Consider the following 72,089-nt stretch of genomic DNA (forward strand, 5'->3'; position numbering starts at 1 on the left):
TGTTTTTTGTTTTCTTTTTTTTTTATGGAGAAAGGCAGAAGTGTTTTTATGTATTAAGGGTGGAAAAAATCTTCGTAATGTATGCACTTAACACTACACATTCACTTCTCTAAACATCCTCAAAAGATAGAACATTAATTCTCCCCAACTGACATCTGTTAGCTGATTTATCCTTTCATTGGCCTAATGTTTACGAATATCAGGGAGTGAACAAGAAATAAATAAAAAACACGCCATCTCCAAACCTAAAGTTTCACCAGATGGGTTTCATTTTCAGATTACCAAGTTGTGACAGTCAAATGTCCTGAAATTGATATGAATCCTGAGATTAACTTGCAGGGTTCTGCTGTCATTATAAACCCCTATGTGCATGTTCTCAGGGTGTTCACTGCAAAGTCAATCATGATGATCCTTGTACTTGTTCTCAGACCATCTGTTATATATGCATATACATTACTCCAAAGATGTTGATTCAGAGTATTATAGAGTAAGATGGGAAAACACTTGTAGAAAATAAATGTATAAAGACTTCTGTTGCCACTCTCTTTCTGTCATACCTCCCACAAACTAGTTTCAGTTTGTACCAAATTTTTCTCCCTCTGAACTTCTGTGCTTCTACTTCTCTGCATGTACTCTCTCATCTATTAGCTGCTTTTATTAGTGAAAATGTCTGTGTTGGGAGATGGAGTCTCACAACCCAGCCGGTATTAAGCAGTCTAGATGCTCACTACACTTTGCAGTTACAACTCCCTTGCCTATTGCATCAGATTGCAGGTTGAACTATTGACTTTGAATTCATCCTTTTGGTATCTACCTCCTTCACTGGCCTTGTGAGTTTTTTTCAGATGGACACCTATCTAATTTGAGCAGTTCAGGATCCGCTGGTGCACTTAAACAGTGAACATTTCACAGGCGATTTGGAGACATGGCCCTTATTTTAACAGGCGTGAAATATGGCATTTGCTCCCTGGTCAGAGCTCTCTCTCTTCTTCCCTCTCCCTGCTTTTCCTCCTTCTTTTCTTTCTCCTCCTTAACCTTGAAAATGCTTTTATCTTCCCGTTTAATCTGCCTCACTTCTTTGTAGAAAAAAAACGACAACTTATAAAAGTCACAAGTGAAATAAAGGGTTGTGAATCCTATTACATGTCTTTGTAATTAAAGTTTGATTATTGTTCCAGTGCTGCCCTCATAAAAGGCTGTGTAAATACAGATGGATGGGAAGACAAGCCAATACAGAGCTCTCATTGTTATAAGTATATCAGTTGCAGGAATACAGAGATAACTTCTTCTCTCCGGGTTATGGGCAATGTAGGCTAGATTCCTCAGAACCCAGAGTTAAACAAAGACACTAAGGAAGCACTGAAACGAAGGAAACACCAATTTCTTCATACTTAGGCTAGCTAACGCTTTTGCTCATCACAGTTTTCCACACAATGGTTTTCCATCCTTCCAGGCGCTGAGAGTAACAAACATGAACTAGACAAAGGTGATGGGGCAGCTGTGCTCTTTGTGAGACTGGGACAGAGCCTCTCAAAGACAGAGCAATATAAAGGTGTGTCCATCACTGAACCCAACATGTCTGTGGTTTTTTATCTGCCTGTTGTTGACAGCTCTCCTGCCGCTGCTTGCATTTAGCAGCAGCATTCCTTCTCCAAGCTGGCTTCAGCATAGCATGGTGGGGAGGTGAACCTGTGGATGTTGTGGCTCACTTTTGCTGAAGCTGAGAGCCTCTGCCCTTCAGCCATGGGTGTGTTTGTGGCTTGGGCAGGCATTCCCCAGCAATCTTTAATGTAGCTAGATTGGTTACTGACATCAGTTCATCCACCTCAGCCTGAAGCACAGTGGAGGCCCACAGTGGACACCCAGGCATGTGGCCCACTGGTTTTTCAGCCTCACGAGAGGCAGCATCAAGCTCTTGGTGTGCAGGGCTGGTCCTGGGGCAGGCTGGTGGGCGCTGCCCCACATCCACACCAGCACAGCTTGCCACACACCTGGCTGTCAGATTTTGTGTGTTTTTCTCCATTAGTTTTGTCAATCCAGCTTGTCATTTACTGTGATCTTCCAATCATTCTGCTAATTCGGCAGAAATTTGTTGTTCCAGTAGCTGTTACAGTAAACTTTGATTTATTCAAAAATATTTTTAATAACTACTTAATAAGTAATGAGTACTGAGTGACCTAAAATTGCTGTACCTTGAATCTGTTAAGATTCTGGTTGGTAATATTTCATATAACTGATCCAATTTTTCTACTTCCAAAAAACCAAAAATTCCTCTGTGAGTGGATTATTTAGAGATACTGTACAGATCTACTCATAGAATGATCTTATAAACACCTGACAATGTTCACTGGGAACTACATTAGTTCCCTGAACACTACTCCATGCTGAGGCTTGAAACGGTGCAGAGTTTTCAAGTACAAAGTATCCGATGGAATAACACTGAAGTAAAGGCACTGAATTTTCTTTATTGTACTTGAATTTTAACTTTTCAGTCTGAGACTGATCAATCTAATGGAGTTTATTTAGGACATATGCTCACAAACCGTCTGTCATTTGAGCAGTCCTTCTGATTTATGACTTACTCTTGTATTAAAAGGTCTGTATCTTCCTTTTATGCTTTGCTTCATTTCTTCCAGTGAAGACATTTTTTGGGTGTTTCTGTATTAGTGTTGCCTTGCAAATAGAGACGCAGGTCTGGACCTATCTGTGGGTATATGTTATTTTCAGATAATCAAAGGAATTTATCAGATGAAAGAATTTCAGCTTGAAGAACATGGATTGTCCAATGTTGGCAAGAAATTCTTCCATTCCTTGGGTGTGTATGTATGCAAGAAATGTAGAAGTCAAATATAGTGCTATTTTTTGTGTGTTCCATTCATCAGTATTGGTTTCTTTTCTGTTTATTTACCGTGAAGCCTTAGAATAGAAATTGCAATGCAAATTGGTAAGCAGTCCTAGTCCTTGACCTACAAATTCTATCTTACAAAATAGAGGTAAGTATAAGCAAAATATGATTGATCTGCTCTTAGGGATATCTACCAATTTCAGGTTTGTTTGTCTGTAATCTTCTATCACAAAAATGGTTTATAAGAACCAATGAATCTGAGTTTCTATGAAGTGTGAGGCTGTTACTTTGGAATAGAGACTTATAAGCTTACCATAATATTTTATAAATTACCTGTAATGTTTGTAAGTAGAGACTTAAACTTGTTTTCACTTGTATTGCTCGTCCATTTGAGTCTTCCATGCTGATCAATGGAAAAGACTAAGAAATTTTTTTAAAGTTCTTCCTGCAAAGAGCTGACCCACAGCTTTTTATCCACAAGTGGCAAAGTATGAAGTTTTATTTCACCTAACAGAATTTAGCATCGCTGGTGTCAATGGAACTACACATTCAGCTACCAAAGTGGAATCATGCTAACAGTCATGTGAATATTATTGTAGTGCTTCTTCATACAGTGCTAGGTTAAAAATAAATAAACACAATCAGAGACTGCACAGAACAGAGCAGGTGGTTTTACAATAGCAAATGGAGGTAAAAGAAACTAGAATGTTGTCAGTATTGAGTTTGGATATTAAAAGAAAACATAAGGCATAGCCCCTGAAGGTGTTTGATTGCTCAGCAAATTTGTTCACTGCTGTTGCAGGCAATCTGTAGGCACAATCTCAAAATAATTCAGAGTTTTTAGCTTCATTGTAAAACACTTAAATCATTATCAGTTCAGCAGTAGGAAGAAAAAAAATATTAGAAAGTTGTGTGGGCTTGAGATGGTGCTGGAAGGAGATGGGAGATGGAGGGGAGATGGGAGATGGAGCCCCTGTTCAAATCCTGAATTGTATGGGAGACAATGGGAAATAGCAAAAGGGATGGGAAAGGAAGCTGTTCCCAAAAGGCCATCATCAGACTTTCTTTGTTGTCTTATCAGCTGACTCCTCTTGTTTTGTCAGTGCTTTTGCTAACAGCTTTGAGCTAGATTTGAAGTCCACTGCAGTTTAGAAAAGTTCTTTTTTCCTCTCCTCTTTTAGTCTTTGCGTCTAAGCCTTAAGGGAGAGATTAAGTATTTTTTATCTTCTGCCTGCAGCATCTAACTTGCTCTTGTAAATGGGTTTGACTGAGTGCCAGAAGTTCTGTTCAGCATTCATGTCAAAAAGCCCACTGGAGCCAGTGCTGGACAGCCTTCTCTTATAAACACTTTGCTTCCAGAAAGATATAAGTTTAGTCTTTCCAAACTATTTGAAATTCAGAGTTTAATTTGGTAAACAGCAGTGATGAACTAAAGCATAAACAAAACATTATTGAGGTGTTTCCCTCCAGTGTTTCCAAAACAGTGTTGATCTTCTTGCGCTAGATTGCTAAGAGTCCCTGAGGTAAGTTTTGGAGGTACCACAGGGGTGGAAAAGGCACTGCAGCTCTCAGCAGGAGGCTGAGAGTGTGAGAGTCCTTGTGTTCGCATCTCTTTTCAACCTGATTTAGAGTAGAGAGCTGAGCTATGCTCTTGTCCTTAGACCTGTGCCCTCATCATTGCTTTGCAGAGTGCATCACCAGAAGAGCTTTTCTCTCTATATCCCCACATGCAGTTTTGCTTCATGAAAACAGTTTAAATGCCCTCATGGATGCAGGACGAGTTCCATAGCTGGTATTCAAAACACTCTGTGCTGTGCCTGGGTCATCCCTTCCATCTGCCCACTTAGGCAGAGGATTGGTGATGCCCGTGTGAGAAGCAGCATCCTGGCCGCTGCCTGGAGGAAAGGTCCTGCCTTGTTCCAGGACCCCTGGTGTCTGAAGAAAAGGTGGGATTTTGCACTGACCTTCCCAAGGGAACCAAGAGGTTCATCCCTGAATCGTGCTGGAGATTAGTTGTACAAGTAATACTCAGTGACCAGGCTTCGGGGCATGAAGTGCATATTGCTTCCTGCATGTCTTGGGAATCTGAGTCTGTGTGCAATTAATGATTCCCATAAAATGAGAGATGCTGATGGCCAGGTATCCCCTCTATTTAATTGCAGGTCAGTAGAGAGCTATTATCATGGATTTCTGAGGATGTAGTGCTATTATTTCGCTTGGTTATTTCTGCTAAAGTAGTGCACCTGAGGCTAAGAAGCATCACTTTAGTTCCACAGAGTTTCAGTTCCTGCAAACAGTTGGCTACCAGCATCAGAAGGGAAGTGCAGAAACTAAAAGAGCTCAAAGTGACTGTACATGAGCATGAAAAAATATGTTCATTTAAAATGATAAGTTAAATAGTTGATGTATTTCAATGAGCACTTACTCAGAATGTCCCTGTTGGTGTGGGGCCAGTGAGGGAGTGTGAACACAGCCAGCAGTGCGTATGTGGGCAAGGCAGGAGGGGAGAAGCAGGTACGCAGAGCAAGGGAACTCACCCAGCTCAGCTTAGAAGGGGAAACTCCTGCTGTCCTTATACGAACCATGGCAGAGGGATGAACCAGATGAACCACGGATGGTGAAAGCCACCAGCTAGAACAGGGGGAACTGATTGCTTTAAAAAAAGTAAATTGCAAAAAGCAAGGCTAAAAATAATGCAGTAACATCCATGTTTTTAAAAACATACTAGCTCAGTTAACTGGCAACAGCTGGAAGAAATGAATTCAAATAGTTTTCTCTCCAATCTCCATTTGTAAAGAATACTTAGGAAGAAATTATGCAAGCTAGTTGTTACATAGACGTGGCTTATGTTTAAGAGAGCCACTGCTTGGAAGTCAGAGGTAGGAAACCAGTGCTCTGAAATCTTAGTTAAAGGATTGTTTTATGGTAACGACTGTAGGATCTAATTCACAAACCTTAAGCCATGAGAGAGTGGCGAAAGGTCTTGTGGATGTAAAATACTACACAAGAGTATAACAATATGGATTTAACATACACAATTATCAGAACCTTTGTCTATGTTATAAATAGAAATTTTTGGTCTCCACTTTGGTACTAAACAGGGAAAATATACAGAGGAAATGTATGCAGATCTTTATTATATCTTGGGACAGAAACAACACTTTGTTCTGCTGCAAGAAAAATAGATGGATTCCTTTTATGTCTGTGATTTCATGAGCTTTCATTAAAGAAATCAAATTCTATTTGTTACTAAAGATCGTTTTTAACTTTTCTTTTTAAAATCTATCCAGAAAACACTATCCCACATAAGAACACACAAAAGAAAAAAGTCATTCTCTCTCTTCTCTGTTTTCTCCCCCTCTTTTCTACAAGAAGTAACTTAAAATATGTGTGCTGTGTAAGAACGTGAGCTGAAGTTTCATGTTTCAGGTAATCTTCTTTAAAATAATGAGAGTCTAGATTGCATCAGTTAGTTTTAAAACTGCTATGCTATTGGTAGGGACAAAATGGGATTAGAGCCAAAATTTGGCTGTGTTGCTGCCAAAGTCTGTATCAGATTTAAGACACATGCTTCTGCAAGCTTCCACGAAGGTTGTGAAAAAAAGTTTTAATACAGAGTTGGATTACAGCTCTCTAGCTCAAAACACTGGCCATTACGCTACCATCTGAAGAGGCTGCTGTAGCACAGAGCGCAGAACAGAGCAGACTGCTTAAATCTTCTGGACCACAGATGGATTTTGAATACCTCTTTGTGCCCTGATGGAAGATACAGTAACTTCATTAACTGGAACCCGTACCTGATCACTTGTGAGAGTGTAGCTGCGTGCATACAGATACCAATCTATTTAAAGTCTTATCATGATTTTCTTTCGAATGTATCTAAAATCTACTCTAAGAAATTACAGTCTCTAGGTGAATTGTTCAAAATAATTGCTTAGAAGAGTGAAGAGCAAGATATTTACTCTCGCATGTTGGAATCCTTTGCGAATTTATAACAGAAATTTGGAAGCTTTTCTTGTCTGTTGTGGTGAAATGCATTTCAAAAGAGACGCCTCCAGCTGTATGACAACAACTGCGTAGTAACCTGCGGAATTAAACATCAGAATGTACAAACCGTGGGTGACTGTGAATATTTTCATGATTTCATTTCTGCATTTGCTGCAAGGATCTGACTATGAGAATGGATCTGTAAAGGTAGGCGATCTTTATTTATTGCTAATGTTAATAATCCACATTGCCAGAATTACACAAACCTCATGGGCAGGGTGGTAGGTTTCTAGCTGTTTTGATGAGGGGCTTGTTTGTGTTTATTTTGTTTTGTTCTGGTGATTGTTGGTGATTAAACAGAAGTTTAATAACCCTAGAGATAAGAGAATCTATAAAGAATTTAAATACGTATTCACTGCTTAGTATTTCATCTCTTTGTATTAGTTATTCTTATTTGTTACATATTTTGTTCTTTAATTGAACTCCTTCTATCACTCATGCAAGATAAAAACAAAATACAAACCAAAAAGCAAATCAGAGTACTTAGAATACTTTCCAAATGCAATTATTTTTCTTTCAGCTATTAAGAATTTCAGGAATAAGTATCCGGGTGTTGAAAATCTTCCTCTACAAACACTTGTTCACCAGTTGCTCACTTGTTTGCCACAAATATTCTTCTTTTGTTTTATAGTAAGTGATGTTGTCCAAGACTTTACAATAAGTTACAACTAGTAATAGTAGGACACAGTGCCTGGAAAATAATCTTTCTTCGGAATATAATACATGCAAGAAAACTTAAGCTGAAGTCTCACCTTGGTAGTAGGATTTTTCAGATCTGATTTTCTGAGACAATGTGAGAAAAGCCAGGACAATCGTGTAGAAAAACAAGAACAAAAACTGGAACAGGATTCTGCGTGTGTAGTGTGTCCAAAAATGATTAATTCAGTGTGTGGTCCAGAACAAATTATTTGTTTTTTACTGACAAAGCAAAACAAGCTAATATTCTGTTTTCACTTCAAAAAACCTTCTGCTTGCAAGAGATGACCACACACCAGCCTGTGAACTGCACTGCATATTGACCTGTGGTTCTGAAAAGAAAGGCTCAGTTGTGTGCTTAATTGCAGACTTCTGTTGCCGGCACAAGAACTTAGCAGTGGTGAGTGATGTGCTTTCAGGGAGACTAATGGCTCACCCCTTTGCCTGCTCACTGTTCACAAGCTTTTAATTTACAACCTTGACAATCGAGTCTTTGGAATCAGTAAGACCATTGTAATCATTCTTATATACATTGCCTTCATTCTTCTATATGTTTCACTGCCTGATAAGTCACTGTTAAGTTTCCAAGACTATCAGAAGATACGGTATAGATCACGCTTTAAGGAGCTGTGTTTTACATATGTTGGCTGCTGATTACCAAAAGGAAAAGATGTTGGTTTTTTTTTTACGTTGCTTGTTCTGGCTCTTTCTGTATAGACAAGGATTTTGGGCTAAGCCACTGATTATTTTTGTTTTAATGTTTTACATTGTGTATTAGATTTATGGGCTGCTTTGGCATTTATGTTGTGGGCTTTTGTGTATGTGCATACGTGGACATACCCTGCAGAAAGTCCTCCATGTTACAGTGTTTAATGGTACAGAGGATTATGCATATTCTTACCAATTGCACCTAAGATTTTACTTGTAAAGTGAGAAATAATGTGTTATAGTCACTTATAACATCTTCTAAAAGTTCTTTCAGATCAACAGCAATACTGCCTGGATAGGAACCCTGAGGTCAGGCTGTAGGTAATGCACAATTTAATGGGACACAGGAAGAGTTGCAGACTGGCAGCCTCTTCCCTTTACCCATTGTTACAGCAACTGAACTCAGCCCAGGTCACTTCAAGCTTTAAATCTGTTGATGGTCTGAACCATCAGCTGGTGTCAGTGTGGTATCATGTGACAGAGTTCCAGTGACTAAGTATTTAAATACTATATTTACCCCTTCCACAATGATCCTAAGTAATATTATGAAAGTTAAAATCCTTACAAGTTGCTCATGCATCTCTGCTGCACTTCACTTTTCCTAACCACATCCTCTTCTGTGTGCTGGATTCTCTTTCATTTCCCATCTGCACACTCAGCCCAGTAATTCCCTGCCTGCCAGTCCCAGTTCTTTCTGTCCCCATTTTGATCCTGTCCCTGTCCCAGCACCACTGGCTCCCCAGCCCATGTTTTTGTGCCTCTCATGCTTTGAATAGGTTCCCCCACCATGATCCTTTTTGCACTACCTGTGCATCATCTTCCTCCCCATTCACCCACCCTGGCATAGGATACCCTTTTCCTCTCTCTGACTTTCAGGAGTGGCCCCAATTTCTCAGCAGTAATCTCAGTGCCCTACTTGAATCCCTCTGTTTTCAGTCCCCTCCTCCCTCCCAAGCCTTTAGTTTTGTCTCTATCTGTTCACCATTCACAAGCTTACCTTTCTCCTTACTCCAGTTACTACTTCAGGTCTTCCCAAACACTCCCACACTCTTTGGCTAGGTCTTACATGCCTCTGCCAATGTTCATCTTCTTTCCCTTCCACACTCAGCCCTGACACCCTTCTTTTCCATGTTAAATGGAAGAGCTTGAAGGAGAGGAAAGATGTGCTCAGGCTCAGCTCCAGGCTGCAGTGAGGTCAGCACCAGTCACATCTGCAGAGATTTTAACCGCTAAATCCTGTAAAGTCACTGCTGAGCATCTGTGAGCTGCTGCTTACATTTGGGTGCTTACATTTGGGTGGCAGAAATATCAGGAGGCATATCCATGCCAACAAATGTTCCTCAGCTGTCCAAACTTCACATTGTGGTCAGCCACAAGGTAATGCTAGACATTTACAGAGATGAGATTGACAGAAAAGGCTTTTGCATGGATAAAGAAGGAGGTTCATCCTCAACCATAGTCAAACTATTTTGACTAAGACAACACACCATATAGTCATAGAATCAGAGAATGGTTTGGGTTGGAAAGGGTCATAAAGAACAGCTAGTTCCAACTCCCCCTGCCATGGGCAGGAACATGTTCCACTGAATCAAAAGTTGTTAAAATCATTTAGAAGCAGACGTCTGGCATGAAAAGTTTCAGCCTGAACACTGAACATCTGGCAATGTTATAAACAACTGGAAACAATCTCAAGATGGGAAGCGGTAGGCAACCTCAGTCTGGGGCAGGTATCTGACACGCCTCCTCAACTGAACTTGTGTCAAGATTGGCAGTAATCCCTCTATTTCACACTCCAGTTATTGGATTCAGAGTGCCAGTCTGACATACTAAATCCTCAGTGAACAATTAGATTTCCACATGGTTTTTCTGAAGACTGAGCATTAACGTTCTTCGTAAGGAAATGCTTAAAAAATTCCTTGTCAAAGTGTTGCTCTGACAGTCTCTTACATTTTCGAATACCTCTGCTAGGGAGCCACAAACTTTACTGTCTCCCCCTACTCCCTCATCACTTTTCCTGTCCTAAATCGGTGACAGACATAAGCTAGTTTTTCCAGAATTTTAAAATGAGATACAGAGTTATGTCCTATATTCATCAAAGCTGAAGTGACTTTTGCCAGTAAAAGCCAGCCATCTGTCAGAGCTGCTTCTGTCTTCCCACATTAAAACTGCCTCTCTAATGAGGATCCAGGTCCTGATCTCTGAGGGTCTGAATCTCAAGGCTCCCTAACCTGTTCTGCCCCTAATTCTACGTACTGAGGGGAAGACAAGAGAAAGTAATGCCCATCTTGTAATATACTCAGAGCTTTCCTTTTTCTTTTGCAGGTCTTCTCACTATTAAAAACTTTCTTTCATTTTACTAGAGAGAATCCCATCATTAGTAGGCCTGAAGAGTATCAGAAGACTTATGGATTAGATAAGCTGAGACCTGGAGGTGAACACGGCAGTTCTCTGCTACATGCCTATCTTTTTCCCAGCTTAACTCTTTTTTTAACCTCTACACCAAATATTTATAGAATCATAGAATGTCCCAAACTGGGAGGGACTCACAGAGATGATCATCAAGTCCAACCCCTGGCTCCACACAGCACCACCCACAATCAAACCCAATGTCTGAGAGCGCCGTCCAGACACCCCTTGAACTCCAGCACTCGGGGCCATGCCCACAGCTCTGGGCAGCCTGCTCCATGCCCACCACCCTTCAGTGAAAAACCTTTCCCTGACCCCCAACTTGTCCCTCACCTGACTCTGCTCCATGCCGTTCTCTCAAAACATATTGATACAGGCTTGAATGGACATTTTCGCTCCAGCAGGCCTTAGATTCAACAACCTCATATTGACACTGTCAGCGGGACAGAAGTAGAAGCCAGATGCCAAACACAGCTGTCTTCTGGCCTGCTTTGCTGAAGGTGGGAGCGAAAGAGCACTTACCCATGATTCTCAGCACCTAAGTGACAAATGCCCTTGGGTAGGCGTGGAGATGCTGGTGAGCCATCACACCACGAACTGAAACAGTTACAATGCTCTTTGCCTTTCTGTCTCCCTAAAGTCAGCTACAGTCTCTCTCTGCAACCAGAAGAGAACTCTGCAAAGAAACCCGAGCAACTCTTAGCAGAGCTGAAAGTAAGCTTCCATCTATCTGATTGTCACTGATGCTGTTTTTCAGATAGTCGCATCTTCATAGCACTCTGGTAACTGCTTGCAAATGTTGCTGATTTTTTAGAAAAGAGATAACCTAACAGATTTTCTGTTTCATAGATTCTTTTCCTGAACGGCAGCTCTTGGAAGTACAGCGAACTGCTTAATAACTAGGGAAAAAGTGGTGAAGGCTGTTGGAAACAATTTCTCTCCTCAAACTAGACTTTTCTTTCTTACATCCAGCTTCCTTTCAAAGTTACCAGACTCTTTGGGGTAAAGATGATGAAATTGTGGTTTTCAGAACTGTTTTATTATCTCAGTTTTGTCTTTGCTGCTTTTGATTCTCTATGATTACAATCTCTGGTATGATGTCCGACGAACTAAAAACATGTAGAAATGTACGTGCAGCACTCCTGCAGAAATGTTTGGCTGTGCTTTTATGTCAGGAGTGGGAAGCTATCATGGAGGTTGTGAAGCAAGCCATTTTGTTCTCAGCTATCTGCTGCTTTCAGTCTACAGTGAGGGATAAGAGAACAATCTTGCAGTGTTGCCATGCCACACAGCATCCATTCTTGGCTCTTATCAGTTTGGAAAGGAAACTACTACAACACTGCTGCTTTGTCAAAAGCTGTTCACACTCAGGAAAAATAGCAAGAAAATCACTCTCAGCTCAGGTCTTCCAGTCTGGCCCACCTCAGCTGGGATTGTAATTCCTGAGTACATAGCAGAGTGCTGAAAAGTGCATCATGTTGTTAAGATTGATCAGAGGAGAATGAGAAATTCATTCCTCTGTTCAGCTTTTTGAAATGAAGACAGAGCTAATTAAAATTTGACATCAGTATGGATCTCTTCTGGAGCTCTGTAGTACCCAGGGAGGCAGGTTCAGAGGGCAGTGGAGCAACTTTGACTTAATTTGTGATCACAAGGCAACCAAAACAGGCAATCAGCTCAGGCTTGGCAAGTGTTACTGGTCTGAGGGTGGGTTGTTGCAGCCTGCTTGCACTTTCTTCCCCAGAGAGATTTGTTTGTTTTTAGCCACTGATGTGGTGGTTTTGATGCAGCACTCAGAGGAGGCAAATAGAGCTAGGAGAGGAACAGTGTGCCTGAAAATGAAAAAAAAGTACTGTAGACTCAGCTTGTGAGACCTCTGCTGTGCTGGCTGCAAGTTTTGCTCTGATCATTGCTGTCCACACTGCAGATTTGAGAAAGGTTTGCAGGTATTTTTTCTCCTGTGTGTCTACTTGGAAGAAAGAGATACAGTTGTTGCAGGTGATAACTCATTTATTTCTATTCATTGAAAGTACTGTACAGTAGTTTTTATAATTATCATTAGATGATTGGGATCTGTGCTTCATTTAGACCTTTCTCACAGGGAAAGTGCAATTACAAAACTGGCCACTACTGTTTCCTGGGCTTCACTTTGAGATGTAATCCCAAAGTTACTACATTGCCTGCGGGAAAAAGTGACTCAAGATATTTTGCTGCAAGGAGGAAATCCTTATCCCTCCCACTATTTGCCAGTCCCTTGTGTAACTTTCCGCCTGCTCCTTACCTCCCCAGTACATTTTGCAAATCTTCATCAGTCATATTGAGACTTGAGGGGAATGGAAACAAAACTCTTTGTGCCTCTATGACAGCTGCAGAGACTCCATTTGCTCATGGGAAGACGAAGCAGAATTTGTTCTTTTCTTTGATGTTTTTGTGAAAGAAGTACTTGTGGGCGTCTGTATCAAGGACCGGCAGAACAACTGAGTACAGTATTTCATTTTGCTCAAATTAAGAAAACAGCCTAAATGATATCTGTGTATTGTTTTCTATCTTCCCCAAGTATGACCTAAATGATGTGACCATTCAGCCAGTGGGAGAATACCATTTAGGGTCCTTACTGTTTTTTCAGAATGGCACTTAGAAAAACTGGGTAACTATGTGAACACATGAGATACGGCAATCCAGTGAGGGCACTACACGAATTTAGATAGCAGTGATTGTTCTGCTTGTTAGTGGGTCAGGATGGTTTTGTCAAATCCATGTTTTTAGATCAAAAATATGCTGTGTTAGTTTTGAGAACTCGTCGTTGCTGAATGCAAAGTAGTCACCATGTATGGGCGAAGGAATCATGTCATATATGATATGATATGGTGTTAAATTGCAAAGAAGTTGCATCATGTTGCTGTACCAACCTGCATCATGTTGCTGTACCAACCTGGTCTAGTGAGCAGCCTGGTCTAATGGGAGGTGTCCCTGCCTATTGCTGGGCATTGGAACTAGATGATCTTAGAGGTCCCTTCCAACCCAAACCATTCTATGATTCTATGATTCTATGATTCTATGATTCTATTGTATGTTACGTTGCATGTAGAGAGTATGCCATACAATCAGGCAAAACTTTTCACTTCAGTTGGCAATGTGACTCAGAAACCATGTCAGGATATTTTCCTGAACTGCTAGGGAAATATTACATAATAAAAACTACAATTCCAGGAAAATGTGTGCATGTGATTGAGGTAACATAAGTTCACTCAGCATTGGCAGTGGATCTGCTTTGAGAAGTGACATTTGGAAATCCGGCAGTTCAATTGGCTAATTACACTTCCAAAACATTTGTCAAGTGTTTTGGGGCAAAAACAGAACCTATGGAAGCAGTAACTGAAAGAACCTTCATCACATTAAAAAATATTTTAAAATATTGAAAGAACATACAATCATCTGATTTTATTCAATTCTCCATTACTGAGACATTCCAAAATCTTTGTCCAAACCTCAGAGATTGCCAAAGACTGGACAAATATCAAAAGAAAGTGACTATGCTCTGGATATGTTCTTTGTAAAAGCATATAATATACTATTTTTAACATGTGTATTCTGTCAGATTGTTAGCACACAGCATTGTGTAGGATGAAGAAAGTGCTGCATATTGTCTCTAGTTGCATTCTGTGCTGAGCATCATGTCTGCCTGAACGCGTTGCTGCTGTGTGAGATGATACAACCAAATACAGAAGGAGAGCTTGAGAAAACATACTGTTGGATTCCCATAGCTGTCAGTAGTATTTGGGACATACAAGCAAATTATTGCCATGGGCATTTTATGACAATCTGTATCTGTCCTTTTATTGACCACACAAATGTACTTCCCATGTTTATCACAGGAGGGGCCTAAAGGCAAATTCTCTGCATAAATGACTAGGCTTGAAAATGAAGAAACTCCTCACCGCATAGACCTATTCTTTTGTTCCATCCATCCGATTCGGTTTGCCATCATTGCCCACAAAATGAGGCACAGGTGAATGCTGTTCCCTTCAAAAGCACACTTTAGCTGCTGTGAGAGTTTCTCATGAGAGCAAAAGATCTGTCTGTGGGGAGTGAGATTTATTTAATGAGAGTTGTAGTTGACTCTCAAAATACTTACTGGATAGAAAAAAAAAAAACAAAAGACCTCATTTTGGTGTAAAAAAAAAATCATCTGGCTAAATGTGGGAGATATTTTGATAAAATTGTATCCGTTTCTGATTACTTTAGACATGTTAAAAGCAAACGAGATAATCATGCTTTCCTTTCCAAATCATGTAACATTCTGCTGTTTTCACTTCTTCTCTTTGATATTTTGATTCATTCAAACCAAATGTTCAGAGAACAACCAAAATGTCTCGTCTCTGAGGATTTTGATAACGTAACCATGCTACTAAAGTGCAAGAAGTCTGGTTTGTTTGCCGTGGCACCACAAAAGATCTATTCTAGTTGAAAAAAAAAAAAACTATTCAAAATATAAAATAGCTGTTCTCTTGAAGACATTGGGTATCTAATATGATTTACTTGTGCAAGCATATGATCTTCAACTGAATTAAAATCTGTCAGTATCTGAACTAATAATCTTAGAAAACAAGTAATTCAGTTTCTTGCCTTCACTGGGAACAAGACTGGAGCCTGGAAGAGAAGAGTCTGGAGAGAGCATTACCACGCTGAACAGAAAAGATGGAGCAGTCTAGAAGCTGCTTCTTCTCCAGTTTTGGGTCTTGGTCAAATGATAAGCTGGCTAAGTTTTATCAAAAGAGATTCTCAATTGTCATATCTATGAACTATGAACGTCTCACATGAACGCATCCATCAGTCCCTACACCTTCATATAATATCAGATGAAACTATTCATTTTGTCACCTCACATTCCTCCCCAAACCATATTTAATGTACTTGTCAGTCCTTTATGTGCCCTGGCGATTTACTGCTGCTCTTCTTACGGGGCGCTGTGTCATTTCTATTTCAGCAGCGTTGGCACACATGACGAGTGGCTCTATCAACATATTCACTCTTCTCTCAGAGAAAGCAAGGGAAATGTAGTTTTTAACTCCAGAGGCAGATGGCAGAGAGGTATCTCCTAAGCTTTGGGTGGAGAAAGCAAAAGCTTTGTTTCCTGTGCCTGCTCTGCAAACATTGAGTTCCAGTAGAGACTGATGAGGGTGGAGAGATGACCTTCAGGCTTTCCACCCAGAGTACAATTTACTGCTCCTCTTGCAGCCAGAATATACATCTCTGTTGCATTTATATTTTATTTGTTGTATGGAGTCTTTCTCTGATGGATAAAATGCTATGGCAGTGGATGCATCTGAAAAGCTGAAAGAATTAGCAGACAAATTGAAGCCTCAATTTTCTGAGAGGACTGTGGAGAAGATTAAATGTTGCTCTGGTACTTTATCCACTCTCCATACCCAAAGGACATGAGATGCCATATTAAAGGCAATATGTTATGGTAAAACTTGATGCTGGTTGGATTCCTGCTATCTCAAAATCAAGGCCTATCACTCTAAGCAATATTTTCTGTTCTCTTGGTACTCCCTTTGGATGAATGCCATCTTCTGTTTTCTCTTGTCTTCTAGCTTGGTTGTAGATGCCAGATTAGGGATTGTCTAATTATTTTCTTTTTGTACCTGATCCCTTACTCCTGGAAGCCGTAATACTAATAATACTAATGATGCAAATCACCAAAAGGAGTTCCCCTTACTGCAGAGATTCCATGGAAACTTATCATCTTCACCAAGCAAATAGCCGTACAGTACCTTCAAATATCACATATGTGTTGACTCCACAGTGGCAGGAGCTGGCCTGTTTTCTTGCAAAGAGAGATCAAAACTTTTCCACAAAAATCCTCTTGCAATCTAGAGAGTCCCTGGCCACATCACAGATGATACTACGAGCTACAGCATGACTGAGGAATTACCCCCATGGCTTTGAGGTAGGGAATTAAGTGCATTCCTCCACCCAGGCAACTGTCAGTCCTTGTCTAAAGCCATTTCCAGGTCTTTCAAGTTTTCTTGTAGTTTCAGGTCCTGGTTGTTTATATTTGTGTCCTTAAGAAAAAGTGACCATTGTGCCTCAGCAGCAACTGTGCTTTGGGTAAGAGAGGGGATTTCATATCATATGACTGCAGAGCTAGTGATTGACTCCTAGAGAGAGAATGGAGAGAAAGAGGCAGTTTGAACACACTGTAGAATGAAATGAATGTTCAGTCAAAGCACTTATTTTTCTCACTTCACTATAGTAAGAACCTTAAGTAACAAGTTCATGTATTCAGTCAGGTGAATGACACCTGTAAGGTCATATTTTTTGAGTTATAGTAGATTGCCTGGGTTGGCCAGGAGCAGTTGGTATAGCATGCATAACAGCAAAGTTTCTTTGTATTTTTATGTGGTGATGAATCATAAACCTTGTATTTAAAAAAAACATGATTGGGTCTAGTTCTGAGAATAGCCTAAAGGCAGCATTGTAATGGGGAACATTAGTTCTCAAAAAATACTTCTGTGTTTGTCTTCTACATGACTTCTTTTGACATGACTGTGGCTGCTACTGCTGCATCAAGCACACCACACCCACATACACTTTGAAATGTTCTCACTTGCAGCCAGTACTCTTCGTCAATGTCCAAGTGCCCTCAGTTTGTGACGAAACCTCCTGACCAAACTGGCTAATTTTGAAAGACTTAGTTCAAACTTAGCTTAACAGTGTTTGGCCATGTTTGTAATAAAATAGCATTAAGAGAACCGTGACTCTTTGCTATGAAGCTAAAATCTGCTTTCTTTGGCAAAACGAAGCTGTTACCTTCTTTTTATTGTTTAACTGCTGAGAAGGTGGATCATAAAACAGTGCAAGGTTATTGAGAGGTTCCTCAATCATTTGTCCTGGCTCCAGATGCAGTGATAATGTTGAAGCTTTCCATTGCTATTTGTGCAGTGCTTGACACAACAGCATCTGAGACCATAAATCAGAAAAAACCATTCCTTTTCAGAGGAGCTGTTGCATACAAGTATAACTTTGAGCAGAGGTTTATGTTCCACTGTGGATGAGAAGTGCTAAGATGGGGGTTTAAAGAAAGTAGTTTTGATATCGTGTAAGCAAATGGGTTGTCCTTGGGTTTATTCATGGATTTTGATAATCTTTATTTACATCTGTTCACACATATAAAATATTATTTGCCATTCATCTGTTTCCTTAAATAAAAATATTGACAGATACTGGACTTGAAAATAATGAATTTTGGGTCCTAAGCATGTGTTTGGGCATAGGTCCTCAAGAAATTTAGGATCTTAGTGGGCCTTTCTTTTACTATTGCATTCCACACATCTTTTTTTCTTAGTACAAAAGACCTCCAGGAAATCTTGAATGGGCCAAACATATCATTAATGCAAAGGTTATCTGTGACATGCTGGAAAGGGTGGAACATGTGAAAATGTATTACTTGTATTCTGCTGGCTCACTCAGACATCAGTTTAAAAAGAGTAGGGTGCATTTTCTTAGGCAAGAAACCTAAGATCTTGCCAAAAGTGCAGAAAAGCAAGCTGCTGATTTGTGCCATCTGATAGGAGACTTTAAATGCTAATTATCAAGAAAAGGCACTGTTTGAGCAGTGCAGACTATGAAATTCTGCATATGTACAAGATGCCAAAAAAAAACCCAAATGTTTGACAACAATCAACATCAACAACAAATGTTGATGTCATAAATCACAGGGTTAATGAACTCGGCATCTGATTTAAGCTAGCTTCCAAAGTGGTAAAGGCCACTGAATGCATCAGTGCCCTTTTGTTTCTTTCCAACACTAACTACTTTTAGGGTTTTTCTGGCATCTGAGATTGCTAGGAAGAAGATAGATAGTCTATTATAGTTTCTTTTGGAAGAGCAGAGGTTGTAATTATCCAAAAATCACAATACTAACCCAAGTTATCATTTCCTGATGTCAATGACATTGCTCATTGCCCAAATACAGGAAAACAGATATTCCTTTATGAGTTGAACAAAGTTTGGGAATATATGGGAGGTTACTGTTATGAAAGCCAGAAAACTTCATTTGAGTACAAATCAGACCTTTAGGTCTGGGTATGAGATTGATTCTGATGCTTTGAAAATCTAGTACTTTCACTTTAATTTGATGTACCTTATTGACAAGCTCTAGAGATAAGAATGAAATACTCAAACCTACTACTTTTACTTTAATTCAGTATTTCTTATAGATGAGCTTGAAGCAAAAATTTATTATAGGCAATGACATTATGTACATAGGCCACTCTGAAAGAAATGCTTCCTATTTATTTCCATGGGAACTACAATAGATACAAAGAGCACAATAACACCATTTGATAGAGCAAATTCTCAGCTACAAGCACTAGTTTTCAACACAGTCACCACCATTAGCTCTGTATTTTTGCCACTCATCAGAAAGAGTCAGCATGCCGAGCTCATAAAAATCTACACCAGTGGATTTTCTGTTTCATAGTTGCTATGATGGCATCTTTGTTAGGAAAATGTTGCCCACGCAGATTATCTTTCATCAACCTGAACAGATGGAAGTCAGAAGTTGTCAAATTCGGACTATATGATGAACGTAGTAGAACAGTCCAGCCAATATTGGCAGTGAGTTCCACGATATTCAAAATGGTTTGGGACTAGCACTATCATGCTGCAAGACAAAGGTTTTCCTCTTTGAAGATTTCCAGTGATATGGCTTCAAAGATATATTTTTTTCTTCTTGGGCTCACGTAATATACATTGTCTTGGCCTTTTATCAATGTCTCTTGCTCTCCTTTCCGTCTCCCAAGCCTGAACGGAAATTTTTACATTTTTAGGGCCAGACATTACCATTTTTTGACTATATAAGCAATGCCAAGTGCAGTGAAGTTCTTTTCAGCCATCACAACCAATAACCATAGTGATGGCTTATCTCATCTAACTAACAAGATCTGTGACCTAAGAGAAGGGGGGTGAGGGCATGGCAGAGAGAGAAGTGGATGTCCCATTACACCAAAAGGTTGAACAACTCAGTGTGAGTTTGGCCTCATTAAACTTGCACCTGACTCATTTCTTAAGGCTACAGAGGAAGAAAGTAAAAATAAACAATATCAAAGGACAGTGGGATCCAAGCAGTACAAGATGATAAGAGCAGAGTGGCAAAAGTTAGAGCCGGGAAATAAATGAGGAAGGCAGAGTTGAGGCAGATGGCACCATGACATGGAGAGGAATCTGGAAGAAAGAGCTATAATTATCAAAGAAAGCATAAAAAAGGAGTTAGGGGTCTCTGAAAAGTTTGAAATATCATATGCAGGTGGCTGCAGTCACGAGAAACAGAAAAAGTGGCTCTGTTCCTCTTGCTATTTCTGAGGATCTGGAACTTTCATAAATGTCAGTGGACTTTTCGCATGCTGCCCATTCAAGATCATTGTGAGAGAGGATAAAGTTCTTAACCATCATACTTGGGGTAGATATAGCAAGCTGTTAAAGAAGAACCTTCTTTCAATTTCTTATTTTAAAACATTTATTCGTCTATGTGCAAAGCCACACTCTTCAAAGTGTGTTTTTTTTTCTTCGTTTGTTTTCACACAGCCAAAGTATGTTTGTCTATAACTAAACAAGGATTGATTTCAAACCGTTGTACATGAAAGAAGTGTTCACATCTGTGTGGTATTAACAATCATACCGTACGCCATCTATCGTATTATCTGAGGCCATAAAATGTTCTATGTTTTCCTTTTGATGCTGACCTTTTAATAACAGGCTGACTATAAATGTTTGCTTGGGAAATATTTTGTGACCACACATTATTCGTTGCCACTGTGCCATGACAAGAGAATGTTCCATCTGAGGCTATAGTGCCATGTCCTGCTGGTGTTGGATTTCTACCTCTGTAGTCAAAGTATATAAGAATGAGAGATTCTGAAACAATGAAAACTGTCCACACTCTAGAAAGAGTATAAAGGAATATACTAGGTGAATGCATTGTAATGGTCTCAGTGAAGTAAAAAAAAATATGTAAGACAGTATTTATTGCACCTGTTTTGGCACCTAGGTAGGTTGGAACAAAATGAGATATTTCTCTTCAAACATTTTATATCCCTGATAATATCAGTGGTACTTGTTTGACCAAAGATCCACAACAGATAACTCTTGTGGCCTGGCCAGTTAAAGCTCAGTTTCAAATGAATCATGCTTTACAAGTATTTCTATTAGCTGCAGAGGGAGCTGAGAACAACTAGGCCACAGACTCAATAGATGTCCACGCTATAAACATTTACAATTCCTTGAGATTCAGTGCTCTCTTAATATCTGTCTTTGTCTTCCATTCACTGTCATGCTTATTGTCCTCAGTGCTCAGAGCAAGAGACAGCACTTTATCACAGTACTGCTGTTGTTGTGGTAAAGGACATCAGCAAATTCTGTATTGGGTTGCTGTGAAAGTTATAAAATCAGCAGAAAATTCTGTTCTCTCCAGTAAGAAGTCAGATATAAGAAGAAGGAACAAAGCTGTTGTGGCATTGTGCTGAGAGGCAATTGACTATACCATTAACTCCAGAGCTTGGGTGCTTGTTAAGAAAATAAAAGGGTAAAGGCAGCTGATCCAATTTGGGGTTGAATAGCCTTGGCCACACTGAACAAGGTTTGAGTTGACAGAGAAATGATAACTTAGTTCTATGGATTCTGTGTGAGTTTTGGATGAACACGGCATAGTTAATTAGGATTAATCTCTAATGACTACCCTATAATGCGTACTGTTCTTTCCATTTCCCTTGACTTCTCCAATTTCCAATAACAGAAAAGGAAGGAACAAAACTGCATACACAGGTAGGCTTTGTCAACACTGCTATAATACATCAATATCAGGAGTACTGTTTTGTAATTACCGCAGTTCAAAACCTACCAGATATGAATTTTGGGTACAAAATAGAATTCTATTAATAAAACTTATTCCCTTTTCCATACAATAACTTTGTTTAGTAGGCATAAAGTCAGTGAATTTACACATCAGTGAAATTCTGTAGCTTTAGAAATATAAAAACACTTAAAGTAATAAAAATTATTGAGTTAGATAAGCCCGGAAATCTTTCTGTACCATGTAGCATGTGTATGTATGATCTTACGTTTAAAATTACTAGTAATCATCAATAAAAAATACATGGTATTTAAATAAAATAAATGGAAAAGCAAGTTTAAACTACTGACTTCCACAAGGAATGGAGAGATGTGTCTTTTCATTTACAGGATACCATCATCCATTTTACTGGTTTTCTGTAATTTTGTTCAAGTTTAAAAGTTTTAGATGCTGATCCAGGCTGAAAATCTTTTTGCTGTAGACAAAAAAATCTTGTAAATGCTTAGTTGAGTTCAATTTTAATATCTTTGATCCCAGTGCCTCATCACAGTGGGTCCTATACCCATCTTTTGTAGAGTCAAAGAGACAGTAGGTGGATGGGAAAGAATATAAGCTGTGGTTCTTAGAACAAATAACTCAACACATGATCCTCAAGTTGAATTTCAGCCTTCCTAGATCGGCAAAATTCTGGGTATCTTGTTTCTAAAACTGTCTTGCAATTCAGTTGCTGGTGCTAATTATTCACATTCCCTCTGACATTGTCCATATGTATAGAGATGGGCTTTCCAGTTTTCATCTCATATAAATGTATGAGAAATCATACACCTATGAAAAACAGCCATCTTTGTAATGAAACATAGCAACTTGCCAGAGCACAATACATTGTTCCATATGGGCATAAGAGAAGAGAGAATAATTTATTCTGAGTTAACTGCTTAGGGATTTTTAGGTCAGTGGAAGGTAATTATGCAAAAATGAACTTGGGCAGTATATACAAGTTGACATCTGTATGATTGCAAAATAAATGCCACAGATGTTTTAATAACGAATAACAGATGTGATTAGTGCCTAGGTTTTAAATCTCATTGAAAATTTTTCCTCTTGTAGGTAGCTCTTCCCCTCACCTTTTCTCCAGCCTTATGAAGAACACTAACTGGCTACAGGTTGGGGCTGCAAGCTCCTCATCACCAACTCTATCTTTCAGCTTTGCCTATAAGACGTGGTGCATTATTTAGGAGAGCTGGCAGAGCAGACCTTAATTTGCAAGTCAAAAAGTACAGTCAATTGCATGATCAGAGAGCACAACTGAGAGCACCAGCCCAGTGCAACACAGTTGTGCACAATGATAATCTTTTGCTTGGGTTGGAGGCAATAGTTTCCAGCAGACTCAGTGAGTCAGTAGAAATAAATATGCAGTGGCTTGGTAAAGGCGTAAACACAGATGCTGGAAGGCAGCAGCCAAATAAACAAGTACTGCTGTGGAGTGCTGTGCATTAAATTTATGTTAAAAAGGTAATGCTTAACGACTTAAACTAGGCCTCTGTAAGGAGCCCTCTACCATGGGAGTGAAGAATGGTCTTATACACCAAGAAGGCAGAAAATGCAATGACTGGGGTAACAGTGCTGCACAGCCAAACGTGGAGACTGGAAGTGAGGCCGCCTTGACTGCCCTGCACATGAGCCAAATGGTAGCGTGGGAAATGGAATACGTGCTCTGCACTTTGCAGTATGCTGAATGTTGTGTTTGCTCACCAGGTGGACAGGCCCTTGTACTTAGGGCAGCTTCTGGCTCTATCACCTGTCTTGCAGTGATGTTTTCTGATAGACACCAGTTTTGACACCTGAGGTGACTTGCTGCAAAGTTGAGTGGGTTGTCCACGCCAGCTGAAGTCACTAAGATTGTGAAGGAGATCCAGTCCTGGTGTGACATGCCAGCACAGGCACAGAAATGACTTGATGGGTGCCAGGTTTCCTAGGGAGCAGGGACACAGAGAGTATGGCCTGCATTTGTCAATCAGCTCCAATGATTGGGACAGAAAAGACTGGGGAGTGAGTATCCCAAGCTATACGGGAACAAATCTCTCAAGTCAGTCTGACTTCAGGTACCATTAGAAACACGCAGCTGTTGTCCCAGCTATTCTTAGCTGCTCTCATCAATGTGCTGCCTCTTGTGCAAGAGCATCCAGAAGCTCTGTTAAGGTTCTGGCTTTTTCATTTCCTCCTTTCCTTCCAGAGGACATCTCTGTCAGCACTGGAGCGATCAGAGCAGCAGATCAGGAGGGCATCCAGCCTGGAAGAGCTCCTTCGAATAACTCATGCTGAGGACTGGAAGCTGTGGAAATGCAGGCTAAAACTCAAAAGCCTGGCCAATTTAGACTCCCGCTCTGCATCACATCGCTCCACCAGATTTGCTGCTGCTTTCTATGATATCGATACACTGAAAGGTAGGTGCAGTATTGCATCTGAGTCTAGCTGCAGCTTCAGGACTGCTGTTTCTTACTTAGTTATGGGTTAAGTACCAGAGGTTTCCTAGAAGACACCTGCACTGGAAGCAGCACAGTATTCATGGAAAATGACATTGTATGAAAAAATGTGAGGCAACAGCCTGAGTACATCTCCCTTTTCATAGCCAAATCAGGCTTATTGTACTGTATACTGTCCAAAGGAAAGTTCTATTATGTATGGATATGTCAGTCCAAAGACAGACAGGAAATAAACATGCAAAGAGTGGTCTGGAATGATGGGCTGAGGGGCTTGCCAGCAGTATTGTGCCAGATACAGGAATTTAATTACAGGCAGAAACAAACGAGCTTTACAACAGGCATTGAAATTCCATTTTTTATGAGGTGCACTCTGATCTAAGACACTGCATCAGCACTAGTGTCTGGGTGGGAACTGCAGGAAGGAGCTATTGTCCTAATACTCTTGCTCTGTTTGAGAAAATATCTTTTGGGAGAAGAAGTAGACTTTGAAACTGCCAGTCGGCACCTAAGTATAGAGAATCACAATTTTTCCTTCTCTTGAAGCAAAAATGAATGCTGTTCCCTCCAAGTGAGAGACATGAGGGCCATTATATGATGTACTGATGTAAAATAAAGGATCGTTTGCTATGCTTCCATCAAGGAGGTGGATATCCTACAGCAAAGCTGCACTGTAGCCTAGCCAAGTACTGACGAAGCTATTTTTTTGTTCAGATTTGAATCTAAAGTGATATGACCATATCACGTTCCTTTGGGGAAATCAGATATTGCTGATTCTGTTCCAACATCACTATTACAATAACCACAGCTACATTTGCACACCATGAGTGTCGCTTTCATATTTATTACTTCTACATTTCAGTTAATTTATGACAAAGCAAAGGCTTTAATTTGCTACTCCAGACATGGCACAGAAATACAGTGATCAGTGCCAGTCTGAAAATGGCTTTCATATGACAGGCCTGGCTTTAAACTTCTCATAGAACATTTGCACTGAAAAAAAAAAAAAAAGATACACACATACACAAAAAGAAACAAAACAAAAAAAAAAGCCCCACAACAGAACAAAACAACATCCAATACACAATGGAAGAACAATTAAGAGGATTTTAATTAATGACTGTTTAGGTAATGTCAAATGCCTGTAGGCATACAGATATAACTCTTTCATAACAACGTGGCATAGCTGTTAGGTCACTTCCTATTTTTTTTAACTATCTAACTTTAGACACAGAGATGTCACACTATTGGGTCATCTTCTCCGTTCCTCCATCCAAAGAGTAATTATCCCAGGACAGAAACGTCTTTGTTTTAATATCTTAATACACTCAAGGTACTACAGCTCCTTTAGGAAAAAAAAAAAACAACCACAGACCTATAAACATATATTTCTTTCCCACACTCTTTCCAGTCAGTAAGCACTGACCCTTTTGCCAAGGGCATCTGTTTTGTTTTAGTAAAGTGTTATGATGAGAAGTCTGGGTCTAGGCCTTTCATTGCTTCACTCTTAAACCATCTCCCACAGTACCCCAGACTCCAACCGGGTGAGGGAGGTCAAGGACAACAAGAAAGACTTCCTTAAGTACGTCAGTAGCAAAAAGAAGACTAGGGAAATGTGGACCTGCTGCTGAATGAGGTAGGAGCCCTGGTAATGGAGGATACTGAGAAGGCCAAGATACAGAACACCTTCTTTGTTTTGGTCTTTACTGCTAAGGAATCTCAGACCCAGGAGATTAGAGAGAATCTAGGGAAAGGAAGACTTCCTCTTGGTCGAGGAGGATCTGCTCAAAGGTCATTTAGGCAACCTCAATACACACAAATCCATGGGCCTCAATGGAATGCACTCATGAGTGCTGAGGGAGCTGGCAGAAGTGATTGCCAAGCTGCTCTCTATCATCTTTGAAAGGTCATAGAGAATGGGGGAGAACTGGAGGAAAGCCAGTATCACTGCAGTCTTCAAAAAGGGCAAGAAGGAGGAGCAGAGAAACTGCAGGACAGCCAGATTACCTCTGTCCCTGGGAAGGTGATGGCAAAACTTATTCTGGATGTCATCTCCAAGCAAGCAGAAAAAAAAGGAGATTATTAGGAGTAGTTAGCGTCGGTTCACCAACAGGAAATCAATCAGGTAGCCTATGATGTCATGACTGGTTGGGTAGATGAGCAGAGAGCAGTGGATGTTGTCTACCTTGACTTCAGCAAGGCTTTTGACACCGCCTCCCGTAACATCCTGGCAGGTAACCTTAGAAAGTGTGTGGGATAGATGAGTGGACAGTCAGGTGGACTGAGAACTGGCTGACCCGTAGAGCTCATTGGGTTATGATCAGAAACAGTCTAGTTGGAGGCCCACAGCTAGTAATGTTCCCCAGGGATTGGTACTGGGTCCAGTCTTGCTCAACATCTTCATCAGTGGCCTGGATGAAGGGTTAGAGTGCGCTCTCAGCAAATTTGCTGATTATACGAAGCTGGGAAGTAGTGGCTGACATATGACGTATCAGAACGCTGTGCTGCCATTCAGCAAGACCTGGACTGGCTGGAGAGTTGAGCAGAGTGGAACCCTATGAAATTGAACATGGAAAGTCCTCCCTATACACGGGGAGAAATAACCACACACATCAGTACAGGTTAGGGGCTGACATGCTAGAAAGGAGCTCTGCAGAGAAGGACCTGGGTGTCCCATTAGACACAAGGTGACCATGAGCCAGCAGTGTGCTCTCATGGCCAAGAAAGTCAATGATAACCTGGAGTGCATTAAAAAGAGCATTGCCAGCAGGTTGAGGGAGGTGATCCTCCCCCTCCACTCTGCCCCGGTGAGGCCACATCCGGAGTACTATGTCCAGTTCTGGGCTCCTCAGTTCAAGAAAGGGAAATTCTGGAGAGAGCCCAGAAGGGGGCCACAGAGAAAGCTGAGGGGAGATCCTGTCAATGCTTATAAATATATGAAGGGTGGGAGTCAAATGGATGGGGCCATGCTTTTTTTTAGTGGTGCCCAGTGACAAGGGGCACAAACTGAAACATAGGAAGTTTCGTAAGAGCATGAGGAAAAAACTTTACTTTGGGGGTGACTGTGCTGGAACAGGCTACCCAGAGAGAGGAGGTGGACTAGTTGATCTCCAGAGTTCCCTTCCAACCTCCACAATTCTGTGGTTCTGTGATTCTGTGAATTCAGGACTTTGTTCCTCCTTTCTAGAGCTTCAGTGATGAACTCGCTGAAAGCTCACCTCACCCCATGCCACCACAGTCTCCCCAGAGCAGCTCAGCTCACCTGCAACAGCAGCGCTTTCGGGCTTTGAGTGCATCTCATTGCATCTAAATTTTGCAGCAGAAAAGATCAGAGTGATCACAGTGTTTCACAACAAAATGTGACATCCAGTTTTTTGATCAGACCTTTTTTAGAACATTCCTTCTGTTACAAAAGTGGTTAATAAAGGGAGGATATGTACAGATGGAAAGGTCACTGCTTACACTCACTGAAGTGACATCTGAAGCGATTACATGCATGTACTGTAATAAGTTTGGCAAACACTTTATTTTCTATTTTTAGGTTTAGGATTAGATTGCTGTTTTGATTGACTCAATTACTCCAGAGAATTCTATTGATTTTAGTGATCCTGCTCTTAATTCATGCTGTAGGAAGTAAAATCAGAATCCAGATTCCAAACTCTTTTTTCTTGTACTTTTTGTATGACTGGAAAGTGGCATGAATCGACCCCGAGGAAAGGCTTTGCAGGAATAAACAAACTAATTTAAACGTACAGAGTCAGTTGAGGAAAAAAAATAAAAGTAATAAAAGGAAAGTCAGCCAGGAAAGGGAGAAATAAAGGCTCATCTGAAGAAAAGTACAGCATTTAGATTAAAAGTCTTTCAGAATTTTTTTTTTTTTTTTAGAACTTCTCTGTAAATGCACACACCGGTGGCGTAATAGCAGGAAGATGGACTGCAATAGAAGTGAAAGCAATTTTCTTGATAGAAGTTGCTCCTTGTCCTTCACAAACCTGATGAAAGGAGGCACACAGGAAAAAAAAATTCCTTAATTTGAAGATGGACTTAAAGCATAAGCACTGTTGACTATCAACTTATTCCATAACAGGAATCTGGAAAACAAAAGTGCAAAAAAAAGCACGGCCACTTCTAAGAAGCACTGAGATGGTATTGCGTTTTCTCTCACTGCTTCAGCCATTGAATGCATTATTCCTTCTCACAGTCAGTATTTGATAGATGTGTATGAAATAAATTACTAGCCTACACCAATTCAGTATTTGAAAGATGCCACAGTGTTTTGAATAGATAAAACACACTTGAATTCGTATTCCTGTTATTCCAACTTGAATACCCTGAGGGTATTTAGCTGTGAGAGTGTTTGTCTTGGATTTTGCTCATCAGCTCAGAGACAGTGCTGGCTGGCTGTCATCCAGTGGGAGCACTAATACTCTCTGAACAGAGTCTGTTAATCATTAATGTGCTTTTCCAGTCAGGCCTGGGCTCTGCATGCCTACTGAGGGGTAGGGCAGTGAGATGCTGGGTTTGCAACTTTAGACTGTCCTGCAGGACAGGAGAAGGAGGTGGGAACTGCCTGCAGGATCTGAGAATGTGCTGGTGGGTGGGCACCGGGATCTCATCCTCTGCCAGCAGGGATCACAGAATCATAGAATGGCTTAGATTGGAAGGGACCTTAAAGCCCAATCAGTTTCAATTTTCAGCCATGAGCAAGGCTGTCACTCACCAGATCAGACTGCCCAGGGCTCCATCCAAGGCATCCAAGGATGCATCCATAGCTTTTCTGGACAGCCAGTGCCTCACCACGCTCTAAGAATTTCTTCCTAACATTTAACCTAAATCTCCATCTTCAAGTTTAAGACTATTCCCCCTTGTCTTTCTCTGTAAGATTGTGTAAAAAGTTGGTCTCCCTCCTGTTTATAAGCTTCCCTCAAGTACTGGAAGGCTGCAGTGAGGTCTCCCCAGGACTTCCTCTTTTCCAAGATAGACAAGACCAACTCCTTCAGCCTATCTCCACAGGAGAGGTGCTCCAGCCATCTGGACCCATTCCAACAGTTCCCCATCTTTCTTGTGTTGGCCAGATGTGGATGCATGTACTCCAGAGGGGGCCTTACAATGGCAGAGTAGATGGAGGCCATTACCTCCCTGTCCTTGCTGGTTAACTCTCTTTCGATGCCGCTCAGGAAGTTGGTCATTTCAGCTTTTTGTCCACCAGAACCCACAAGAACCACCCCTTCTCCACAGGGCTGCTCTCAAAGAGTTCTTCACCCATTCTGTACATATACACGGGATTGCTGCAGCCCAAATGTAGCACCTTGCACTTGGTCTTGCTGAGCCTTATTATGGGCCCAGTTCTCAGGTTTGCCCAGGTCCCTTAGGATGACATCCCTTCCTTCCATTGTGTCAACTGCACTGTTCAGCTTGGTATCACCAGCAAACTTGCTGTGAGTACATTCAATCCCACTGTCTATGTTGTTTATAAAGATGTTAAAGAGCACTGGTTCCAAGACTGACCCCTGGGTGATACCACTTGTGATTAGCCTCCACCAGGACATAGATTCATTGACTACCAATCAGCCCTACTTATCCCATAGACACTAAGGGACATTTTGGTCACCTGTGTTGAAAAGTGAAGGCAGATAAATGTAGCAACCTCTTTGCCAGGGCAGCTGGTGTAAGTTACTGGGATAATTTTGTACTCTACCTCTCTCTGGTCCTTACATTGATCCAAGTAAGTGCAGATGGCCTGTCAGCACTTCATTTTAATTATGTAATACCTCACCAGTCAGAGGCTTACTTTGCCACAATTGCTCACTAAAAATGGTGCTCTTTCTAGTCATAGATGAAGAATGGCAGAAGACTCAGTGTGTGCCAAGGGAAACCTGTGTGGAAGTTGCCAAAGAGCTGGGTACGACAACCAACAAGTTCTTCAAGCCACCCTGTGTGAATGTGTTCAGATGTGGAGGCTGTTGCAATGAGGAGAGTCTGAGTTGCATGAACACAAGTACAACTTATGTGTCAAAAACGGTAAATGAAGCTATTTGCTCTCTTTCTGGCCTGGCTCTCAAAAAATGGAGGGAAAAAAGGATGTTTGGTTTCTGAAATCCTGTTATGAAAGATCTGTCTGCACTACCATAACAAACAGGAGAATTAATTTTTTATCCACGTGGAGTGAATGCAGGCATGTGCAATAACATTTCATACTCATGCTGCATTACTAAAAATGTCTGTGTATGCAGAGAGATGGAAAATCAGGCAGTGAGAAAGTGATTGTAGGCTCATGTGATTTTAAGGGGTTTAATCCTTATTTAACATATTGTTGCTTGGATCTGGGACCCTTGAGAACATTGGCTTGTGAAAATCCAAAGGATTAGGAGAGTTTGGGAAATGTTGTTGTGTGGGGCCAAGAGTCTGAGAGCTGTATTTTTAAAACTGACATCAATTCCACAAGGCTGGCTGATAGTTTTGAATTTGCAAGCCTAAAAAAAGAGGCTTTTTCAGAAGAAGAGGCCAGATGCTCTCCATATGAATGCCTTGGGATCTGAATATCACAAATCACAATGGAAAAGAAAGGCTTAAATCAGTAGCAATAAATGTCTGAGTTTTAATGACCACTGTCAAAATGTGAGCATAAAGAGTATCCAGAGAGTATCTTTCAGTAGACTGCCTTTAGCATCTACGTACAGAGATATCTTGCTCCAATGGGTGACTTAGCACAGTTCTAAGTTCTACATCTGAAACTATATGAAGACCAGGGGACTGGTCTTCTCAGATTTATCTTCACCTTGGGCATCCCCACTTTTAAAACCTTTTGTACTTGAAATAATATATTAAATTCTAGTTATCAAAAAGGGTTTTCTTTAATTCAGAGCCAAGATTGAGGCAGCTGTTTTAAAAAGATGTAAGTCCTTATGGGGAAATATTTGAAAGCAGCAGGCCTGATTCACTTACATATTGTTACAGCTTTTTTTGGAATGTAATTTCTTTGTGTCTGGTTGCACTGGAATATAGTTAGATTAAAATAAATCAGGGCCTATCCTCATTAATTGTTTTAATTCCATGCCGGAAAGAGAAGGCGCTTATGGCCACGCACAAAAGTCATCTGATCAGCTCAGAGACCTAGGTTAAAAAGTATTTATTTACTTACTTGGTTTTTGAACAGCAGTTCCTAAGTTTGTTGAAAAGCTGCAATTCTGCATTTCTTTAGTGCTCTTGAAATAACCATTCCCTCGAAAGTTCTCACCTTAATTCCACTCCTGCATACACTACCGTCAGCTCAGAATTACTTCTCTAAAATCAGCAGAATTACTCCTGTATAAGTGAGAGTATTTTTTCCTTGTGCAAAATATCCACTGAAGGATATTCCCAAAGTTAGACACTGTGACACTTAAATTTAAAAATCTAAAGTGTAAGATCTAGGAATATTTTCCAGATGCTGAATATGGATGCAGCACTAAGGTGGTATGCAGAGAAGTACCCTGTGCTTTATTTTCCGCTTGAAGGAAGTTGGTCTGCCAGGGCAGAGGGGTTGTGTATAATTTGAACACCTCCTATACATTGCTGCGCAAAGAACCAGGACTTTCTCTTAGAGATCACATTAATTTGCATGCACTGAAGATAGGCTTCTTGTTTCTTTAGGCTCTCCAATAAACAGAACCCAATTAAAGTGTCCTTTATTTACTCCTGTTTCTTCCTCCTCTGAGGAGGCCAGGGGGATCAAGTTAGGGATCTAAAGATGCAATGTGTGAGTACTCTAGGACAGTTAATATCTCCATAAGTTGTTAAGATTCAGCTGATGATACAATTGAGAATAAAGTTTGCAATGTCCGTATATTTTTCATCTTGCTCTAGCAATACACAAGAGGCATTTTAGTGTCCATATGAAGAATTTGGGACAATGGTGGGTATATAGCACCAGTATGATCATTTTGGCAAGCTTCTATTTGGTGGACATAGTCCATCCCTCACTTCAGAACATTCACTGGCCACTTGCTTATTTATACCTGTGGTAACTATTGATAAAAAAAGAGCAATGGTGAGGCAAACGGTGGCAAAGGATAAAACGCTTTTATTGAAGACTTCACATATTAAAATAGAAACTGAAAAAAAAAATAAAATGGTTATTTCACCCACCTAGCTCTTTGAGATCTCGGTTCCTTTGACAAGTGTTCCAGAGCCTGTGCCAATCAAAATTGCCAATCACACCGGTTGTAAGTGTTTGTCAAACACCCAGCGTCACCAGTACACCATCATACGAAGATCTGTCCAGTACCCAGAAGAAGATGGGTAAGTTAACACATTTACAATTTGCTACCTATGCTGTCTGAAGTAAGAAAATTGCTTTGCTCTGATTTGGTCATTGTAAAGGTGCCTGCACTTTCTGTTATCCTAAATGGTTTTCCAATTATCTTGATTATCACTCAGGATAATAAAACTTTGACTGGATGTTGTAAATAATACTGAATGGAAACAGGAATCCAGAAAGCAGCAGACTAGTACAGCAGGATCTGCAGTCATTAGGACATGAAGATGTTTGAAAGGGGACTCAAAGATCAAATATTATCACTATACTCCACTGGAGCTACTTGGGTAGATATGCATAGATTTTCCGACTTGACACAAGCAACTGTTCACACATTAACCAGCCAGGGCATACAAAGAGTGCTGAGGTCAACATAAAGAACTCCACTCTACTTCACAGCACCTTGGGTCAGAAGTGACGCAAAGCATGGCTTTGCAATTATCCTCCAGTCTTGGTTTGCATCTGCCAGGTTCAGAGCTTGGCCAAAAGTGATTTCACATCTTACTCCAAAATATGGTAAAAGCACTACTGTAATCCTGATGGGAATTCACTAAATTAACTCAACAAGCACTCTAGAAACACATCTAAAGGGTTATTTAATGTTAACTGTATCTGTCTAGACTTATATGTCTCATACAGATAGATGGCATGAATACTAAGACTAAGAGTACCCTGGGTGGAGCAGAGATGGAAGAAAAAGTTAAAAAAAAAAAAAAGTGGAGCTGCAAAATTGTTGCCATTTCCTTCTTCGGCATGTAGTCTGAAATATATGCTCTATCTACTACTCTTATTGTAAAATAGAGAGAGATCCAGCCCCATCATCCATTGTCAAGGTTTTCTGTTTGCAGCAGTAATGCACACAGATGCCACAGCTTCACACAGTGGCAGAACATCAGTAGGTTCATTCCACCAAATGACTATGCTGCTGCTCTTTATATTTACTTTTTAAATTTCCATCTCTCTTTTTTTTTTTTTCCCCTTCTAGTTGTCCCTTTACGAACAAACTCTGCCATAATGGATGGGTCTGGGATAGTGACAAATGTGAATGTGTTGCAGACATACAGCACTCAAACAGACGGGAAGGTAAAACTAAATTAACAACGAAGCACTTCTGCTTATTATCTGCAGGATGTTTGTGTTGCATATGGGCTTTGTTCCACTTCTTGTTGTGAGAGCAGTTTTGATTCTACATCCTTAGACAGATCTTGCTTACAATGTAGAAACTCGCCTGAAAATAAACATTGGTACGTTTACCCCCATCTCATATTTTTTCCTTGGACATTTTACTTCACCTCTAGAAACAAGTCAATAAGAAACAGGAATGTACTAAAAACATGAAGTGGCCATTCTTGATTTTTTTTTTTTTAAATCTTATATTAACCTTAAATTGTATAACATACATTATGAAAAAACCTTTTAACTGTAGAAATCCATTTATCCTTGGAATATATTGTGGGGAAAGTCTTGAATTTTCATTATGGGACATTCTTGAGAACAGTTATATCAGGAATAAGATGGGTAAAAGCAATTCCTCCTATTAGCTGTAGTCATTGCAAAAGGTTATATGACCTTTGAAATGATTTGATTATCTTTTATGATTATATTAAAATGTTTAGGATGCTTTCAAACTGATATACCATACATGTTCAGGAGTATGCAAGTGTACCCCTTCTGGTCTGTAGAAGGAAATGGAAGAGGGTAAAATTAATACAAGTGTTCAGTACTTCTTTTCTCTCTCTGCTTTTCCTGGAAAACTTTACTGTCAAATAAATTTGCAGGAAATATTCTGTGAGGGAACTGTGTAAGTATAAAGCCACCTACTGGCAGTAAGTTTTAGGAAAAAAGTTAAAATTTCCCCATGGCCTGAATAAAATTAAAAATAAACAAATAATACAAACAAACAAAAAAAAAAACAACACATGATTTTCTTAGGAAATTGTGCTGGTTGAAGTAAAACCATGACAGCAGTAGAGCAGATGGACACAGAAGGAAGCTTTGCCCATCTGATTTAAACTGCACTCAGCAAACCAAACAATAAACCAAGGCAACTGTAAAAAGAAGCTGGCAAGCAAGCTAAGCTAGAATCTAATAATTTCATGAAGTGCTCTGTTGATTAAGATGTCGTAAGGCTAATAGATCAGTTTCATGTTGCTTTTTTTTCCCTGTAGGATCTGCTCTCATTCTGAATCAGCTCATTTGGCCATCAAGTAAAGTAGTTAAGCTCAAGTTAGGCTTTCCACTCAAGAAAGAATTAGTACACCATATATCAGAGTATGTCCAAAGGACACTGAATAGCCAGATTCCTCTTTGCTCTTAGCCTTTTGTAAGGTCAGCTTGGAGATTAGAGTCTGTGGCTTGTTAAATTATAGCTTTTGTTGACATAAACTCAATATTTCCTCAGATAAAATATCATTCTGTGAAGCACAATGGGTTTGGCTGTGGCTGGAATAAAATAACTTAAAATCTGCCTTTGATGTTGAAATGAAGCAAGGCTGAAATACTCGTACATGCCAAGCTTTATCACCCCAAGGAAGTGGTTTGTTTTCCAAGAATTTGTGGCAGATTCCTTTCCTTCTTCTTTCTTTTTAAGTTTTTGAATATTAGTTTTCCATCATTAAGCAAATAATTCTGAAGGTTTCTTTCAAGTAGTGTACAGGCCCGTTCTGGTCAGTAAGATCAGAGCTCAGGTTGCAGAGGTCATGGACACAGGTTACATTCCACATTCCATAGGTTAAATCCAATAGTTAATTGTAAAATTACAGGAAATTATCTTCCCACTGACACATTATAAGCCATGACCTTTAACCAGTGATGTGCTGCCAGCATTTTAATGTGGCTTTCAGAAAATATATTCCCTTTTTTTCTAGGATTAACCTCATATTATAGTCCAGATGCGTATTTTGAAGGAAGACAGATGAAGTATTAGACAGTGTGTTTGCTTGGCTGGGGTTTGTTTCTGAAACAGAGTATTTTCTCCTTCCTTTAACTGACAAGTGTGCATATGTTGCTTATTGAAGTACTAGACTGGATTACATCTTACTAGACATAGTATTACTTCTGCAAAAATTCTGCAACAAAGTGTGGGAATAGCGAAGTACGCTGAACAGTGAGTATGCTAGTTTGTGTGGATAGGCAGCTTTGCGAGGGGTATATGCTAAATCCTGGGAGCTTTCTTTTTGAAATCTGCTCTCTTGTAAGCATGCCTGTGTCCCAAAACCTAACATTTGGCACTTCTAATATGCATCCCCAAAATAAAGTACTTTTATGCAGGGTTCAACCCATAAGAAATAGCAGTATTAGTGAAACAATCAGCCCACTCCTGTCCTGAAAAAGCTGAAAAGTTCTTCTCTGCAATGTAAGTTACAACAGAAGACCAAAATAAATTAGAGAGTACATGAACCCTTTTGGCTGCAGCAAAAGAGCCAGCCTCTTCCAGAGCAGAATTTAACCATGTAAAGCTTATTGCTGAAAGTTGTACTTGCTATTGCAGGGCTCCCTCCTCTTGCTGAGCTGGCTATGTGTGGACAATACATGGAATTTGATGAAGAAAATTGTGAATGCATCTGCAGGCAGAAGTGTCCCACAGACTTCTTTCAAAGTAAAGAGAACTGCAGCTGCTATCTGTGTAGAGAGAACCAGGAAAGCTGTGCTCAGAAACACAAGATATTTCATGCAGAAACCTGTAGGTAAGTGCTCCTTGCCACTCAGTGGCTATACTGCAAGGTCTGAATTAGCCTGTGTAGATGCTGGAGGTGCAAGTGCTGAATTAGATAGGATTGCCATCCAGTACAGAATCACTTGCTGCAATTATGGATGTAATAATAATAATAATAATAGATAGGAGATAGAAGGAGTATAAGATATTTAATGTTTTGAGAAATACGAACAAGGATGCTATTCAACTATGTGTATTCATTATTTTTCTCCTAATTTTAAGGGAATGACTGCTAAAACTGTGCTACACTTGAAATTACTATGTTACCAAGACGATTTACAGTGAGATACTGAGTCTTGCATTTCTAGGGTGTCCAAACCCACTCTCTGTTCTCTGTGATAACCCAGTGCAGTCTCACATACTTCTAGGGGCAAAGGTACCCTAGATTAACACCCACATCATGTAGCTCATTATTCACCATGTTTGTCCTCAAATGATTTACTAGAGCTAATGAAATTTTGTACATATACAAAGCCATTCAACTGATAGCATGGGGAAGCAGGAAAATCGTTCTGGGACTGTTACATTTAATGCATTCCCCTAATCCTTTTGAGTAACTAGTTTTGAGGATTCTTTGGCAAAACATAAGTAGAAAATATAAAGTACTCTTTTTTCATGCAATAGTTTTTTGTGGTTTTTTTTGTTTGTTTGTTTTCATAGAGCCCTTGTCATGTGTACAGATCCAAGAGCATGCAAGTATGCAGTCTGAAAGCTTATAAATAGAAACTTGAGAGTTGAGTTTCACTGGTTATTAAAGCAGAACTGCAGTTTGCTGAGTGGTCACCCATACAGTCCATTGTCACAGACCTCTTAGATTCATTAATGGAGAGGAAACTGTGGAAGGATGAACATCTGCATCTTTAGATTGAGCTCTGAAAATAAAGACGGGCGTAAAACACTTGTCAACAACTGTAACATAGTTAAAAGAATCAGTAGAGTTGAAACATCATCAAAGACTCAGTCATTTACAAGTTTTGGATGCAGGAGGATATCAGTGCTATTATTTGTTTACATAAGTTTAGGTTCTAGAAATGACTGTAATCTGTACACAGTAATTCTATGCCAGATTTGCATGCTTGTTAGTCCTGGAGAACAAAAGCTGAAGCATCAGTGAGCAAAAGTGCTTCATAAAACTTGAGGACAGCAGTATCCAGCAACAAAGTCTTTTCTCCCTGTATCACATGGTGTCAGCATTGTCCCAGGTGTGAGAACACTGCTGTGTCCAGTGATGAAAAAGTTGAGGAATGTAACAGTGAAGAATATCATATTAAAATCCTTCTCTCTTTTTTGCTTTTTTTCTCCTTTATCAAACAGCTGTGAGGACAAATGTCCATCCCAACCCAGAACATGCCCAACTGCAAAGCCAACATGTCCCAGGCATTGTCGATGTCCAAAGGAGAAGAGAAATTCTCATGGGTCTCAAAGCAAAGAAAATCCTTGACTCAGCTTCTCCAGTTCTCCAGAAATCCACTGCTTTGCAAAGTAGCTGTCAATGACTTTCAAACAGTAGTAAAAACGAACATCTTCCACATTAACAGCAGAAGAATGAATCCAGTCTGCATTTATTTATTAGAGTAATCACTAACTGTAGGTCAATCCTCTGGGGCATTGATAACTGTCCTCTAAGAGGTAAAAACAACTGATGAAATTCTGTCTATGTGGAAGTAAGAGCAGAAAGAGTCACTTCAATGTCATGCTACGGAAGATGAAGCTGGTGTATTGGTAACAGTCACAGTCAACAGCCAGACTTTCAGAAATTGAGACTAGATAATCTTAGCCTCTGAATCCTTAGCTAATGCAACTGTAGGGTAAAACTTTCTTCAGAAATTCAGTGTGCAGGATTTGGTTTCTAATAGGGTCAGCACTGAGTTATTTGATCTACTGTCCAGCTTTAATTATCATTTTGAATTTATTGTACAACTACTGTCAGATGTGCCATATTTAATTGTATATAAGAAAATAAATACATCAGTTATTCAAGTGCTTTTGTGTTGTTGGTTTTTTTTTTTTTTTTTAATCTCTGTTATTTTAAAACTCTGCCAAACAAAAAGAAGTTAAGCAAAAAACAAAAGCCACCTCATGTACAGCCTTTCTATGTTTGTCCCTCTGGGACTGGCTCCTGCCCAAACACTGGTAGACACAAGGTCACTAAGTCCAATAATTTCAGTAAAGAAGAATCATTTTTCCCATGTCTGCCTGACAGGCATGTGTGATTTATTTATTTGTTCCTGTTGTAGCATGTTAGCCTCCCTAAGGGGATAGCAGCCACACTAGTACTAACTGTTCAGCAATTTTCTGAAGGAAAAGATGGGTGGTTTTTTTTTGGCCTACAATGGTATGAAAATATGTCCTTTGCACTGAAATTCTTTTCACCAGCTTGAGGCTTGAATAACAGTGTTTTGACTATAACAAGTATAAGGGCAGTATTATTTTCTGGACCAATGAAATCTGGTTTCAGACAAAATATTGTAAGCAGCAGTCCTGAACTGCAAGTGGTGGTGTTGATGACGGAATCGTTTCTTTCCCTTTGCTGAATTCTCCAATTCTTTACTGCAGTTTGAACAGAGGGAACAGAGGAAATTAAACAACTGCAACAGAGATGGAAATGTTGACACAACATGTGGAAAGGAAAATGGCTTTTGATGTCTTGTTTTAATTTATATAGGGAAAAATAGATTTCTTCAAAATAAAATTAGAGCCCAGCCATGTAAGGTGGACTGAGCTGTTGGAGAAAGCACTACAATGTAATATATCTTCTCTCTGAGTAAAGCACTTAAAGTGGGACACTGGATGACTGCTTCAAGTGCCCTCCAAATAATCTTGGTATCTAGGTCTGTACAAATACACTGGCAGACAGGTTTTGTTAACCACGCTGGGAAGTGGCCTGGGGACGTCTCACCAAACAATGTGTTCTGACATACGACTGCACAAAGTGAAGCCCTGCAGCAGGGCCATCTCCTTCTCTACAGTAGACTCTTCACTGAGGAGATTCCTCCATAGCTTAGTCCATGTGCAACTGATCCACACTGTGCACAGACAAGGAGAATGGGACCCCAGTGCAAATCAAGGTGAACCAGCTGGGCAGTAAAGCTCACCCTGACGCTCCTTTAAGTGAAGCTTAAAGGTGTTTAGATGGAACAAACTACCCCATCACTTTTCACCTCACTCACAGTTGAGGTTACTGACCCTGTGGTTGATTGCACCATTAGCACATTCCTCAAAAAGATGAAGAGCAACAGAGGCATGATGCTTTGCAAGCCCAAGCTCCTCATGCTCAACCAGACACAGACAATTAACTGATTGCACTAGTGGCTCGTGGAGCAACAAAACTCCTTTGTCCAAAACTGTACATCAAGCTGAATTCTTAAGCGTTAAGAAAGCTAACATATATTCCTCTACTACAGTCCCACTGCCCATGGGCAGTAGTTTATAGTGTCATTTAACAACACAGCAATTGGAAAATGAATGCATTTCCACAGGCTAAATTTAAGTGGAAACCTGCTAGACTTACAAATGAATAATTCCTGAAGTCAGTAGAGCTGTACTGACATAAAAAGACAGGATGAGAAGATGCCCTCTGGGTGTGCAGGGCTCTGACTTTAAGTGACATCTGGAAGGAGTGAGAGAAATTCAGCAGTTAGAAATCTGTATTAATTATGCCTGAATCTTTGTCAGTGCTGATCTGCAGAGCTTCCTCAGCTTTCTGATCTGCCTAGTGAATATGTTTTCTTTCTCCTGCTCTCCTCCCCCCTCAAAAACAGAGCCACTTCAACATGAGAGACAAATAAGTCCGCTCCAATTCCAGAAGGGTCTTAAAGCAATCACTAAGAAGCTAGAAATGATGTTTAAAAGCCCTGCAGCCTTCTTTTGAAAATCAGCAGGATGAATGCAACTCTTCATTTCACCTAACATATGGCACTGTGCTGGGTGGCAAAGCAGAGGCATCCAAGCACTCTGAATTAGCCAGATTCCCTCATAGAACATGAGAATACCTTTCTACAATCACACAGGTTAATGCCTTGGAATACGAGCACTGGCCACCCTTCCCCTCCTACGGGCTTCTGCATAAGGAAGGATTTAGAAATTAGTATTCAATACACTTGAAAATAGAAATGCTTTATGTTGTCTCTCATATCAATACATCAGAATTTAATTGCAGAGATTTAATATAAAAACTCAGAAGGCCTAAATGGGATACGTAAAATTCATGGCAGATCTGGTTTTTGACTGATGTCATTAGCTTTTAACTTATGACTAAATGACCTTCTCAGAGGGAAGGTTACTGAACAGAAACATTCTGTTTGAAGTTTGAAATGCCTTTTATTACTGTGTTCAGCATGACTTGCTTTTTAAACATATGGACATGATTTACAGGTTTCATAGCCACAAAAATAAAGCCAAAATTTCCTGTTATGGTGTGTCTTAATTTTTATATAATGAGGGACGTCTTTAATGCAACACTTGGATTATAGCCTCTGTATATCCATTTGTATAATAGGAATGGGAATACTTAAAAAAATGATTATTAATTCTGAATCAAATGCATATGAATTTTCTAAAGTTTTTATGAGTAGCTAGCTTTCAAGCTTGCATATGCTTTTCATAAGGAGGGGACAAGAAAAAAAGAATGAATGAGTAATATATTGTGTTCGAAAGAATCAGGAGAACTTCATCTACATGTAAAAACTCTACTTGACCTCTATGTTACAGAGGTACATATGATCACACAAAATGCTGATGATACTGAAGAATATCAAGAAAATCTGCCCCCATTTACTTTGGAATTTGTCATATGTCACATACTGTGACATTGCTTATAACCAACATTATTCATAAGAAGTTTGACAGGGCATATATAAATCCCATCACACTTACAGACACTGCAAACAGATCCATTTATAAGTATCCTTTGGGCATCAGGTCCAGCTGACTCTTAAAATCCTTCCCTGTTTTCCAGCCATTCTTCCCACGAGTGCCTTTACTCACCATGCAGTTCTCTAGTGCTTCCCTTGTCTGCACATTTTGTTTAGAAAAAAAAAATAAAAAAGAATCTGTGTTTTGTTTTCATGTACAACTTGAAGACAGGATTTAGGATATTTAAATTGATAGTTACTTTGATTTATAGTAGTGTAAAAAAAAAAGGAAAAGGAAACCCAAAATGGAAAACAAAACAAATGCTTGAGGAAGCTCCTTTAGCTGCCAGTTCCATTTGTATTTTCTAAGTAACTGATAAATGCTTTTCAACTTCAAAATATGATGAACGCTGTCACCTTCTAATTTTGGGCTCACTGAATGAATCAGCCTCTGGGGAAGTATGAGGTGGTTACCAGAACAAGTGGATCTGTGTTCTCCTTTATTACACTATTCATTAAAAAAGAAACAAGTCAGGGGTTATAAATGATGTACTGCCATTCATTTTATTTCTGTCAGACTCCAACATCAGCATTTACTCAAAACTTCAATAAAACCTTTTCACTCCAGGGGGGAGAATGTCTGTTTTAAATTAACTTAAAAGGAAATGGCTGTTTTAGCCAATAAAGCAAAATAAGTACATAAAAAGATGCTGTTGTAGCTTGGTCTGTAAGTTGACTTCCATTCCATTAGCAGTCTTTTTTATTTTCAATTTTACTATAATTTACAATACAATTCAAAGTGAAAGATTCTCCCAGGTTGAAAGTATTGACAGTTCATGACTTAGGGCAAGATCTTTCATATCCTAAACATCAAAGGCTACCTTTACAATATTTATGGCTGAAGGATTTTATTCTAGTTGCTGTTATTCTAGTCCCCATTGGCATATGCTATGTATTTAAAAATATATGAATGAGAATATCAAAAATACCAGATTAAGAGTAATTACAAATTAAGTGACAAAATAGTAACAAAGTATCTAATTTCACTTAGTCTTCTGCCCCTACTTGTTTTGCAAAATTGTATTTTTAATTGGCAAGGACTGTATTGCTAGTGTGTGGCTTAATTTCAGCAGTTCAGCTGAAACTGATGCAGAATAACCAGACCAACTCATCACACTCTGCCAAGTGACTCCATGGTAAAGTATTTATCCAGAACTACCCCTTAATCCCTGATCTGCCTGTCTGAGCAGACTCATGTGCCTCCTTTGTTCTTCTTTCTTGGGAAAGATTTCCTTGCTCTGAATGAATGAGCTAGCTGTTCAGATTCATGTCTGAATGCTGAAATGTGGTTGCATTGCTCTAATGTAGCTTCACTTTACAGAATAAAACAATACAAGTCATGAAACACAAGGAAAAGCTCAACATATTCGTGAGAACTATGCAAAACTTCTTATCAATGCTAACCCCATAATAAACAGCAATATTTTCCTGTAACTCAATTACAAAGGAGTATCATGAAAAACTCTTTAAAGTCATCTTGTTTCTCTCTCTTCTGGCATTTTACTGTGCACACCATTTGAAAACCATCCACAGCTCAGTCCTAAAGCTTTCACAGCTAATAATTGATTATCCTCCCTACCTGTTCCCTGGAGGCCAATCACCTTATCTTGCTCTGCTCCACATTAATTAAATTACACTCACAGCAGTTGTTTCCAGCCTGTGTAAAGCTTGAAGCTTGTGGCTTTCATTTCAAACCTCACAAAGACTTTGTGCGTCTGAAAACTGCTCTAAATTTTGCCACTTCTAATGGTCAAATAAAAATTACTGCTTCCTCCAGACAGTTTGCCTTGTAAGGCTACACTAAAGCTACCAAGTTAAAGAAAATTTGTTTAATTTGGTAGATTTTAAAGTATATGCACAACAAATTGCACTTACTTTATAGTTTAAATCCAGATATCAAGTATAAAAACATTGTTTTTTGTTGTTGTTTTTGTTGCTGTTGGTTTTTTTTATATGAGAAAAAAAGACAGTGTTATTTCAAACTATGTAAAAAGCAGGCAAACTATGTAAAAAGCAGGTACTACAATAATGGGCACCATGAACAGAAAGAGCAGTGCTGATAATATTCTTGAGCACGTATGTAAGAGGAGCATTAGTAGCAGGAAATAAAACATACTGTGCGCACGGTCTTGAACTTTGCACAGAGAGTATTTTGCATCTCAACCAGCACCAATATTTTAAGTTTCCAATAGCTCCACCTGCTGTTGTTACTGCACTATTTTTCCTGTACTAAGTCCTTTGATTTACCTTTCAATTAAAACTATCTTGTTAGCATTTTAATACCGGAACCACATAAGTTCTGGCACTTCAGTTTTTATTGAATATTTGATGATACATTCCCAGGATTCTTTTTATTTGTATTTTTAATTAGGTTGTCAAGGTCTAATTAAAGGTACAAACAGAAGACAGGCCTTCTTACACACCCGATGTGCAAACGTTACAGCACTTGACCTTAAGGCTGCAGTAAGCGTAATTCAGATCTGCAATTATATAAAGTTTAGCAAAACTAATTAAAAAAACACAAGTCTAGTCTAACCAACAGGTTGCAGCTTCATAGCAATTAATATCAGATACTGTACCATATTTGATCCAGATCAGACACTGTCACATGGCTGCATTTCTGTTGCTTTAGTCAGATTACTTGACAAGAGAGCTGATGCTGATTGTATGATGCCTACAGGTGACATCTATACAGTTTACTGGTAGAAAGCCATATTTCTGACTGATTTGAACTGTCATAGAGAGCCCAGTCATCGCTTGCACTGTTTGTCCAGGAATTTTTATCTACCGTACAGGGAGCCCATAAGCTGGTCACTGGCAGAAAGCATCCAGCAACCTGGCTCAGTTTCCAATGACTGGGGCATTGAAATGGTCCCTAAATTGAAGTAGTGAAAGATTTTGGTTGGGCAAAAGAGGATTATCCACAGCAACTGTCACCACTGTGAGCAACTGTCCTGTGCTTGTAAGGATGGAGACATGACCTGTGTGTAATCTTGGGAGACTGAAATCTGCTTCTGGGCAAATTCATCCCAACTGCTCCCAAACCCTCCTACCCTTCCCCATCTGCATTGTCCTGATTTGAGCAGCAGGAGGACCTGGGCTCTTGGATGGGAGAGAACTGACATACACAGAAAGCTAATGAGAAATCAAGACTTCAGGATGTGCCTTAGGAGCACAGATGTGAGACCTAACAGACACAGAGCAGTTGATCAACTCATTTTTATTAGCAAATTCATTCACCTGCCTTAGATATGCTGCTCGGGAGGGAGATGTGCCTGCCAAATGGAAATCAAATATACTTTCTATGTCTAAGAGTGAAATCTGCCTTAGAAAAGAAGCCCTTGTTTTACAGTTTGTAGTCAAGGGCCATTTCCTTCATGAACTGCACCGCAGCTTGCTAACCTTTTGACTTGAAACTTTTACTTGAAAAAGTGTATCGGTATCACCTCATCTGGCTGCAAAGAGTTTCAAGAATATGAGACCACAAGAATACACTAGTGCTTGTATGAGAAAGCCATCTATTTTCTTGCCTGTTCTGTGAGTGGTATTGTAGTCAGGTAGGGGATTAGCTACATACAGTAGAAACCATACACAACTAACTTTTTTAAGGTAATATTGAAACTTGTTAAATCCTTTTTGAATTCCAACAACAGAAAATAACTGCTGAAGTAAACAGTTGGGCCCTTACTTCACAGGAGTCTTAAGAGAAGCGATGGGCTCCACCGATTTACCATATAAAACAAAGAAAACAGAAGGACAGTTCATCTTTTCCTTCAAGACGAAGATTCCATATATTGCTTTCCTCCTCATTTTGGAGCACATGTAATTCCAGTAGGGTCAGAAACTAAAGCATTCTGTTTTTTCAGAGCGTTGGGCTGCTTCCAGATATCTCTTACTTGGTTTCCCTAGTAAGTCTTGCTCCACACTTGCTCCAGTGACACGATTACCATTCGGCAGTATTATTTTTCATGAATGTTATCCATTTGAATCTTCAAGTAGCTTCTGCTTTCCTGAATCCAAGAAATCTTCCTGCACTAGAAGCTAGTTGTGCGCACTCAGAGCACTAGTCCTTGTCCTGGGTTTTCTTTTCCAGTGCTCCCTTGCAGTAGTATCTTGCACTAGTATCAGGATCTGGAACAGCACAGTTCTTTTATGAACTAGTCTGTGAACAACTGATCCTCTGCTCTTGCCAATTATTGATGCTTTGAAATAATAAAGCTGCATGCTTTAGACATGTTACAAACATGTTAATTTAATACACCATCTTATTACACAGAGCAAAAGCCCTCCACCAAATGGCTATCTTGTCCTTAAGAAAGAAGCAATGTTGTACATCAGGCTTGGGGCAAAGCAACAGACTCAGCATGAGAAGAAGCTGAGAGGGAGATGAAGTAGCACAATACCTGAAAAAAAGTTCTCCTTTGTTTTCAAGAAAACTGAAGCGATCTCCTTGAGGCACAATGACATCTGCTGCCAGAACAATACCACAGGACTCTCTTTAAGCCTCCTACATCTTCTCTCTTCATTATCCCATCTTAGGAAGGTTCTTCAGGTAGTATACAAGGACTGGGTTTGAAAGCAGTAATTACTCTGCTGTCAATGTTTTTTACTGTCTGCTGTCACTGCCTTTACTCTCTATACGTTCCACAGTCTTACTCTGACCTTGTATGTACTTTAAATGAGAGTGCGAATACATGAAGTTCAGGCATTTAGAGGAGAAGGAAATGTGATTCCCTCTTTAGTTGCTGGGCCCTCCACCTCAGAACAGGGTAGGTTGGACTCTGGATGTGCCCAGGATCAGTGATGAATAATAAACAGCAACCCTGCCACTGAAAAGTATGTGGTGCCCTGTCCTTAAGAAACAGTTGTGGACACAAAACGTAGCAATATTTTTATCAATGGTGTTTTGATTTTTTCCCATTCTGTGTTTGTTTTGTTGTTGTTTTTTTTTGTTGTTTTGTTTTGTGTTTTTTTTTTTTTCCCAGGCTTGCTGGTAGACAGTTTTTTTCAGGACTGTTTGAACATGACAGTCGGAGGACCTTGCTGGTACAAGGTGACAGAACTGAAGATATGACAATAAACATAGCTGGATGTTTAATGCAGAATACAGATGTCAGAATATCAAACTTAACGTGCAAGTTCAGAGGCAGGGAAGCTTCACCATAATACTTTTCCTGACCTCCTTCAGAAAGCCGTTCCAGAGCTTACAGCCAATTGCTGAGAAAGCACTGAATTCTCTCTAAACTTCAGATAAACAGAGGGCCAAAAAAATCATAGCTGCTATGGCATAAAATGCGGTTTCTGAGAAGAAGTGGGCGTCTCCTGTGGAATGTTTTGCAGGTCAGTGTCAGCATTCTTGATTTGCACAGTGGTCAGCATTAGCTTATGGGTCACAACAGACTCCACTTCTGCTGATGAGAGGGGTTGCTGCATTGTACATCAGCTACGATTCATCTTTGGATTTTCTAAGCTGCATATCAAGAAGTATGATTTCTTTCTACAGAGTACAAGGAGTCTGATATTAGAAACAGCTAGTCCAGAAAGAAAAAAAAAGTTGTTTTTGAGATAGTTAAAAAAAAAAAAAAAGTGTTGTTTTTATAAGTAGAATGGCAGTGAACAGTACAGCTTGATTCTTCATGGCAGACCTGACCCCAAAGCAAGATACTACCAGAATTTATCAGGGTGCTGTACCTGAGAACCTCTAAGTGCTTTTCTCCTTGTTTTGCACAACTTTTTTTTTTTTTTTTCCTTGGACTTTATTTAGGGCAAACTTCTTACATCCAGGCTCCAGTTTCTGCTGAGAACTAGGATACCCATGGCCTCCCGCTCCCCTGGCTCTTTTCACAGTACAATTATATCATGAAATTCAGGTTCCCACCAGGCGTTCCACCCAGGCGGAGCACTTGATGACGAGGTCAGATGTACCAATACCAGCCTCACCTTTCTCAACACTGGAAAAGACTCAAAGAATGAGCAATGATTTTCTTATTCAACACACCAACGCCTTTCAACTCTTCCAGTTTCAAAATAAAGGACCTGATTTCTTCCTTTTTCTTTCTTGTGATCAGCACCCCCAAACTATGTCTGCCCAAGCTTTAACCCAACATGGAATCCAACCAGCACTGTGGCCTAGGTCAGCTCATGCCATAGATATTTGCATAGGAGTGATGATAGCATTGAATCTGACAAAATTCATACCAGAAATCTTTGCAAGGAGAATCAGCTGCCAAGGAAAATATTGGGAACAATAAAACAAAGTCATGAACAGCTCTAGCTTGTTGAGATAACATCCAGTCTTGTCAGCCAGCAATGGACAAGCCAGCAAGGAACTGGTAACTGCTGATTCCAAAGCTCATTGAGAAGATAAGTAAGGCTCAGCCCAGTGATGCCAGCTCAGAGTGTCCAGAGCATGTCACGCTACTCAGCTGTTTCCCAGACTGGACAGTTTCTGGACCATTTCCTGGGCTCCATCAGGAGAGGGGTGGTCAGCAGGGACAGGGAGGTGATTGTCCCTCTCTACTCGGCTCTTGTGAGGCCCCATCTGGAGTACTGTGTCCAGGTGTGGAGCCCTCAGTACAAGAAAGACATTGAGATTTTGGAAAGGGTCCAGAGGAGGGCGACTAAGATGATCAGGGGGCTGGAGCACCTCCCCTATGAGGACAGGCTGAGGGAGTTGGGCTTGTTCAGCGTGGAGAAGAGAAGGCTGCGGGGTGACCTCATTGCAGCCTATCAATACCTGAAGGGAACCTACACCCATGAGGGGAGTAAACTCTTCAAAAGGGCTGACAACAGCAGGACTAGGGGAAATGGATCCAAGTTGAAGGAGGGAAGATTTAGGTTGGATGTTAGGGGGAAGTTCTATACAAGGAGAGTGGTTAGGCCCTGGAACGGGCTGCCCAGGGAGGTTGTGGATGCCCCGTCCTTGGATGTGTTTAAGGCCAGGTTGGACGGGGTCCTGGGCAACCTGATCTGAATGTGTGTGTTTGGTGGCCCTGCTAGGCAGGGGGGTTGGAACTACATGATCCTTGAGGTCCCTTCCAACCCGGGTGATTCTGTGATTCTGTGATACTGTGATTTCCAATTATGTTTTTATTTTCACTTACCAGTGGGATGTGCAGCAAGACTTGAGAACATTTTGGGAGTTCCTACTGCGAATGACACGGACCAAAAGTGAGTCACAAGCGCTTCTCCTCTTGGGAATGGTGTAATACCTTTGGAACCTTAAGGTAGCTCTTCATCTTACAACAGCCTACAGTTAACTTCTTTTCCATCAGCTTGCTTTGTAGCATGCAAGCTTTTCTAACAGTAATTAAGGCAGACCTCTAACCGCAGCACACGGCGTTGTTTGAGGTGAGGGGATGCAGCTTCCCACTGCCCATCTAACACGAGAATGGCTGATCTGAGGCCTGCAGCTCCAAGTCCTTCCCTCCTCATCTCACAGAACAACCTAACTGCCCCAGGACACCTCGGTGCCCTGTCTGGGTAACGACTGTAGAAAGGTCTCCAGAGCGGAGTACGAATAGTATGGGGCGGTGACTCCTCACACACAAGGTGCCCAGAGGGAAGAAACGAAACCGACACCGCCCCCACCGCGGCCCTTCCCACCACCAGCACCACCACCCTCCCGACGCTCGCAGCCGGCTCCCATTGGTCGCTTCTTTTCCCGCGTGACGCGCCTGCGGGCAGCGATTGGCCGAGGCTCGGCTGCGGGGACCGGGCGAGACAGCCGCGCGGTTACCGTGGTGACGCGGCCGTACCCGGAAATGGGAAGACGGCGGGCAGCGCCCAGCGAGCGGCGGCGGGCGGCAGGTACGTGCGCGCGCCCCCCTGCGAGGCGGGTGGCGGCCGCTCGAGGTGAGCGCGCTCTTAAAGGGCCCGGGCCCGCGACGGCCGCACCCCCCGCCGGTAGCGCGGTCGGCGCGGCCTGCGCGCGGGAGATGGCCGGGCCCAGCGATGGCGAGGGGCCCGTGGGGGTCCGACGTGCGGCCGGCAGGGAGTGATGGCTCCTGGTCGTTGCCCCGGCGGGAGGATGGCGGCAGGGAGAGCGCAGAGCGTCTGCATGGTGTCGGACTTCTTCTACCCCAACATGGGCGGCGTGGAGAGCCACATCTACCAGCTGTCACAGTGCCTCATCGAGCGCGGCCACAAGGTGCTGGTGGTCACCCACGCCTACGGCAGCCGTAAAGGCATCCGCTACCTGACCAACGGGCTGAAGGTGTACTACCTGCCACTGAGGGTGATGTACAACCAGTCCACCGCCACCACGCTCTTCCATAGCCTGCCTCTGCTCAGGTACATTTTCGTGCGGGAGCGAGTCACCATCGTCCATGCCCACAGCTCCTTCTCGGCCATGGCGCATGACGCGCTCTTCCATGCCAAGACCATGGGGCTGCGCACGGTGTTCACGGACCACTCGCTCTTTGGCTTTGCGGATGTCAGCTCTGTGCTCACCAACAAACTCCTGACCGTGTCCCTGTGCGATACGAACCACATCATCTGCGTCTCTTACACCAGTAAGGAGAACACGGTGCTGCGAGCAGCGTTGGACCCCCGCATCGTGTCCGTCATCCCCAATGCTGTGGATCCCACTGACTTCACCCCAGACCCGTCTAGGAGGGATGACAGCACTGTAACGATCGTGGTGGTCAGCAGGCTTGTTTACAGAAAAGGTAACGGTAGCAAAAAATGTTGATTTTGGTCATCGTTCTCATTTGCTCATGTTGGATTTAGAGTTATATTTCTTCTCTGATAGAGAAGATTTGTAAACTGAAATTTGTAAAGTGCAAAGCTTGGCTTATGTTACTTCAGTACCTTAGTGCATCCAGGCCTGGATGCGCTTCCAGCACAGGAAAGATGTGCAGCTTTTGGATTGGGTACAGGGGAGACCATGAGGATACTTACAGGGCTGGAGCACCTCTCCTATGAAGAAAGGCTGACGGAGTTGGGCTTGTTCAACCTGGAGAAGAGAAGGTTCTGGGGTGACCTCACTGCGACCTTCCAGTGCATGAAAGGAGTATATAACAGGAGGGAGAGCGTCTTTTTACATGGGCAAATAGTGATAAGACAAGGGGGAATGTAGCAGTAGGCTACATCATGGTAAGTGCTTTTACAGTAATGGCTTGTCCTACATTTTGTGCTCTTAGGTGTTGATTTGCATAATGGTGTAATTCTAATATCCAATACAATAACATCTTGCCTTCTACTTTATGTTCTTAGGTATAGATTTGCTTAGTGGTATAATTCCTGAGCTCTGTCAGAAGTATCCAGAGTTACATTTCCTAGTTGGAGGAGAAGGACCAAAACGAATTGTACTCGAAGAAGTGCGGGAAAGATACCAGCTGCATGACAGGTTTGTTCTGAGCATGTTTCTAATCACTGTACTTAAGAGGTAGGAAAGAAAGCAGCTCCTTGCCTTCTTCCCTCAAAAACTTGAGGTTGGGAAGGTAGAAAGATCAAACACTAACTGAGAACTTCTAGAGTTGGACTATGATCTTGCAAGTTGACCTGGTGTGAACCTTGTCTTGAGTCAGAGATAATCTGAATTTATCACACTATTAATGTACTTGCAGTATTATTATGTGGCATGAACTGTTAGATGGCTACTTTATGTTGCTATGTGAGAATGTGTTGCTTATATTGTCTGTGGGAATAATTCCTAATAATTCTGGAAGCTTCCTCCTTGCCATTGCTCTACTTTATTTTCTTTAACTCTTTTAATTTCAGTATGAAACTCTTCAGGCCAGGACTTATTTAGTATGTCTTCCTGTTGTGCTAGAGACATGTTTGTTCGAGTAAATGTTACCAAATGGTTCTGTGATGTCTGTAAATATTTCTTTGTCGTTGTTTGTTCAAAGGTAGTTTTTTATATAGCCAGTACCAGGTTCTTAATTTTCCAGTATCTGTACTGTACTTCAATCAGTAATTCTTCCATCTGTTCCTGTCTGGTATGAAATATACTTGTTTGTTTGTTTTTTAGTTCTCTTTTTCTTTCTTCTGGTTTTCCAGTACCTCTCCAAAGTGATAGACTCTGATCTTTCATATTCTAATTTTATTTTATTTTTTAATTTTGGCCTTTGACAGTGGTCACACCTCATGCTGAAAATTCAGATAATGCATCTAAACACAGAAAGGCGCACTAATCTTTATTATGAATTTTGTGAAGCTGGGTTCTTGTAAAAAGCTAGAAGGATCAGCCAGTAGTATTTTGAAGGTGGTTGCTCTTAAAACAAAATGGGGAAACTCCTTCTCCACCAACTTTGTCTGGAAAAAAAGCAAGAGAGTCTTGTATTTCTTAATTGTTGATCAAGATTTAGAGATAATGGAACAAGGTGTCTGCATTCCTTCCCTCTCTGTATGTGTGTATGACTGGAACTCATTTTTCAGTATATACGTGTCTTATTTTCAGCTGGGACGGAATTGTGTTCTTCATAGTGTCTGGTATAATGCTATGTTTTGTTTATAGGAGAAAAACAATATTGTACTGATACTGTAAAGTACTGATTTTTATAGGTGCTTTTGAGCAGTGTTGTACAGAGCCAAGGCCATTCTCAGCGAAGGGCCCAAGGAACGGGGAAGGAAGAGAATTAGGACAGCTGACTTAAACTGGCCAAAGGGATTTCCATACGATATGACATCATGCAAATGGAGTCTTGAAGGGGGTGGGAGTTCATCTCGCTCTCTTCCACTGCTTGGGGACTAGCTGGGCATTAGTTGAGAGGTGATGAGCAATTGCCTGTGCATTACTTGCAATATACATTCATATGTATTAATATATATATGTAGTCATAACTATTATCCTTTTTCTTTTCTCTACCTTAGTAAATAGTTTGATCTCAACCTCCAAGTTCTACTTTTGTATTTTTTTTCCATTCTCTCCCCCACCCCACTGGGATATGGGAGAATGAGCAAATGACTATGGGGTACTCAGCCACTGGCCAGGTTAAACCACAACGATGTTTAACATTTTACAGAACTATTACAGCACAAATCTAGTGTTTATCTTGTATTTTTTCTTATATACAGGGTACGTCTCCTAGGAGCCTTGGAACACCAGGATGTTCGAGATGTTCTAGTCCAGGGTCACATTTTTCTCAACACTTCCCTCACTGAAGCCTTCTGTATGGCAATTGTGGAAGCAGCAAGCTGTGGTTTACAGGTAAAACAAACAGGCAAACAAAAACCTCAACTGTCTAGAATGCATGTATCCATTTCAATCAAAATTCATGAAACCTGTAGTAGAGTTAAGAATATAGGCACACCTGCTAACTTTCAGTTTGAATTAACCAGACTATCTCTTCACAGTGTTACTGTGTATGTACTGATATTACAGATTGAAGGGTAGTTGATGTTCATGAAGACTTACTTTGACTCTGCTTGATGAGGAGCTCCTGAAAACTGTCTTAGGACCATAGGTGGCTGGTCAGTTGGACATATTAAACTACCAAACTAAACCATTGTTTGATGACTATTTTCCCTCTGCATCAAGGTCTGACATACAGCATCTTACTTCTGCTGAATGCAGGCATTCAAATTAGGAGGAGAGAGAAGACACTGGAGCTATCACATTACAAGTCCTTTCTGGCTAATAGACAGCTCAATTTATAGATTGACAGCTAAAAGAAAAAGTTAATCAACTGTTATAAGGAACTGAGGTCCTCATATTAAAACCTGAAGAAACTTTTTAAAAGACAAACTGATGAAGTATCTAATGATTTAACCCAGCAGGTAGCTAAGCTCCAGTGGGGTGGGGGAGAAAATGGGTGGGGGAAAAAGATAGAACTTTTGAGTGAAGAGAAAGATTGTTGAATGGGCAACAAAAAGGAGAAAAAAAACAACCCCACAAGTGATACACATTGCTAGTCTTGTAGCAATGGTTGCCCCCTCCACCAACTCCTCTATGTTTTATTGTTCAGGATGATGTCATGTGGTATGGAATATCAAATATATTGGCCATTTTGGGTCAGCTGTCTTGATTTTTGTCCTCTCCTACCTTCTTATGTACACCCCCCTTCTTGCTAGTATTGCTGCATGAGAAACTGAAGAGTCCTTGGCTTAGTGTAAACACTGTTCATTCCCCAGTCATCTGTTTTCCACTGTAGGGGTTGGAAGCTCTGTGGTTTTCTTACAGTTGCCTGCTAGAAATGATTAGAGAACACAAGTTATAGCACTTCTTGATTTCGCTTTAAAAATAATTCAGGTTACTGAAGTTCTAAAGAAATTCTTATAAAGGTTCAGCCTAGAAACTATAAACTGAAGGTAGATGTGGTAAAACTATTATCCACAAGTAGAGGCAACAGTTGTTGTGAGGGTCTATGGAGAAAAGGTCCAAAATCTAGTTGCACATAGTTTTCTACTGTGAGAAACACCTTTAGGGAAAATGTCTCCTTAATCACTCACTGGACCATCTTTTGTCTTACCATGTAATCAAATAATTCTGAACATCATTAAAAGTAATTTGTTGCCCTAGGTCTTCTCTAGGGCTTATACCTTTAGTTCTCATGCAGGTAAAACTCCCAAAATAGGGCTTCAGTCTTTGCCTTCATGGCAACCAGTCATTGTATTGTTTTTTTTTTCCTCTTTTTCTCTTTGATAATGTTACATCTAAACAGTGAAACAGCATTATCATCACTGTATTTTATTGTTATGCAGTGCATGTAGTAATTCTTTTGTTTCTTTCAAAGGTTGTGAGTACAAGAGTTGGTGGGATTCCGGAGGTGCTTCCAGAAGATCTCATTATTTTATGTGAACCTTCCGTGAAGTCTTTGTGTGATGGACTAGAAAAAGCAATTGCCCAGCTCAGATCAGGAAAACTGCCATCTCCAGAAAGTGTTCATAACAAAGTGAAGACATTTTATACATGGAGGAATGTAGCAGAGAGAACTGAAAAAGTATGTACAACCGCTTTAATTCTCTTAAAATACATATCTGGAAAGTGACTTTTTTGAAACATTGTATGTGCATCTCTGTTTAATTTTTGAATGTTTTTTTTCCATCAAACTCAGGTGGTTTGTAGAAGTTCAGGAAATACTTCTCTTTTCCAAAATAGGCTTTTTTTTCTTTCTACTTGCTTTTTTTTCCCCCATGACATAACGCTGATAAATGTTCTGAAGAATAGCCTAGATCTTTAGTTACATTTCTACTCGTATAATTTTTTCCAGAGTTTTCACAGTAAGTAACTTTTCTGGCATAACTAGCAAACATGCTGCATAAGATTTATGAAAAGGAAAAGAGTTCATGACACAGTTTAGTCTGTGATATGCTAATGACTGGTTTAAAATGAGGAGACAAGAGGTATCTTAATGTCAGCAGACATATCTGAATATATATGAGCTATGGATGTAATGAAAATAAATTACCATGCTTTTGAAATCATATTTCAGAATTAGAATTGTGCTTCAGGGGGGAAAACTCAGTCATTAGTGAAGAATATTAACTGCAATAATTTATTCACTCCTGTAAAGATCTGTCACTCTTGACTTTAGCCCCTGTGTTTTGGACAAGAGTAGCTGGAACACGTATGTCTTAATTACTTTGTACTGTTACTTAGATGAATCTCTCTTTTATAAACTTCCTTGAAGAAGTGTCACATACAATGACTTTATCAAATACTGTCAGTACAACTTATCTCACGATTTTTTAACTGCAAACAACATTCCAATTGCAAAGTTTTTATAGAAGTGAGCCTAGATTTCAGCTGCTTTTGTAGCCCTTCCTTAAGACATGAAACTAAACTCTGTTAACTGGGAGAAGGACACACAGAGCTTAAGCTGCACAAAGGACAGTTGTTTGTTAGCTCATTGCTAATGTATTTGTAGGATGAAACCTGCAATGTTCTCAACAACAAAGCTCTTTTGTATGATTTGAGACTCGAGTTGTGTATGCAGGTCCCTGAAAACATTTTTCTGGTTTATGAAACTATATTGGATGTAAAAATATATATATTTTTATATATATGACATAGCTAACCCTGATGTAGCTGTAGGTGTCCCTGTTCCTTGCCAGGGAAGTGGACTAGGTGGCTTTCAAAGGTCCCTTCCAACTTAAACTATTCTGTGATTCTGTGAAACACAGGACTAACCATATAATGTATGACTTTATATATATGTTTGTCATTAATAGCATGTATTTTCACATTCATTAAAGTTTATCGTAGCAGTGTTTCTTTAATTAAAAATCAGTTTTATGTTCTGGTTTACTTACAGGGACTCTCTGTCTTTTCTCCTCTTAGGTGTATGAGAGGGTTGCAGATGAAGTGGTTTTACCAATGGATGAGAGACTTGACAGACTCATGTCTCACTGTGGCCCAGTGACTGGGTATATTTTTGCTCTTTTTGCTGTTCTGAACTTCCTTTTCTTGTTGTTTCTGAGGTGGATAACTCCAGATTCCATCATTGATGTTGCAATGGATGCCACAGGTCCTAATGGTGCATGGACTAAACAGTATTTTGGGGGGAAAAGAGGAAGAGTTAAAGAAGAACCTCCAAGCTCCAAAAGTGTTCAGATGGAAATTAAAAATGCACCAGTCCCTAGAGGTTTTAAGGCTTGCTGATGGATATTACTACTTAAGTTCTTCAGTTTCTTTCTGGAGTTCTTTGAAAGAAACTTGATTCAAATGTACTACCTCAATTTAGGATTATGTTCTAATTTAGTTTTGAGTTCTTGAAAGTATACGAACATCACTTTTGCACTTAAAGCTGAGGGAGAACATGGATTTTTTTATGTGTCAAGAGCCTTTGAGACAAAAAATATTTTTTTTCTCTGTAAATTGAATATTACAGACTGAGTATAAGCTTTTGTGGTATTTTGAGAAGCAAAACAGAAAAATTATTATTTTACTGTAATCTATATAAATTCCTTATAATTACTGCGATTTTTTGAGACCTATCTAAACAAAACATACCTTTTCTTTCCTAAGATGAAAATGGCACTTGAAAATGCTCCGAAATTCTTTATTATTCTCAAATTCTGTATTACTTTGAATTCATTATTATCATAGAAATTTCAGAGACTTAGTTCTATCAGTTGTGTCCCAGTGATAGTGTTTTGCCTGCACAGCCTTATAATTTTGAAGTCCTATATGAAATTAGAAAATCAGATTATCCTGTTATTAAAACTCCATAATGAGTTTTTGATATTTTCAGAATGGCTGAATTTGTCCTCCTAACATACACATAAGAAAGAGAGGCAAAACTTACGACTTTTTTTTTAAAATTATTTTTTTCCTTAAAATACATAGGTGGCTTTTTAAAAAATAGAAAGGTGAGGGGATGATATTGTTTAGCCATTAGCATAATATAGTATAGCCTTCAGAACCAGCTCAGGCCTGAAAACACCTCCAGCAGACTATGCCAAAGCATAAATTAATGTGTGTGTGTGTGTGTGTGTGTTTATATGTGTGAATGAGAGAGAGAAATCTGTGAGAGCTTAACAAGCCTTAACAAGCACCATCCTACTCTTATTTGTTATTATTTTTTTCCATTTGCCATTCTTCTGCTTTTTATGTAAATGGCATTACAGTCCATCTCTGGGAGGGACAGTGTTAGCGTGTGTGATTTCACTGAGACCACACCAGAAGCACTGTCAGACAGGTTCTGCAAGTTAACTTTAGAGAAGGCACCCCTTCAATGGGAGTAACCAATAGATAAGCTTTTCTTGAAGGGAAAAAAAAGTTCCTTGCACCTGTTAGCTGTAAGTTATTTGTGATAGGAACAGCAGAACATGCAGATGTGAGAGGAGGCAAACCTCTCACTGATGTCAGACAACCATCAGACTACCCCCTGCCTAATGCACCAGCCTGATTTCTTTTTCAACTGAAAAAATGATGATTTTTTTTGACCCTCAGTATTATGTAGTTGGACACTGTTTTAGTGTTAAAACTGTGCAATATGAAAATACTGTTTTCAAACCCTTGAAGGGTAGTATTTGAAACACAGCTTTTGTCAGTGTCATCTTGTCAGTTAGGGTACATTATTGCTAGAGAAACATTTGATAATTTAATTGACCGTATATTCACGAAACTTGGAAATATTATGTGAAATACATGCTACTTACAAAGTATTTTCTTTTAATAGAATTTTTTAGCTTTTGATACATAATGTAAAATATGCATTGTCTTACAACTTGAATCTTTCTCTATGTTAACAGTGGAGTTCAGCTAAAATGGTGCCACATGTTATGGTAAATGGGTGGAGATAAGGTAATGTTTTACTTACAAAAGTTACTTACTTTTTAAAATAACAACATTCTAGTTTATAGCAGCTCTTTAAAAAAAAATACTGATTATCATTCCAGGAAGATGTTATGCAATTTTTTAAAATAATTTATTGATTCCGGTTTATTTCTTTTGGTTTCCCACAACAGCTACAAAAACAGACATAATTTTCAGTAGGATTATGATAATCTATTAAAAAAAATTCTATTTTTTCTTTTGTGGAACATTGTGTACTTATAATAAAACAGTTCATCTAAATGTTTATTTCATTGTCAATAAAGAATGGGTATTTTTCATTAGTATGTGGAAACATACAATTAGAAAGTATAGGAATATACTGCATACTGCTGCTTGTCATCATTTGTGGTTGGGCTTACAGTGATGACTTAGTGATGACTAAAAACACTTTGCATAAGCGAAAATATTTAAGCCATAACTGGTTTTACTACACATATACTGTTTCCCAATGCATGTAACTCTTTGATTCACTTACCTATCTTGTGCAATAGAGCAAGGGGTGATGTCACCATCACTCAACCATTTACAGTTTTGTAAAGCAGCAGTGAGTGAAATGGAAAACTTTGTTTGAAGGGAGCACAATAATGAGAAGTTGAGCAGAGGTGTTGTTTTATTCATTTCCAAACACATATTCCTAAAATACAATTTAATAAAACCGAAATGTTTCAGTTATGGCTGTGGGTGACATTTGAGTATTGTGAAATACTGAGAAAATGTTACCAACCAGGGAGTGATACTGAGTAACATCTTGCATCAAGCAAAGCCTCCTGTGTGGAGGAGGAGGGAATGCACCAAACCCTTCTGTATAGAAGCTTAATTGCCCCCCTTCATAGAAGGGACTACCCAAGTGCACCCAGAAGTGTTTTGAACTACTTCATTTTAGCGGTGAAAATTTTGCATTGATCCATATTAAAATTCTATCACACAGATACAAGGAGAAGTTGTGTTTCCAGTACAATATTTGCAGACACTGTGAAGTATAGACTGCATGCTGGTAGTTGAAAATTGTGTTAAACCAGAGCAAGTATCAAGTGAAGTGTGAATGTAAGATTTGCCTTTTAGACTGTGTTTTAGAGGATATGGATAGATCTGTAAGAAGCTGGCTGCACTGTAATGAACTTACTTTTTTGTGATCAAGCTTTTCTTCACCTTTAACAAATAAACTTATTTTTTCTCCTTTTGATATTTATGTTGTTTTGCTAGTCCTTTTATTCATATGTACTTAGGCTCATTTATTGTAAAATTTCAGTTACATAAAAACTCACTGTAAACAAACATAAGAACAACCCATCCTGAAAGTTTCACAAATGTTTTTTTAAAGATCAATTTTACATATTTTTAATATATTGCTTGACTTGCTATCATTAAACTACTCTTGTCATATTTGCTCTGTATTTTTCATGACACCCGGAAGTACATTGACTTCTATAGTTTTTCTAATTGTTCTTACACTGATGCAGTCACTTGGATGAAAGGGATATACTTTTCATTGAAGAATAAAGCTGAGAGCAAGATGCTGTTTTACACCTGAATCTGTCTTTGTACTGAAATTACACATTTTTCTTGTGAACCTAACAGGATTATTTTCACGCTCTGACTTGTTTCAGCACCAGCTTAAGTCTGGTGGTGATGTTTGTGTGGGATTTATTGAACAGTACCATGTATAAACTGATTGTCTAGTACACATTGTTTTTTTAAGCTTGTTTAATCAGGAGGGACTGGTAGAATGCATCTAGAAGGTGAGTCATCCTGTGCTGTCATAGGTGTTGGAGGCAGATAAGATATTAATTACCAGCTGGAATTCCTTGTCATCCTGCCCAGACAGTAGAGGTTTAGATAACCAGAATATATGTGGTGCAACGGGCTATGGGTAGGTGAGATGAATCCTTCATCTGCTTGATGAGAGCAAACACTGAGTCACTACATACAATCCTTTCTAAAAGCTGGAGTGTTATTACTGTGCTATCTAAGGATGCAAATGAGGCAATGGTTACATGGAAAGTAGTATCATTTATTAGATCAAACCGATAGAAAAATAGCTAGGTTCTCTACCGTGTGTTCTTGTTCTGGTTCCCTTAGAGATGATGTATTTGTGTCTTTTTTTCCAATTATCTTATTTAATTGAAAATGTTACTCAAGCTCTCAATTAAATACTTTAGAAATACACTGCTGTAATTCAAAGACTGTCAAGCATAAAAATAGACTTAATTCCTCTTTTAATTTTTTTGAGAGGAAGTTCCTCTCTGATTTTTATTTCGTGGCCAAATTCTTCAGGCCATATCTGACATTTTTCTTACAACTAAAGTTAGGGTGACCCATAATTAATTTATTTTTTTTCTCTAAGTCAGTCTGTTTTTTCTTTTGTGCTCTTTCCTTGCAGGCTTTTACATTAAAGATATATAAAAATTAATTTCCAGTTCTTCAAGGGATCCAGTTAAACTATTCACTCACCACATCATGACATTTATACTGAAAGACTAACATATCTTCTGGATATTTTGATTTGTCAGTTTGGTGATCACTCTAACAGAAGACTGTTGAGGGTTAGGCATTGTGCTGAAGTTCTCAATGAGGCATGTTTTTTCTACCAAGTGCTGAGGTGTTCAGTTCAGTCCTGCAACCTATCAGTAAGTTTCACAATCCATCCCATTCAAAACAGTGACACAAAGCAGCAAGGGAGGTACATTTCCTGTTTCTGTACTGTGGTTGCTCTTCCTTTGTGTAACATCTCCTGTAATTCCTATCTTTTGTTGCTCACCTTCCTCTAGTTTTAGAAATGCCAAATGTTTCTGAGTGATCATGCCAGATCTTGCTATTTCTTATCTGACCACCACCTTCATTTGTATCAGTTCTTCCCACTGCACTGTTCAACTGCCTTCTTACTGATGACTTTTTGAGTTCAATCCCATACTGTTCTTATATGCAAGTGATTAGGCATAAAACTTATGAGTTTTTCTCAAATGACTCCACCATTTAACTCAGCTCTTTAAGTTGTGCTGTTCTGAAGTACAACAGGAAGGCAAATTTGCTGCTATACAAATGAAGCTTGTCTTTCTGGGATAGTCATTTTTATTGTGTTCATGTTGTTTTAGACCTCTTGGAGAGCTCTTCATTGTTACTAGGATTTCATACTCCTTCAGGGTTAGGAGAATTTCAGCAGAAATTATCTGATCTCCAGTTTCTTGTATTTTTCTGCAGGTTGCAGACTCGTACAAGTTTACCTCTTATCTACCCAGTTGACCGTGAAGGCAGATAACACATCTTTGCAACCAAATGTCAGTTTTGTGGTCACCCTTTTAAAAAGTACTATTCCTTCTTGCTTGCATCATATTAAAAGGCAGTTTTGTGGATCTCTCTACTTTTTTTTTTCTTTTTTAAATTTCCTTTTTTTAAAATTAATTAATTAATGTATTTATTTATTTGCTTCTGAGTAAACTAAACTGTGTTTCTCTTTGGTTGCCCAGCTGAACTTGTCCCATGTAATCATTATATTCAGCTTCTTGTCATGTGGCAAAGAGGATTTAAAAAATTGGTGATTTTTTTCTTGCTTGGATTTGTACATGTTATTATTTCTACCAGCACCTTATGTTACTGTGAAAGGAAAATTTTGCTTAATATTTATGTGAAGTGTTAAGATGCTGATAAAAATGTAATATCTTCATGGCATCTTCGAAAAATAGTTTCACTTGGAAAAAATGAAAAACAAACAAAAAATCAACACTTTGCTGTGTTTTTTCCAACAAGTCCATGCATACACTAAGTTCTGGTGCACTGGAAGGGCAGAGTGGTATAGTACTAACTAAGCAATTTTGCTATAAAACAAATTGAATCTTAAGTGTCCAGGGAAATAATTTGCTTTAAAATTTCATTCTGCATATCCACTAACTCTTTGGGATGTCTCACTCTTTCCCTTCACAGGTGTTTGAGTTTAAGGGTGCAAGAACCTGAGAAAAGAGAGGATACAAAAGAAAAAAAAAATTAAAAATCTCCCTCTAACTGTATCTATAGGGAAATAGTGATAAATAAATATTTAAATGAAAAGGAAATGGGCCATCCCACAGAAATTCAGTTAATTACATGCAGAGAAAGATACTTTGTCTGTTGTCTGTAGAAGCCATTTGTTTTCAGAAATGAAAAAAGGAAATTAAAGGGCGCATCTTAAGTTTCAAACAATATACCTTGGAGTCGATGACAGATAATGTAAAAATGTTCCTATTCTTTTGAAAGACTAAAATGCTGGTTGCAAGGGATAATAATGAACACCATTCTTTATCCAAATGATGGAAAATACTAGTCTGTTATTGTGTGTTTTTGATTTCACACTTAATATATTTTTTCACTCATAGAATAACTTTGATTTCTCAGTCTTGGCTTTGAAAAGTACATGGTTTTATTTCTTTCTTTCATGGTAATGCCTTTCTTTAATACGCTTGCCTTGTTCTGTATGTGAATACCAGCAAGGCCTATTACCAAGATGAGAAAGACAGAAGAGTAATCTTCTTGCAGTATCTCTGTACTACTTCTGCAACTTTACCTATGCAGCCTTTGTTAATCCAACTCTTGAGTCAGAGGATAAATATACTATGGATTTGTAGGCTTTCAGTGGTATGGAGAGTTTCTATCTGAAAAGTATTCATTTGTTTCCTGCATGTTGTGGGATTTTCAGACTATTTTATACTTGGTATTGTTACTTAGTATCAAATAGCTGCACCAAATGAAAACCAATGTATTTTTGGTAATGGAGGAACAGCAAGTTCTGGAGGGTTTAAAATAGATGACATTTGATACCAATAATAGCCTGGTGCAACTTAGCAGACCTGAGAAACTATTCAAAGCAAAATGGAGGGCAGTTCTATACTCCAGGCTTTCACTAACATTTATTTTGCTATTTTTGCTTTGTTTTGCTTCAAACTTTTAATTAAGATTTCTTTGGCTCTGCTGACTCATTTCTATATTGTTAAAGGCAACAGAAAAGAGGCTGCCAGGATAGCAGAAGAGATCTATGGAATAGTCCCAGGTAAAGTAAAAATATAGACATTCTTAACAGACAGACGTCTATTTGCTACATATTTATAACTTTGGGATTAAAGTCATTGAGATTCCATAAAACAAAGAGTTTGTTGCTAAGTGCATAGGGTGAATGTTTTAACCTGACGTGCCTTTCACTTCTGAGGTCTTTGCAGTGTTGGTATGTGTTGGCATGTGATAGGTGTGCAAAATTTGAGACTGCAACAGCTACCCAGCTCGAATGAGGACAACACTTGCTCAAGGCACTACAGTAGATAAAAAGATTGTTCTAGGAAGCATGGCATTCTTTGGTTTGGGGTTACGGATGGCTTTGTTATGTTTACCGACAGAATATCTAGGGAAAACTTTTGTTGTGTTGATTTCCTGAAAGAAAGCTCCAGGAGGTTATAACTAATTATTTTGTGAATTTATGTCAACAAGTCAGGCCATAAAAATGAATAAATCTGAAATGGTTTTGAAAATTATATGTTGCAGGAATATGTTGTACTTACTATGCCACTTAGCTGGTCATTTCATATTTTTGGGTTTCTTTTTCTCCCCAAGTGGTTTTGCCTCCATTGCATCACTCTTGTGCATGTGTCTATATAAAATAACATATAGATATTAGAAGTACTGGAAATGCAAATACCCGATTAAAATGACACAGTATTTTAAATTTACTACTAATGAAAGCATGTTTTCCAGCCTGAAGATTTCTTTCAGCATTGTGACATTTCAGGCCTTTATGTGACTCAGTTTTGGACACTTGCTTCCTGATGAACTGAGCTGCCACGAACAGGTACAGGAAAGTCAGTGGGATTATCTGTGGTGCAAGATGGTCACCTAAAGCACCGCTGTCCAAGAGAAATATGGCAGCAAAACATTTCTTACAGAGCGTTTATACTCAGGAATGTCTGTCTCTGGGTTATTAACTTATTCTCTAGAGTGTAAGTCCAATTATTTATTGCTGCCACTGTTTTTTCCTGGTGCATTCATACAATTGCAGTCAGATGTTGACAAACACCAGCTTTCCCTTTGTACAGGTTCTTTGCAAAGTGTCTTGAAATTGAGCAGACTACAACATATTTTTATCTGCAAGTTGCCATTTGCAAAAGCCATTAAGGATAATCTTTCAAAATACAGGACCACGTGACACTGTTGCTGGGGCACTGGATTGGGTTACAGGCAGAGTTTCACAGCGACTTCTCTTTGCAGTGTGGTGCAACAGAAGTGCTCCCAAACTTAGCTTAAAGATAAGTTATCCTTGACTTAGAAAAGACAGTGCTTTCCAACATGTCACTTACAGCCCTGGAGGGAAGAAGTGCTCTGTATGGGAACTATATTTGCCACACATTTCAGGGAGGTAGGTTGCTGTGGCTAGCATGGAAGTATGCAACAGCATGTGTTCTCATGAAGCATGTGTGTGCATACACATGCCTTCACAATGCATGTGAAAAGCGCTTACACATGCTCTACAATATGCATAGGAGTTTTAATAAGGCAATGAAGCTGTTACCTCTGAACTCTCCTGGTGGACGAGGCCCCTACTTTTTGTCATTAGCCTTCTAACTTTCTGAACTGAGCTTGCCTATTTCAGACACCAGCATGAGGAGGGAGCTGGGATTTTTTGGATGTTTTCATTCAAATCTTTCTCCATCTCTACCTGTTTCCATCATTTTGCTTAGTGAGTCCTACTTGGCCCTCAGGAGCCTGGCTGCACACTGTGCTGGCTGTCCTTCTACACCATCCTCCTGCTGTTGGAGCCCAGGGACAGCTCCTTAAGTAAATGGAGAGAAAAGTGAAAACACTATTTAAAACTGTAACGCCACCACAAGGTGAAGTACTAAGGTAATGAAAACACACTACAAGAATGCTAAGGGCTGCTGGAAACTCCTTAAAGCAATGCTGGCTTTAAACCAGAGGGTGATATAGGCCTTTTAGGTCAACCTCCTCTCCTCCTCCTGCAACTCTTTGGCAGTCTCTGGTGTACTATCTGTCCTTGGTCTGAAATCCCTAGGGACGTTCACATGCCTCTCATTGAGATTTCTTTGCCTCAAGTAACAACCGGAATGGAGATATATCACCTTTTCCTTTCTCCCTGTTGTGCTGTGTAGTGAAAATAATTAATGGGATGTGGATTTCAAGCACTATGCTTGTGGGGCTATTGTACAATAGAGCACAAATGCAAACACTGGTATTGTTTCTGTTCTCTGGCAGGTTAAATGCACTTCATCTGAGCTGGCTATAAGTATAGGTAGCAGCTAGACAGACTTATTTCGTGGCATATAAATAGATTAGAGTAAGGAAAAGAAGAAACCTGCAAGAAGAATTCTTCACAGTTCAACAGCTTAAAATGATTAAGGAAAGAAAATGAAAGCTTGGGCAGGATCTATTTTTTTCATGTCTGTTCTGAAAACTTTCAGTGAGGAGGAGGATGAAACTTGTTACCTACCTGTCTGAGCTAGAGAAGTCATTTGTGAAGTTGTCAATTTGTGAAATAAAGCAGACAGAATCATGCTAGAATTCATTTGATGGACAGAGCGTCCCAGTGTCTCTCTGCTTTGAAACCCTTAATAAAGTGAAGGGCACTGGAATATGACTTGTGACAAAAGCTCTCTAGAACAGACAGAAGCTGATATCTTTTACAACGTGAGTGCTGCAGGGCTTTGGTTGAGTCTCCAGCAGCATTAAAACTGTGATCTTTGCTGAAGTGTGTTCTTAGCTATTTTTCTAAGCTGGTGTTGAGGCGCCTTACCGAGTGGCCAACCTCCGGAGTGCTGAGCCTTCAGCTGCTCTGCTGAAATCAATTTATCTACAGTTTCGCTGCTGACACTACATTGATTTGAAACCCATTTTGCATTTCCATGTCACTGCACTTCCCTCATCCTCCCAGGGGAAATACCTGTTGCATAGCTGAATTAACTTTTATGAATTTGCTGTTTTAGGCAGCTGGGCGGACAGATCCCCTCTGCATGATGCTGCTTTCCAAGGACGCCTCCTGTCTTTGAAAACCTTGATTGCACAGGTAAAAGCCTGCAGGGTTGGGAAGCAGCATGGTTTCTATTGAATTGTATCTGAGTCAGTAAGCTGGTAACAGTCTGCAGCAGGCATAAGAAATACAGTCATATAAATAATATACCCCCATGCATGCCCTTGGACATGGATTGGCTACTTAGTTAAGATGCTGAGGACAAGCCCAGGACAAAGACTGCTATTGCTTGTAGCTGTATGATAAACAATGATGCTCGTGCTCTTTTTTCAATGATAAATTGTGCAAACTGGGCTTGGGGAGAACAAGAATAATGTATACATCATCCATTTGAAGGAGAAAAAAAAAAAACAAAACACAACAAAAAACAACACCAACAAACCAACAATAGAAATCTGTAAAAATATGCATTGCTTTATAAAACAACTATCATAATCATAACATATCTAAAAGGAGATCTGTCGGCCTCAAACTCTGTTCCAACAGCAACCACAAGTTCAGACAAAACAAAGAGAGGAGGAAAGAACTTACGAGAAAGAATAAGAAGTATGGTAAGAATATAAACAACTGTAAGGAGGTCACAGTTGTGCTTTGCCATTTTTTCTCCTTATCACCCTTATTCAAACCCAGGTCCCTAGTCTGGCAAAAGTGAGTAATTTCCTCCACCTGTTGCTGATTTCCCAATGTTCTCACTCATCTAGTTCCCTTTGTAAAGCCATTTTATACAATAAGAAGTGGTAGATCCCTTCTATCTTCATCTGTTCTGTCTTTACACCATCCTGGTCATGGCAGGCACCTGGTGTTGTGGTTTAACAGTGGAGGCCTCTGTTCTTCACTAGTTATGGTTATACATAGGAGAACTGCCAGATGTTACTGCTATACATTTTTTATTTAATCTACCCTTTGTTCTGTTCCCAAAGACATTATTTTAGGAGCAAAGAATGAGGGTCCTTGCTGATGGAATGAGATAGATGCAGTAATGTCTATGGAGTCTGAAATGGAGATGAGTCACTAGTATGGTAAAGTTCTTCACGGAGTACCATAGATATTGCCTAATAGCTATGCTATTAGCCTAAAATGAAATGGAGAGCTATAATTTAGGGTATGTATGGGACACTCAAAATCTTTACCTTTGGATTACAGTTCTTTAGATAGTGAGAAAGGCTTCTGCTCTCCAAGGGATAAATATAAGGAGCTGTTTGTGCCTTTGAGGAGATGGAGCACTGAAGTTTTAAGAAAGCTCAAGGACTCAGCAAGGCTTGATCTAGCACTGAAAGTAGCATCTTGTTTTTGAGATATACTAGTAAGAATGCATACTCGCATGAGAACAAGCTTAATGCCAACATTATTTTGCAGATAGCTATAGAAAGATCTATAACTTGGTCTCCATTTAGTAATGGAGGGGACAGCTGTTTTATCCAAGATATTGGTACTTATTCATTCATTTGCAAGGAATTATTTTAATTTGTTAAATTTATGTCTGAATAATTAATAAGAATACCTCTCTTCTTATCAGGAGCCTCTAGAAAAAATCTCTCTTGAAGGAGTGTACTCATCAGTAAGCATAAAATATCTATATAATTATAAAATGGAATAGTCTCAACATTTTAAAAAAGATTTTATCTGCTCTTATGCATTGATGTAATGTGCAGGAAAAATTTATCTACAGCCTTCACATGAACAGTGCTTTCACACTGCTGAAAAAATGATTGTTTTCCTATCACTACATTTCTATCTTGAAGTGATTACAGTGGTTGTTTTTAATGCTTATTGCAGCAGGATTGGTGACTTTTACAGTGTTATGTTGCTCACTGATATTAACGTCTACTGAAAGCCTTTGTAGCTGCGTACTAAACAGTGCACTGCTGCCATCTCGTGAGCTGCCAGCTCTATAGCACAGTGAACAGAGGGGAAATGGTCTTACGGAAGACACTCAGTCCTACTTCAAGGCCCGTTCTCACATGCGGCTGTGAAATATCGCGAGGAGATTCAGCTGCATTTTGGGGACAGCACACATGGCAGCTTCTTGGTTTCTTGCGAATAAACCTGGTGTCTGTTTCTGTGGGAAGACATACAAGAACCGTCATTTGTGGGAAATGCTGATAGTGAAGCATTGTGATTCCAATTCTTTTCTTCCAGTGTAAAACCCCTTCCAACCCAACCAATCTATGATTTTACCATTCTACAATTGTATGATTCTGTGAACTACACTGGGAACTCAATATAGTCAGTGTATGTATTTTTAGCATGGAACCCACCTAACCGAAAACTACTTTGAGATAAGCGAAATCAGATCCTAAGGGTGCCTGTTTCCCCAAAATGATGGAGCCCAAGGGTCCAACTGAATTCTGAACTATAACCATTACCAGCTACAAGGCCTGGGGATAAGCAGCAGACAGCAGTAACAGGACCCACATGCATTCCTAGCCACTACCTACCTCTCTGTCCAGGGCCCAATCACTGCTGGTGCCCCAGGATTGCCACGGAGTTTGGCCAGGCTCTCTCCTCATGCCCCATACTCTACCTTGCAGGGTTTCAATGTGAACCTGGTAACAACAGATCGAGTCTCAGCTCTTCATGAAGCCTGTCTGGGTGGCCATGTGGCCTGTGCAAAGCTGCTGCTGGAGAACGGCGCACACGTGAGTCCTGGGCTGGTGGCAATCACCCCAGGGAAAATTACATACGGGTTTTTGTTTTGTTTTGTTTTGTTTTCCCCCATAGTCATCATTAAAATTGCCTCTGGTTTTCTGAGGAATATTTTGGGAATGTCATGTAAGTAAAAATAGATGTGCTTAAATAAATGAGACAGCTTATCCATTATTGAAATAACTTCCCCAGCTGGATCTCAGGTAGGATACACATTAAAAACTGAGATACCCAAATAGGATGATATATATGAGAGCATGTTTCATTCAGCTGGGTTACACACTTTTCAAGCACTGTTCACATGGCAAGAAACTGGGCAACACTAAAACTGGAAATCAGGCTATCTTGCAGAAGAAAATACATTAATTAACTTCCTATACTGTACAACCAATTTCAGTCTCATTGAAAGATGAAGAAGAAACTTTCTGCTCAATTTTACTTGATTTTGTTATACAAGTGGCATTACCTTTTCTTAATTAGAAGGTGGCACTACCTTTTCTTAAATAGAAGAATCATCTCTGAACTGTTTGTTGCTGACCTATGAAAAACAACCTGTTCGTGGTACATAAAGTCTTTTGGTTTTCATGTTCCAATTTGATGCTTGCCTTTAAGTTCAACAAGACCTAGTGCACTTTGGCCACAACAACCCCAGGCGGCACTACAGGCTATGGGCAGAGCCTAACTCTAGCCCTTTATCTCCTATCTCTGTATGTTGTGCTGTATGCTCGCAGAACCCATTGTTCTTTGTTCATCTTGCAGAATAATAATAATAATAATAATAATAATAAATAAAGGAATGCAGATTTGCTGCATAAATTGTCTCTGAGTGTTTGCTAGGCAGACAGACCTTACAGCTGCTGCAGCACAGCACAACACAGGACTATGCTCTCCCAGTGGAGAACCACAGATGATGGCTCTTGCCAGGTATCTATATTGGATGTCAAGGAAGGAAATGCTTTCTGTCTTACACACACATATGTGCATAAACACAAACCATTTTGACCTCTTTTTCTGTTTGGGATTATGACAGTGTTTCTGTGAATATGTCCTTTGCTGGAAATGTGTTTTCAGATGAATGTATTAAACGTGAACTATATTTTCATTTAAACATCAGAGTTGTCTGAGCATGTAATGGACTTAGGCTGGTATAAAATAGGCAATACTCAGGTTTTCTGCATTAAAAAGAAATAATCTGCATTTTCTGAGCAACCCTAGGAGGGTCACTCATAACAAGCAATGATGTGGCCTTATGGCACTAAGTGCCTGGGAAAGAGAGCAGAGCTCAAAGGAGAATGTTATATGTGTTGTCTCACACTTTGAAAGCTGCAAACCAAATCAACTCTGACATTAAACGACAAGCATTCTAGTTGAGCACATGACGCATGCTGTAAGGGCGTTGCTCTTATACTGGATTGTTCTGAGCATGTCCTGCTGTTTCAGGTCAACGCAGTCACCATTGATGGGATCACTCCTCTCTTTAATGCCTGCTGCAGTGGCTCTGTGGCTTGTGTAAACATGCTGCTTGAATTTGGAGCCAAGCCACAGGTCGGGAACCACCTTGCTTCACCCATTCATGAGGCAGTCAAGAGAGGTAACAGTCTGTGAGTGAAGCTAACAGCAACTAAGTGTGCAATGCATCTCTTATTGGCTTCAAAACATTTACTTCCCCCCCAAAAAACTTATACAACACAGATAAATGTGCTTGGCTTACTCCCAGCTCTTATGCCTCATTGATTGTACTTGGGTGTATTCTGCACTGTGTCACTGCAATTAAGTGATAGTTCTCTTTTGCTGCACAGGACACCGAGAGTGCATGGAAGTTCTTCTGGCTCATGGAGTTGACATTGATGAAGAAGATGTGCACTATGGGACCCTGCTGTATGTTGCTTGCATGTACCAGAGGACAGACTGTGTCAAGAAGCTGTTGGAACTTGGTACGTCCAGAGAAGGAGCTGGGGGAGAGCTAGGGTAGTGTAAGCCATCCCAATTCCATCCAAGTTACTCCTATGTCATAAACATTTTGAAGGATTTCTGCAAGAGATTTTTGGACAGCTTGAATCTGTGAGATAATTAAAATTTCACTTGTATTCATGAAGAATACACATCCAGGGAGGTGGTGGAATCACCATCCTGGGAGATGTTGAAGAACCGTATAGATGTGGTGCTGAGGGATATGGTTAGTGGGCATGGTGAGGATGGGCTGACAGTTGGACTTAATTATTTTAGTGGGGTTCTCCAATCTTTATGATTCTTTGAAATTAGAATCTCCCTACTGGAAAATTCTAATTACAGAGATCTACCTAAGACCATTTGTATGTGAAAGTAAACCAGAGTTTTCTAAAACAATGGCAGGAAACAGAAAATATCAGCTATTATTGATGACCAAAATCAAGTCTTTTGATTATGAAAAATTAAACTGCCATGCTAAGCATTAACCTCATTTTCTTCTCAGCTAATGATGAAAACAGCAGTAAAGATGCTTGAAAAAATAATCTCTGTAGGCCCAGACACAATATATAAGATAGTGTAAATTTCTACTGTTGATGCTTGCTGGAAGTACGGCTCTGCTGCACATGGCTAGCTCAGGGCAACCATTTTGCTAGCTGTGCTCTCAAAGTTATTACAGGCACCTAAAGGGTGTTTTCCTCCCTCTAACTAAACTAACATAATCTAAGATAGATTGTTTAATACTAACAAATTTGTCATAGGTTTTGATCAGTGATCATTCAAGGCCAGGCTGGATGTGGCTCTGGGCAGCCTGGTCTAGTGGTTTGCAACCATGCACATAGCAGGTGTGTTGAGACTAAATGATCGTGGTCCTTTTCAACCCAGGCCATTCTATGATTCTATGATTCTATGATTCTATGATACTATGATTCTATGATTCTATGATTCTGTGATCATCTATTGGGTTGACAGTCTAAGAACTTCAATGGTTGACCAGCTTCGCCTGTTGTAGAGAGGACTCAGTGGACCAGTAGACACTTATACAGAGAATATTTGATCTGAGTTTTGCACTGATGTCACAGAGTTGTCACAGAGGCCTGGGTGCCACTCATCCCCTTCATTTATTGAGGCTAACAGTGGATATCCAATCTGTGTAGTGCAAAGTCAGATATTTCTTGCTTTTTCCTTGAACCAACCCTGCATTCTTCTTCTCCCAAGGAGCCAATGTCAATGCAGGGAAGCTACTAGACACTCCTCTCCATGCAGCAGCAAGGAAATCCAGTGCAGAGATAGTTGTCTTGCTGGCAGACTATGGTGCTAACCTGAAATGCAGAAATGCTGAACTCAAATGTGCCCTGGACCTTGCCATACCCAACAGCAAAGTGGAGCAGGCACTTCTACTTTGTGAAGGTAAAGGTTTCTTTTGCCTTTTCCCCTTTGCCTTTTCCCCTTTGTCGTTTCAAAGTAGAACAGTATTAATTTTTTACCTAAAGCCGTTTTCTTAATGAACTTAATCTTGTCTGTAAGTTCTCTTTTGATTTCAAGCCTGTATCACACTACACAGAAATGAGCAAGCAATCTCTGTTTTCTTGCCAGATCTGCTGCCAAATTAGAGTTTTAGTGAGCAAATTGGCTAGTTATTCTGTGCCTTTGTTTTCCATTTATCGAAGGTAAATTATTTACGAGCCAAGACTCTAAGGACTGAGGATTGAAAACTGCCATGAGAGTTTACTCACAGATATTATCACAGCTATTTTAGTATCTTATGTTCAGATAAGTACTGTGGTGCAATGACCTTCTTCCTGGAAAAAACAAAAACAAAACAAAAACAAAAAAATGCCAACAAATGTATGTTTATGGGACTGCGATCCAAGCAGAAACCAGTAATACCCTTTGCAGCTTACATGCAGGCTCTCCAATATTTCTAGTTATCTTCCCAATCTAATTGAATAAACTTCTAAGCAGAAATAAATCTAACACTTCTTGTGCTATTTTCACTTCTGCCCCATATAACCAAAACTTTGCGCATCTCCACCCCTGGAGAAGAGACATGCTTTGTTAATTCTCCCTGTCCTCTAATCTCCATGTTTCCTAGCTCAGTTGTCTCCTGCTAGCTGGTCTGTGCCCCAGGCTTCTGCCTTCCTGGTCACAGCTCACTCCCTGCCTGTGGTGAGCAATACAATTTGCATAGAAAGCCTAAGAGCTCTTGAATGGTAATTAATGTCAGTGGGGTGTATAAGCTTTGTGTTGGCCTCTGCATGCAGGTGAGTTTTATGGAGGAAGTGAAACATTGGTCCAAGATTCTTCTGTC

At 39.8% G+C, this 72,089-nt stretch overlaps 3 protein-coding genes across 3 annotated transcripts in view; all 3 read left to right on the forward strand.

Annotated features, from left to right (window-relative positions):
* Window positions 1-6,411: 6,411 nt before the first annotated feature.
* On the forward strand, window positions 6,412-37,979 carry VEGFD (vascular endothelial growth factor D). Its single transcript, XM_042811040.1, has 7 exons — window positions 6,412-7,039; window positions 23,791-24,001; window positions 29,868-30,058; window positions 32,169-32,317; window positions 33,319-33,416; window positions 35,824-36,019; window positions 37,363-37,979. Exons 1-7 carry the CDS (start codon window positions 6,950-6,952, stop codon window positions 37,487-37,489), a joined length of 1,062 nt encoding a protein of 353 aa, XP_042666974.1. The 5' UTR covers window positions 6,412-6,949; the 3' UTR covers window positions 37,490-37,979.
* A 10,980-nt stretch (window positions 37,980-48,959) lies between these two features.
* Window positions 48,960-58,683, forward strand: PIGA (phosphatidylinositol glycan anchor biosynthesis class A). The gene is made up of 5 exons (XM_042810964.1): window positions 48,960-49,630; window positions 50,178-50,310; window positions 51,984-52,116; window positions 53,642-53,848; window positions 55,189-58,683. Exons 1-5 carry the CDS (start codon window positions 48,961-48,963, stop codon window positions 55,507-55,509), a joined length of 1,464 nt encoding a protein of 487 aa, XP_042666898.1. The 5' UTR covers window position 48,960; the 3' UTR covers window positions 55,510-58,683.
* Window positions 58,684-62,028: 3,345 nt separating this feature from the next.
* The window catches only part of ASB11 (ankyrin repeat and SOCS box containing 11), an 11,980-nt gene continuing 1,919 nt past the window's right edge, over window positions 62,029-72,089 (forward strand). The window contains exons 1-6 of the mRNA XM_042810497.1: window positions 62,029-62,206; window positions 65,142-65,221; window positions 67,717-67,824; window positions 69,272-69,422; window positions 69,631-69,765; window positions 70,997-71,188. Of these exons, the coding sequence (XP_042666431.1) occupies window positions 62,029-62,206; window positions 65,142-65,221; window positions 67,717-67,824; window positions 69,272-69,422; window positions 69,631-69,765; window positions 70,997-71,188 (844 nt within the window). The remainder of the gene's footprint in view (window positions 62,207-65,141; window positions 65,222-67,716; window positions 67,825-69,271; window positions 69,423-69,630; window positions 69,766-70,996; window positions 71,189-72,089) is intronic.

Source organism: Centrocercus urophasianus, unplaced genomic scaffold (genome assembly GCF_019232065.1).
Source record: "Centrocercus urophasianus isolate 14NV4802_14NV808 unplaced genomic scaffold, USGS_Curo_1.0 seq_12, whole genome shotgun sequence".
NCBI classification, from domain to species: domain Eukaryota; kingdom Metazoa; phylum Chordata; class Aves; order Galliformes; family Phasianidae; genus Centrocercus; species Centrocercus urophasianus.

What these genes read in the sequence shown, in the direction of transcription:
- PIGA (XM_042810964.1), top strand. Translation starts at nt 48,961, where the DNA reads ATGGCTCCTGGTCGTTGCCCCGGCGGGAGGATGGCGGCAGGGAGAGCG. An exon ending in AGATACCAGCTGCATGACAG is followed by an intron (nt 50,311 to 51,983) that starts GTTTGTTCTGAG and finishes TCTTATATACAG; the next exon opens with GGTACGTCTCCTAGGAGCCT. An exon ending in TAGCAGAGAGAACTGAAAAA is followed by an intron (nt 53,849 to 55,188) that starts GTATGTACAACC and finishes TTCTCCTCTTAG; the next exon opens with GTGTATGAGAGGGTTGCAGA.
- VEGFD (XM_042811040.1), top strand. Translation starts at nt 6,950, where the DNA reads ATGTACAAACCGTGGGTGACTGTGAATATTTTCATGATTTCATTTCTG. An exon ending in ATGAGAATGGATCTGTAAAG is followed by an intron (nt 7,040 to 23,790) that starts GTAGGCGATCTT and finishes CTTTCCTTCCAG; the next exon opens with AGGACATCTCTGTCAGCACT. An exon ending in TTTCATGCAGAAACCTGTAG is followed by an intron (nt 36,020 to 37,362) that starts GTAAGTGCTCCT and finishes TTTATCAAACAG; the next exon opens with CTGTGAGGACAAATGTCCAT.